Source organism: Oreochromis niloticus, unplaced genomic scaffold (assembly GCF_001858045.2).
Source record: "Oreochromis niloticus isolate F11D_XX unplaced genomic scaffold, O_niloticus_UMD_NMBU tig00002736_pilon, whole genome shotgun sequence".
NCBI classification, from domain to species: domain Eukaryota; kingdom Metazoa; phylum Chordata; class Actinopteri; order Cichliformes; family Cichlidae; genus Oreochromis; species Oreochromis niloticus.
The window spans coordinates 125,510-197,445 of record NW_020327710.1 but is presented as its reverse complement, the minus strand read 5'-3'; the positions used below and the strand labels follow the sequence as shown (position 1 = coordinate 197,445).

At 40.3% G+C, this 71,936-nt stretch overlaps 3 protein-coding genes and 3 long non-coding RNA genes across 8 annotated transcripts in view; 3 read left to right on the top strand and 3 right to left on the bottom strand.

Annotated features, from left to right (window-relative positions):
* Positions 1-368, top strand: part of LOC109200210 (vascular cell adhesion protein 1) — a 4,786-nt gene extending 4,418 nt beyond the window's left edge. Inside the window, exon 5 of the mRNA XM_019355706.2 lies at positions 1-368. This exon is cut by the window's left edge and continues 528 nt beyond it. The gene's annotated coding sequence lies outside the window, so the exon portion shown is untranslated.
* A 12,602-nt stretch (positions 369-12,970) lies between these two features.
* Positions 12,971-18,251, top strand: LOC109200204 (carcinoembryonic antigen-related cell adhesion molecule 20). Its single transcript, XM_019355702.2, has 5 exons — positions 12,971-13,127; positions 15,448-15,717; positions 15,877-16,206; positions 17,048-17,302; positions 17,441-18,251. Exons 1-5 carry the CDS (start codon positions 13,055-13,057, stop codon positions 17,542-17,544), a joined length of 1,032 nt encoding a protein of 343 aa, XP_019211247.1. The 5' UTR covers positions 12,971-13,054; the 3' UTR covers positions 17,545-18,251.
* Positions 18,252-28,040: 9,789 nt separating this feature from the next.
* On the bottom strand, positions 28,041-29,929 carry LOC109200207 (uncharacterized). Its single transcript, XR_002060400.2, has 4 exons — positions 29,589-29,929; positions 28,701-28,749; positions 28,470-28,532; positions 28,041-28,079 (listed from the first exon to the last, which is right to left on the bottom strand). It is a non-coding gene; the product is annotated as an uncharacterized LOC109200207 (long non-coding RNA).
* Positions 29,930-32,560: 2,631 nt separating this feature from the next.
* Positions 32,561-34,716, bottom strand: LOC109200208 (uncharacterized). 2 transcript variants are annotated; one of them, XR_002060402.2, is made up of 4 exons: positions 34,356-34,716; positions 33,514-33,651; positions 33,325-33,417; positions 32,561-33,162 (listed from the first exon to the last, which is right to left on the bottom strand). It is a non-coding gene; the product is annotated as an uncharacterized LOC109200208 (long non-coding RNA). The 2 variants fall into 2 exon arrangements; XR_002060401.2 differs by having other exon boundaries at positions 33,514-34,712.
* Positions 34,717-34,726: 10 nt separating this feature from the next.
* On the bottom strand, positions 34,727-35,143 carry LOC109200206 (uncharacterized). Its single transcript, XR_002060399.1, has 3 exons — positions 35,004-35,143; positions 34,875-34,938; positions 34,727-34,796 (listed from the first exon to the last, which is right to left on the bottom strand). It is a non-coding gene; the product is annotated as an uncharacterized LOC109200206 (long non-coding RNA).
* Positions 35,144-38,446: 3,303 nt separating this feature from the next.
* On the top strand, positions 38,447-65,823 carry LOC102080315 (vascular cell adhesion protein 1). Of its 2 annotated transcripts, XM_019355701.2 has the most exons (6): positions 38,570-38,890; positions 44,212-44,481; positions 44,642-44,971; positions 45,780-46,034; positions 46,208-47,727; positions 51,392-51,755. In XM_019355701.2, exons 1-5 carry the CDS (start codon positions 38,818-38,820, stop codon positions 46,297-46,299), a joined length of 1,020 nt encoding a protein of 339 aa, XP_019211246.1. In that variant the 5' UTR covers positions 38,570-38,817; the 3' UTR covers positions 46,300-47,727; positions 51,392-51,755. The 2 variants fall into 2 exon arrangements, with proteins under 2 accessions (XP_005465821.2, XP_019211246.1); XM_005465764.4 differs by lacking the exons at positions 45,780-46,034; positions 46,208-47,727; positions 51,392-51,755 and adding exons at positions 65,012-65,269; positions 65,393-65,823 and having other exon boundaries at positions 38,447-38,890.
* The last annotated feature ends 6,113 nt before the right edge of the window (positions 65,824-71,936 follow it).

Genomic DNA, 71,936 nt, shown 5'->3' with positions numbered 1-71,936 from the left:
AATGTGTTTAGTTTTACTCTTCCTCTGTGATGTCGTTATGGTCATGTGTGTCAGCTGTTTCCCCATGTGTTCCCACTTCCCTCATTATCCTCCTGTGTGTATTTAGTCTGTGTGCTTTCACTTTTTCTTTGTCGGATCGTCTGCGTGGTTCCCATGCCATGTCCTGCGTTCAGGTTTTTCATATATCCTCATCACGTTGCCATATTTAGAGTTTGTTTGTTTTTTCTATTTGCCAGGGTTTTTCATGGTTCATGTTTCCTTTCTAGTTTACCCAGTTTAGGTTTAGGTTATTGCTTAGTTTGCATTGTTTTCGCCCTTTTATTTTGTACTGTTCTGTCTGCTTTAATAAACGGCTCATCATCAGTTAAGTTTGAGTTTTAGAATGTCTGCACCTGGGTCCACTCCTCACACTCCACGCAGTTTGCCTCGGCAGACTGTGACATGTTGTTTGGAAAAAGCACATTTCCAAGGGAAGGTCTCCCCATTTTTCGATCTCTTTGTATAAATGTGGTGTTCAAACTGGGCCCACAGGGTCTTCGAGGGCCTCTGCTAAATAAATGCCCCCTCTGTTCTTCACCTGTTGGCTGATTCTCTCTTTAATCATTCTCTGCTTGATAATGCAGGCTATTTGTTCTATACAGTCAGACTTCGTTGAAACGGTAAGACTGATCTTATTCATTCTTGGGGGATCCTGTTCAAACTCCTGTCACTGCAGGGTTCTCCTTCCTCTATGATGGGTCATCAAATACTTTTTCTTACTGTGGACCCATTATAATTTTATTTTTTTTAAACAATGGTACAGGTGTTTGTGCCTGCAAACATAAACCAGAGGCTCCTTCATTTTTCTAGTGTTACATCTGGAGGCGATTCTGCTGGCACCAGTTAACAAAGTCCTCGGTCAGTCCTCTGGACTCCCTGTCGTCTCCATCAGCAATGAGACCAACAACTGCTGAGTCATCAGCGAGCTTGTGCAGGAAGCAGATAGCAGAGTTGTAGCAGAAGTCTGTGGTCTATATGGTGAAAGCAAATGGAAACAGAACTGGTCCCTGTGGACTGCCTGAAACAACCCTATTAGACACACAGTTCTGGATCTTTACATACTTTGGTAAAGTAATCCAGGATCCATGTGGTGAGGTGATCATCTTGTTAAAAGGCTTCAAGCACTCACAGCACTTTTTGCGGTAATAGTTTACTATGGCTTACACACTAAGTAGCACTTTTCCCAACACAAATACTCAAACACTGCTGCTTTGACTGCAACATGTAGTATGTTCTCTATATTTTGTGTTTAACCTTCATATAGTGGGATGTTCTTTGTCAAATATGCTGTAGACCTTACCATGGTTGTGACATGTGCTGGCAGCATTCATAATGAATGCTGCCAGCACATTTCTTTTGGGAAACTCAATGTTGAATCTTCAAGCTGATATCCATATTTATGTGACTTCTTTACCTGTTTGCCAGTGTTATCTGGATAATTGAAGCCAGATAAGGAAAATGTTGAATAGGAAAATCAGGTCTGCGGTATAATTTTTTTCGAGGCTTAAACCTAATGTTGCCTTAAGCTCCTGTCCTCCTCCTCTCACCCCAACCGGTCGCAGCAGATGGCCCCGCCCCTCCCTGAGCCTGGTTCTGCTGGAGGTTTCTTCCTGTTAAAAGGGAGTTTTTCCTTCCCACTGTCGCCATAGTGCTATCTCATAGGGAGTCATTTGATTGTTGGGTTTTTCTCTGTATGTATTATTGTAGGGTCTACCTTACAATATAAAGCGCCTTGAGGTGACTGTTGTTGTGATTTGGCGCTTCTAAAATAAATTGAATTGAAGCTCCAAATCCTGATTTATACTACAGGCCTCTGGCACTTTTATTTTTGCTGACATGTCAGCTGGTTTTGTTTGCTTTGCTGTTTTGGTGTTGGCCCTCCCTAAAATATTCTTGAACTTTTTGACCTCAAAATAAAAATAAATTCAGATGCTGAAAAAACTGGTATGTAACTAAACGCACCCTTCCTGTGGCTTTCTCGTATCAGCTTATCAGTCGTGCGCAGGTCTGGACTGGTAATCTGTCATACTGGGCATCTGCCTGGTGGGGAAATGCACATTTGGGCCAATGGGTCTGGTGAAGGGTTGAATCTTAAATGGTGTCTTCCTGGCATGTCGGTTAGAACACATGCCACCCATCAAATGCAGTTTGAGAATTTATCTATGATCCAGCATTTGCACCATGATAGCATTAGGAGTATAGTGTGGGACACAGTGTGGGAGTATAGTCTGAAAGTAAATGAACAAGGAAATAACATGTACATTAACAACGCACAATATACAGCATTTATAGAGTGACTATAACAAGTCAGTGAGTGTCAGTAATGTTAATGTGGTTGTGTTAGTAATACAGCGAGTGCTGATAAAACAGCTTTGAGATGCATTTGTAGATATTATGTGTTTAACCATCTTTATGGTGCTAGCTTAAAGTTACGGTGTAAAAGTTAGCTTATGTTAAAATGGTTACAATATAAACAGTGTTAGGACAGAAATATTAGCTTCTGTTATGACTAATTAAGTTGGTAGTTAAGTTATATGTAAAATGATTAATCGCAGTCACAGATTCACAGTAAGTGTGCAGATTAGCTTCAATGCATCTATAATAAATATGTGCTAGTTCCAGCCCTGCAACAGACTGGTGACCTGTCCAGGTGTACACTACCTATGACTGCTGGGACAGGCTCCAGCCCCCCACCCTCCCTCCCTCCTCCCCCTCTGACCCTGTATTGAATAGGCAGAAGAAATAAGATGCATCAACTGATGTTTTTTTTATTATTATTATTCTAGAAATATGAGCTGTTGGTGTGTTGAATTGTGTGGTATTAATATTAGAGCTAGCAATCTTTCTTACAGAATCCCTACTATGAGCCACGTTACCTGAAATTATTCCTTTATTTACCTGAAGGCGCTGACAAATGTGCTGGGCGAAGGATGTAAATCAAATCACATGTTACCTGCTTACACTTGATGATAAGAAGGATGTACAGGGATACCTGCAGCCAGATCCAAGGTTAGTCGTAGTTGCAGAATGCTATAGATACATCTACAGATAAGAGACAGAGGGGTCAGTGAGCAGGGACCTTTAAAAATGCTAAATTTTAGTTTTTATCTTTTGCCAGAAAAAGACTATTTTACTTTTCAGTGTTAATGTATTTTAAGTGAAATTAAAAGCTAATTATAGTTTCTGTACAGCTTCCTACTAATGGCAAGAAAGTGAAACTGGAATGTGTTAGAAACAGAGAATTATCCTTTTAAGTGCATCTATTTATCTTGTTTCTTGCTTAAAAAAAAAAAAAAAAAAAAAAAGTTCATTTCTCTGTCTAAAGGAAGTTTCATCTCCACTCTCTTTATGGCTGCTCTCTGTTTATACCAATTCTATTCAATTCTATTGTCTGATTGGCTTTTGGTGACTCAGAATTTTTTTTTTTTTTTTTTTTTACTTCAAATCACATTTGAAAAATGAATGTTTTCTAACAGTAAATATTTTTCAAACATTTTTTTCCAGTTTCTGTCTTTCCATATGTTGTCCCTCAGTCTGAACTGTAACCAAATGAAGCGGAGTGTAATCACCTCCTATGAGCCATGAGTATAATCTACAGTATAATACTGGCTCTTTGTGATTTACAATATGAGCTATTCATGGTGGCCTAAAACAACCTGTGTGCATGCTCTTGTTGTTAAGGGGAATCATCCTGCGAAGCCAGCAATCAACTTCACCTCTGTTTCCTGGTTGTCCAAAGTGAACAGTCATGAAAAGATCAATTCATACAGAAGTGAACTGCAGTGGAAGCAGCAGGATCAGTCATGGACGCACGAGTTTGTGTGCAGTCCATTTTTTGTAACCACTATGGGAGAATCTGAGAGGCTCAACACAGATCAATTTAGGCTCCAGAATCTAGATTCAGGCATGTCCAGTTGTGAAGAGGCCAATAAAGAGAACATGGAGACAGATAGCATCAATATGACTGATAGCCATGATGAGACGCCTGAAGGCAAGGATGAGAATGGGGGAGGGAATAAACAAAAGGCAGATTTTCAGAGGCTGTTTGGCAAGTTTATTCAGGTTTGTTCTGATTATGAAACGGCAGGCTGACAGCATGGAGCTTCCCAGCTTGGATTCGGGTGGATTCAGCAGTGAGGAAGAGCAGCAGCTAAGTCATGATGAGGTCGTAGAGGATGCCAAGTCCACTGAATCTACACGCTTCCTGTTTCCACTTCATCCTTCCAGTGCATTACCATACTCCCTGCTCTCTTTTCCACAACTCCCTTTGAACTTGCCTGGGCCAGGTCTGAGTCCAGCTTTGCAACTCCAGCCAGGTCACATGACACAGGGGTTTGCTCTGATGTCAGCAGGCAGGTCGGTGAAGTGGACATATATCAGTGAAACAGGAGGAGGACTGAGAACAGACAGCAGGGTTGACTAGCAGGACAAAATAGCATGTAGCACATGGAGGAGTCATCACAACCAGTCAGTTCTCAGGAAAATGTAACATCACATAAATATTTCTCTTCTGCTCAGTTTACAGCAGCTTTGACGGTTTCATGAATGTATTTCCTTTTATTATTTATGCCTGGTTAGAAGCTCATAGACAGTTACTGTCAATCTACAATAAAATAATGTGACTCTTTCTACAATGTAAAGGCTGCCCTCTCTGCCATCCCACTAGCTAAACTAACTGACACCAGTAAACTTTGGTAAGATTCTCTACATGCACTAAAGTTCTTGGCCACATACATAATGATTTTCTTGGCTATAGAAATCCGTGCCATGAAGCTCACAGTGCACATTTTTTATGCTTATGTCTGTGGCAGAGGAGGTTTGAGCTCTGCAGAGCCTTGGTGGTTTTTACTGCCTATACTGCCTTTTACTACCCATTTACATATTTTTGTTGTTTTGTGTGTGTGTGTTTGTTGGTGTGAAGTTCTGATGTGTATCCAAAAAACTCATTGCAACACAGTTTTGAAAACGCTGGAAAGACCTCAAGACATGTTTTTCCTTTACTTTCTATGTAAACAAAAATTCCCACCAAGGCTTTTCAGTGTGACATTTTGTTTGCATAGAAAATACCTGTGCCAGTCACTCATTTGTCCTTGTCACCATGTAGTGGTGAACATTGTCTTACGACTACATCAGGTGAGTTTTTTGCTGTCCACAGTGACACAAAACTCATTTAACAACACAAACTATTAAAAAAAGCATTTTAAAATGATGTAGGCAGATCAAGGCCATGTTACAGATTCAGTAAGAACTGAAGTTTATCATAATCCTTAAAACATCCTTAACCCGGTTGCTAATGTCCAGCATAGATCTGTTATTATAAATCTTATTCAAAACGTGGCCAGTTTAATGTCTAAACTAAAATCACATTAAAGTTTCAATTAACTAAAGAGGTCCCTGTGATTCAGCACCGAGAAACCTCATTTTTTTTTTTTGTGTAGATACTTATGTTACTGTGTAGAAACTTAGGTCTATTATATCTTTTTCTCCTATCCTAAAAGAGTCTGAATGTAAATCTACATGCTCCCAACGGAGAAATGCCACACTGTATTTCATTGTTGTAACAGTGACAATACAAAATCTATTCTATTTTATTCTATTCTAACTTATTTTATACATTGTATCAATCCATTATAGAACAAATATCAGACTGTAGAAAAGCAAATAATAATGCACTAAGCAATTTCCTGCCATAAGAGCTAAATGGTCATCATAGAAAATACTGAATGCCTATACAGGACAGGCCAACATTTAATGCAGCCACAGATATACATCAGTCAGCATTCTGCACTTTCCACCTGGTGACATCGTTTATTTATTTATTCATTCATTTATTTTAAGTTAGTATTATTAAAGGTGCAAATTTAAAGGTGTAAATCTTTTTAGGTTATTTGATAGAAAAAAATGATCTTGTACTCATAAACATAGACAGAAAAGTGGATAATAATGACAAATTGTTAAATGTGTCATTGGTCACTGCTTAATTCCTCATTCTTTAAGCATTACTCGTCCTTAGTATGTAATTTATAAATACAGATATACATTCGTAGACAGGAGAGCACCCACTACTTCTTTCATTTCACCTAAGTTCACCTGTGGGAAAGCACAGCACTGAACACCCTGAATATTTGTTTTAATTCAGGAGTACTTGGGAACTAATCTTTAGTGATTACTGACTTATCTGACTAAAGATAATGATCAGAGCAATTCTAAACTCTTAAACATCCCAGGCATATCTGAATTTGTGTCTGCACCTTCAGACTCCAGATATGAAGGTTCATACCTGCTTTACCTCCAGAGTTGTACCAAAAAGTGACTGTCTGCCAAAAACTGATTTCCAGTGTTTGTGGGGGGGGGGGGGTTTATGTGTAATGTCTTTACTTATATTGGTAAATAGACTATAGTGAACATGATTTACAAAGGGGTTGTATATAAAATTTAGAAATTACCTGTTTTTTCAAGTATCTTTGTGGCAGACATTACTTTTTGGCACAACACCAGCTAACCAACAACAGCTAGTTACAACCTAATATTACAGTTGAATATTATGCTACCTAGCCTTAGGCTCCAGTATTCTAAAACTCCCACTTCCCCTCTGATGAACAATATGATTATGTAACCAATATGTCAGCTTACCAAAGAATAACTGAGACAGTCTAAGGAGCTTGGAAAGAAAAGCGTCTGGACTTCTTTAAGTTGCTTGAAGACGTTTCACCTCTCATCCGAGAAGCTTCTTCAGTTCTAAGGGTCAATGGTGGAGAGTCCCAGATTTAAACCCAGTGGGAGTATCCCCCCAAAGAGGGACAAAAGGACCCCCCGATGATCCTCTACCTAATCACATGAGCCAAGGAGTGAAAGCGGGTGTGGGTCCCAATCAGCCAGGGTTTCAGGTGAGCTCATTGTCTTTGTTTATATAATGATGTAAGTTCTTGGGCCATGTTTCCTGTCCTTGTGTTTTATTCCATCATGTTTATCTATGTTCACCAGCAAGTCATGTCCTCTCTCTCCCTCGTGCTCCTCCATGTTCTCTCTCTCCCTCCAGTCTGCATCTCTGTGTACTTCCTGTTTTACTATGATAGTCACACCGTCATACACCAAGTGACTTTTTGCACAATACTCAGTCTTTTGCACATCTCTATTGCACTGTTGTGTCTGTACTGTCTTGTGTCTGTACTGATTTATTTCTGTATCGTTTTGTTCTGTCTGGTGTTGCGCTTTCTTTTTGCAGTTTTTGCAGTTTTGCACACTTGCATTTTATGTAGTCCTGTGTTGATTGTTTGGTATATGTCATATGTAGCACTATGGTCTTGGAGGAACGTTGACTCGTTTCACTGTGTACTGTACCACTGCACATGGTTGGAATGACAATAAAGCCACTTGACTTGACTAGAAAATCCTATATTTAAAGAACAAAAAATATAAGTGTAGTGTTATGTATAAGTCTATTGTAACACTGATGTTTGGTTGATATTACCACTATGTGTGGCTGTAACTGCAGCCATCACAATCCCAAACACACCTCCAGGCTATATAAGGGCTATTTGACCAAGAAGGGGAGAGTCATGGATTGCTATGCCAGATGGCCTGGCCTCCATAGTCACCTGACCTAAACCCAATCGAGATGGTTTGGGATGAGATGGACCGCAGAGTGAAGACAAAAAGGCCAACAAGTGCTCAGCATCTCTGGGAACTCCTTCAAGACTGTTGGAAAACCACTTCAGGTGACGACCTCATGAAGCTCATCAATAGAATGCCAAGAGTGCAGAAAGGGTGGCTATTTTGAAGAATCTAAAATATAAAACAGGTTTTCATTTATTTCACACTTTTTTCTTTACTACATAATTCCATATGTGTTCATTCATAGTTTTGATGCCCTCATAGAGAATCTACAATGTAAATAATCATGAAAATAAAGAAAAAACATTAAATGAGAAGGTGTATCCAAACTTCTGACTGGTAGTGTATATTTACGATCATTTTTGTTAAATGAATTCTCGCCAAAATATTTGACGCTTTAAAAATATTTATTTGTTCTATATTAAAAAGCAGTAAACATTATACTTGCACGTTGCTTGTGGATTAAATAATTAGATGTAGCAAAAATGTAACAAAATTAATTCTGTTAATTTTAAGTCCTGTTTATTATCATAGGGTTTTATACCTTAAACTAACATTTTATTATCTATTTGATAATCATATATGTCTGATAAACTGCTATTTAACGTGGTTGCAATATATGTAATTGTCTTGTTCATTTCATGATACACTTAGAAATATTTGTTTGGGTACACAATGATTTCTCTCAATGATAAATGCATTTTGTACATCCTTATAATTTAACTGCAAATATCTAAGTTATCAATTCAACATTTCAAAAGCAGTAAGGCAATAAACAAGAACATACTTATTTAATCACATATCTGTGTTTTCAAAATTACACAACTGGACTTCCATTAAGCACAAACAGCATGTGACACAAACTTGTTTGAACTGTAATAAAACACAGCTCCGAAAAAAGGTACTATGGACCTCTAATACAACACCACAGGAAAAAATATAATAAAATTAAAATAATAATTACTCAAATTTGTCCTAGTAAAGTTGGGCTAGGACTGATCATGATGCTTCAGACATGAGAAATACAAACACATGTAACTGATCAGTAAAATATATAACTTCAGGTGGACACCCAGGTATTTATATGAGTCCATGAACTCTGGTGTTTATTGGTATAAGCAGAGGAGGTACAGGTGTTTGTGCCTACAAACATAAACCAGAGGCTCCTTCATTTTTCCGGTGTTACATCTGGAGGCGATTCTGCTGGCACCAGTTAACAAAGTTCTCGGTCAGTCCTCTGGACTCCCTGTCGTCTCCATCAGCAATGAGACTAACAACTGCTGAGTCATCAGCGAGCTTGTGCAGGAAGCAGATAGCAGAGTTGTAGCAGAAGTCTGTGGTGTATATGGTGAAAGCAAATGGAACCAAAACTGATCTCTGTGGGCTCCCTGTAGTGAGATGCCCCTATCAGAAACACAGTTCTGGATCCTCACATACTTTGGTAAAGTAATCCAGGATCCATGTGGTGAAGTGATCGTCTTGTTAAAAGGCTTCAAGCACTCACATACACTCAAGCAGCACTTTTTGCAGTAATAGTTCACTATAGTTTACATACTAAGTAGCACTTTTCCCAACACAAATACTCAAACACTGCTGCTCACTCTAATGGTGTGATATAGTACTGTAAGGTCAATAACAAAATATGGGGCCTGATTATTAGATGAGAAGGACTCTTACTGCAGCATTTTGGATCAACTGAAGACTTTTCAGCTGTTTTTAGGACAACTTGATAATAATGAAACTAGTTTCTCAGACTCACTCTGCTACAGGATGTTTCTAATTTTAGAGATATTGCCCAAATGTAAGACAGCAGTCCTACACGTTTGCATACATAAGACCTTTGAAGAAGGGTGTGGATGTGAGTGTATTTTCCACTGACTATGTGTTTGAATAGGTGTAGATTTCAATTCAATTCAATTTTATTTATATAGCGCCAAATCAGAACAAAAGTCACCTCAAGGCGCTTTCCATGTACAGTGTTATTGGTACTTAGCAGGCACGTGCAGAGGGGGGGGCGGAAGGGGCTTGAGCACCCGCCCCTTTCCTGATGGGTGCCCAAAGTGCCCTTTTGTTGAGGCAATTTTTTAAAAAATTTTTAATTATGTTTTTTTTAAATGTGTGTGTGCGTGTGGAGTCCTGTCTGTGCCCCTCAACAATAATATTTAACTATTAATCACATTTTTGCTAAATAAAAGGATCTGGCTTGCATCAGTCACATGATCACCATTAACCAATGATCGCCCTTGACGGCAGAACGCGCTGGTTAAGAGCCGGGAACGAGCTCACAAAGAGCACGCGCATTTTTTGCGGTCCGGAGCTGTAGGAGAAACACAAATTAACTGAGAGATACAGACTGATGCGACAAAACCAGTAAGTAGGTGTACAGCGCACACTGTAGTCTATAGCACACAGCAGTATTAGCTTATCACGTACACGTTGGTAAGCTGTCTTGTGGCAACTGACGAACTGAAACAAATGAGCGTGCTGTGTGTGCAACAGCGCGACAAACTTTACCTGTCCTTTTATTAACTGCACAAGTAATGCTGGTCATAGCTGCTGGCTGACTGGGTAAGGCTGTCATGGGTCTGTAGCTCTGTCACCGTTTTAGGGAACATATTTAGTTTTAAAGTAAGTTACAGGGCTTTTCCTGCCTTTCTGGAGGGCTTATATTTCACTTAAAACGATCTAATATGCATGTCCACATAATAATGGATTATTATAATTATAATATTTTAAAAAACACGCTGTATTTTAAGAACATACATTAAGAAACAGATTATATTAGATTTATATTTTAAATAAGACAAAATGCTGATTTTACAGCAGCAAAATTATTGTATCTCTACAGTTTAAAATTGTAATAAGCTTTCTCCCTGCACAGAGTGGATAGTGAAACAAATGGAATCATCATAAATACATTATTATAAATTTATTACTTTTTTCCCTCATTGCTTTATTATTGTAGCTCTAGTAATAAATAATAAGGGAAGGATTCTGGATCAGCACCATGATGGAAACTTGTGCCCATAGTATATACAGTATTCTGAAGAAGGTCTAAAATGTCACTGTGTGTGCGTGCATGTGTGTGTTTTATTTATATGGATTTTTTTAAATTATTACTCATAATATAACATCGTCCAGACATGGCTGGTAAGGACATGAGGAGGAAACAGTAGGAGCTGTGTGAGGCTACTAAAGGCAGCAGATCCCTCAGCAGCTGGATTACAAAGAGCACAGGTAACACTAACACATGTACCAGTTGTTGGAGAGGTATTCCAGTATAAAAATAATAATAAGCACAACTGAAATGTTTTGCTTCTATAACATTTTTCTGTCATCATTTTATTATAGATTAAGTGTAAGAGTTGTTAAGTGTGGATAATTAAATAATAGTTTATTGCAATAGCAAGTTGTGCCTTGTTCTCAGATGGACAGCAAGTGGAGAGTGATAGATGAAATGATCGGATGGAAGGAGGAAGAGAGGCAAAGAGTGATTCACAGGCAGGGTCTAGTTTATTTCTCAGTTTTTTGTTGCCTTATGGTTCCAAGCGCTGTCACCAATCTTTGCATTTTGTTATTATCTCATGACACTTGTTTAATCAGCTACCATCTCTCCTGTGGACTTTTAAATGTCTACAGTTTCAGATCAGCACTGCCCTGCCCTCCAGCACTATCAGCAGCAGGAGCAGCAGCAACCCCTCAACAGCAACATTGTACCCATCAGGTAAAACATAGGCTACGTTTGCTTTGCCTCACAACAGTGATGTAGTATGATGCGATCCCATATTAGATTCTTGATGAATGTGTGTTGTTGTTATTCAGCCTGGTTCAATGTGCCCCTTTTTAGCTTTGAGCACCCGCCCCTATAAACGTCTCTGCACGGCCCTGGTACTTAGATAAGATTAAGACGATTCATTAAACTTATGTTGAGTGTATTTAGTTACCTTAGGTTAAACCAACATTATTATTCTATTTTGTTAAACTTATATGTCCGATAAACCGCTATTTAACCTGTTTGCAATATATGTTTTTTTTTCTTGTTCATGTCATGTTACACTTAGAAATACTTGTACAGCCTGTCTGCTGCATAAGTTACCCAGGCTTAAACCTGATGTTACCGTAATCTCCAAATCCTGATTCATGGTACAGGCCTCTGCTCTGAGCTCTGGCATGTTTTCAGCTGATAAGTCTTAGGGTTGGTTTTGTTTGCTTAGCTGTTTTGGTGTTGGCCCTCCCTAAAATATTTTTGAACTTCATGAGCTGTCTCTAAAAAGAAATTCAAATGCTGTCAACACTGGTACATGAACACAAACACCCTTCCTGTGGTTTTGCCTTATCAGCTTCAGTCATGTTTTTAGAATGTGAAAATGTTTGAACTTAGATAACTTTTTTATTTTTTTACATAAAACATATTTATATATTACCTTAGTTTTTGTTCTGTGTGATTTTTAATTTAATAAAATGTTACTTTCTCTCATCTACCAGCACTCATCGTGAGCATTAATGCCATTGTATTTGGGGGCTTTTAACGATTTCTTTGAACTGCTCTTTTTCCCTGCATCAAAATGACGACCTTTCCAGGGTGTACCACACCTCTCACTCTGTGAGACATTAATAGGCCTTGTCAAGTTAAAATACTTTGTATAACCTTCAGAACCAGTTATTACAGATGTGAGTGTGTATATATCAAATCAAATTAAAAAAAAATGTTGTTATATACACAATCATACACAATATGACATGCAGTGAAATGCTTATAGCTGTGCAACTGCCAACCAGATAAAAGAATAAAACTAAATTTAAAAGTCAAGTATAAAAGTTAAAAATCAAAATTAAAAAGATGTGCAAATCAGCAGTGTGCAGACTGACAGTGAATAGTTATGAGTTATGAGGTTACTGAAGTACATTATTGTTGTTGTTGTTATTAAGTGCTTGTGCAATGATGTGCAGAGATATGTAGACATGTATATTTCAGTTTGTATGTAAACTCTGGCCCTGTGCGGACTGAATAAAGTCTAAAATAAATTCAAACTTGTGACCCAATTCTTGTTTGTTTGTTTTTTAACAGCGTGCGCTGTACAGTCATTGCACCCAGGAAAAAGAACAGCTCAAAGAAATCATTAAAAACCCACAAATTACCACAAGTTTCACATCCATGATGATTGTGTGTAAACTTATCATGTAAATTATTTTGATGAAGTAGTTTAGTTTGCATTTTGTATCTGGTGTTTGTAAAACCACTTCAATATCGCTTCACTTGTTTATGATGTTCCCACCCAGTCTGACATCACCCCTACACACACACACACACACACACACACACACACACACAGTAACAGTTCCTTTAAATTTCAGACCTGAGCTGATCAGCTTCACTTTTAGATGACACCAGCTGAACATCATGTTTTGCTGTTGCATATTTTTGGCTGTTTCTTTGCTGCATTCTCTGTGTCTCTTCCATGTGTCAGGCTACGGTAAGTTCTCACACATGTGGAGTTTTGTTACTGTGTTTATAAATGGCAGTTCTATTTTTTGTAATGATCTTATATACAGTACATTATATTAATTGATTCAATTATGTGATTTTTACATGTATTGTTTCACAATATATATATTTTTATTGTAATTTTCTCAATTTACTTTTATCAGTATTGTGCCTTATTTTTCTTGTAATAGTTATCATCTATATCCTTTTAAGGTTCAGACAGTGCATAACATATCAGGTCATATAATGTAAGTATATATTACTGTATTAACCACTTTCTTAGCTAATGGAGCAAAGCCTGAGAGCTACATCAGGCAGGCTCTGCATCATGTATCAATTTGTTGGTTTATTAAACGTTCACATGTCATGGTTTGAGTGTTTTGAGAGTTTTGAGTTTTCCTATTGATTTATGATGCTTTGCTTTATCAGGATATTTATGTTTTAGTTTTGCTCCCCTAATGTTTTGTGTTATTTTGTGTTCAAGTTTCCTTCTGTTGCATCGTGAAGATGTTTTAAGTTCAATTTTATTCAGTTTTGTCTTGAGTTCAGTTCTTTTATGCTGTTTGTCTGTATTTTTTGGTCTCTGTCTCTTTCCTGTGCCTCCTGTGAGAGTCTGTCATGCCCTCTGTGTAAGGGGGTGGCTGTAGCTCAGGAGGTAGAGCAGGTCACCTATTAATCGGAAGGTTGGTGGTTCGATCCTTGGCTCCTCCAGTCTGCATGTCAAGTATCCTTGGGCAAGATACTAACCCCAAGTTGCTCTCCGATGCATCCATCGGAGTATGAATGTGTGTGAATGTAGTTAGAAAAAGCACTAAGTACAGATAAAAAGTGCTTGTATGAATGGGTGTGATTGGGTGAATGCGATATGTTGTATAGAGCGCTTTGAGTACTCCGGGAGAGTAGAAAAGCGCTATATAAGAATCAGTCCATTTACCATTTACTCTGTGTGTGTTTCCCCAGTCGTGTCTCTGTTTGGTCTCGCTCCCTCCATGTCTCGTCTCCTGTAACTGTTTCCATGTTTCCCTCTTTGTGTGTCCTTCCTTTGTCTCCGCAGTCTGTCTTGTGTCCATGTGCGTTCTGTCCTCCTGACCTCTATGTCAGGCACGTGTCTTAGTCTGCATCTTAGTGTGTTTCCTGTTTTATTTTCACACTCTCTGGTCCCGTGTTCAGTGTGTTTAGTTTTGCTTCCCCTGTGTTGTTATGTCTATTCGTCCCAGCTGTGTTCCCATGTGTTTCTCGCTCCATGTTCCCACATCCAGGTCTCGTGTTCCGTGTTCTGCGTTTAGTGTTTAGCTTTAGTTCATGCAGTTTAGTTTGTTAGTTAAGTCTCTGTTCTCATTTGCCTCTTATTTATATTTTCATTCAGCCCAAATAAACGGCTCGCCTTTTGTTCAAACCCACTCACGATTTCAAGTGTCTGCATTTGGGTTCTCATAATCTCTCCACACAGTCTGACATCAGAATTTCTCATCTCTCTCTGTATCTCTCTGTTACTGTGTAGAACAGGGTGACTATGTCTTTATGACACACAAAGCTGGAAGATTGAAGTCAAATCTAAAAGTTACTTTAAGACAATCAATGATTAATTATCATTATTAACTGCTCAAGCAAACTCAGTTATCATTTAAATGCTTAGCAGGGCCTCAATTAGCTCTAAAACAGCCTCGGCTCTTCTTGCTCTTGAGTCCAAAAGATGTTGGAAACCTTCAGCTGTCCAGGTTTGGTTTGCCTGTCTCTCTGCAGCCTCTGATTTCTGTTTTTGGCTTGTTGAAACCCAACATGCATTTGTGCAGCCGTAGCCTCGAGGACAGATGCTTTTCTGTCCAGCACAGTTGCAGGTGAAATCTAAATGATCATAGTCTGCCCTTTCTCCTCTGGCCTCAACAAGACGGTGTCTCTCTGCAGAAGTGCTGCTCACTGGATGTTTTTGATTCATCACATCTCTCAGAGTTACTGAAATGTGAATCCCAGGAGATCGACAGTTTCAAATATAGTCAAACGTTATCACAGTTGAAGAGATAGCATATTTTCAACATGATGATATTTGTCACAGACAGCTGATCGATGATTTTAATCATATTCTTAACTTTTCACTTTCATAGGATTTTCTCCCACCTGCTTCATGGACACCATCATTATCTCCTGTACATGAAAAAGCTCATCCTCAGACAGGATGCAGGCTTCAGTCATTTGTGATGGGCTCAGATTGGACCTGCTACACTTATACATTGAAAGCAGCTGAGGTGACCAGGATGGATGGAAAATATTTTCCTTGCAAATAATTGCATGTAATGTTTTTTTTCTTACAGATCGTAGCTGCACAGAGTATCCTGTGTTCACTCCATCTGCACTGATAGTGAAGTACGGTGACCCAGCCAATGTTACATGTGTTGTATGTCAGAAGGACTGCAGTGGAGATGTTTTTGGTTTGGAGCACGCTGTGGGAAAAGTTACACAAAATGGAACCACGATGTTCTGGACGGTTGACAGACTGACTGAATGGGACACATATCTCATGTGTTATTATAACAATGATGCTGGTGATCAGTGTGGTAGCACTGTGGATATAACCATCTATCGTAAGTATGCTTACTTTAGAACATCAGACTTTTACTGAATTTTGCATCATTTACAATCAGAATTTGACCTCTTTGTGTAAATACACAGACAGATTCGTGAGCTCAGAGGTTACTGACTGACATCTACCCGTGTTACTCTTTCTTTCCCTGTCTTCTCAGAGCCTCCAGAAAGTGTCTCCTTCAGCTTTGTAAACCACACTGGGATGATGTTTGAGAATCAGCTGTACACCCTGCAGTGTAGCGTACAGAACGTAGCTCCTGTTCAAAACCTCACTGTGACCTTCTACAGAGGAAACACAGCACTGGGTCACCTACAGTCCAACAGTGAAGAGAAGAAACCAGTGAATGAGACCTTTACTCTGAACATTGCCTCCAGTAGAGAAGATGATGGAGCCCAGTACTGGTGTGAAGCCAAGCTGGAGCTGGGACCAGCTGGACCACAGCGCCCTCCAGTGGTGACATCAGAAAAACTCCCTGCTATAGTTCACTGTGAGTCTGAGAGAAATAAAGACGTTCTGTTCCTCAGAGTTTGACATTTTGAGCATGTTTCATGTCACTGGTTTGGTTTTATGTCCCATTACTTTACTGTTTTAATTCTTCCTCACAGCTCTCATCACTGTTAATGAACAGGCTCTAAAAAGCATCATCAACAAACTGTTGACTGACACGAGCTGATGAACATAGTGGAGGATTTAGCTGCTAAAAACTAAAATACTCAGTGTGTTTGTAGAAACCAAGAATATAACTCCACTTTGTTTGTGAACCTTAAAAAAATAATAGTAATTGTGTTTAAACCCTAAATGAATTTTTTTTTAAGTATATATTCATTTAAATCTGGAAGCAATTGATTGCAACAAATCTTCAAGAAAGAAAAGTCTGTCAGTCTTCTTTCAGAGTGTCATATGGCTAGAATAACTCTCTAAACTATCAGACTGACCTCTTAATGTCACACTGCATGTAATATAAACTTTATGTCAGATGTTTAGTGTGGCGAGCATTAACCTGTAAAGTAAGTAGAGCAGTTAAACATCATGAACTGGACAAACTGGTAAAATATGATCCTTTGAAATCTAACAGAGTATAGCAGTGGGCTGAACTGTGGACAGTGCTTTCCACTTTCTGCTGTATATTATGTTAGTGAGTAATTTGTTTTACTTTTCCAAAGTGTTAAATTTTTTCTCTGTCAGTTATCACAGATGAAAAGTTACAGAAATTAACAAAATTGCGCGACTGTGAAAACAGGCCCATGTTTCCCCATATGAAATTTCTCTTCCAAAATTGTTTGTTTTGCTAAATGTTTTGTTTGTTTTTTCCTTCAATAATCACACAGATGGACCTGAGCTAATAGGGCCACCAAATCCAGATGTGATCACAATCACAGAAGGAGACACTCTACACCTGAACTGCTCCTCTGTGGGAAAACCTAGGCCCTCATACACCTGGACACTTCCAACAAATAGTCCTTCCTACAGTGGCAGCGTTCTCACTATTAAATCTGTCGGCTTTGAGCATGAAGGACAGTATATCTGCACTGTGAGCAACACAGTAGGGACTGTCACCAAGGAGTTTAACATTGATGTACAAGGTGAGATTTCGGTTTGTTTTTGTTTGTTTTTTCGCATCCAGTTTCAATTCAAGCAGTGTTTGGGTATTTTCAGTTTGACTAATTTAAATATTCTCTTTTTCTGTTTTCTTTACCAAACCCCCTTTCCCATCTCTGCAGCTTCCCCCTTGATACGGATAATAGTTGGGGTATCTGCAGCTGTTCTGTTTGTCTTCATACTTTGTGTGCTATGTTTTCGTTCCTATAAACAAAACCGAAAGTGAAGCTACAACCTAAAGGATGTTTTAAGGTTCCCTAAGCGCACTGCCTTGCCTCTGCAAAACTGCGAGAATGTCTGAACTGTGGACAAACAGTCTGGAGCTGTTTCTTCGACATTAGGTGCTGCCTAATTCTTCAAGTGAACTTGCCAAGTTTGACATCATCCCGGTTTGATTGAGGTAGTAGTTACCTTCCTCTACTGATGACATCTGATGACACCAAACAACAAAAATGACAGCATGAAATGAAGACTTTAAGTGACATGACCAGTGACCTAAATACTGAGTGGAAAAAAAGCTCCTTCCTCTTTTTTGAAGCTTCTGCTTTCAGGGTACTGTAACACAGTCAGCAGCAGTTTTGCACTCATTTCCTGTAAACATGCTGCCTTAAATCACAGGTCTTGGGTTGTAGCTTTTAATGAGTGATCTCTATATTTCATTGTACTGAGTGTGGAATTAAAAGGCCCTGTGTCGATACAGACTGAAAACACAGGATGTCACCAGCTTTTTCCACCAGTGACCCTACTCTGTAACTTTATGTGGTCTACCACTTTATGGCCTATTTGCTAGGGTTCCTAAAATCACTTCCACTTTGGTAGAGCTGATGGTGGAATTGGAAGGAAGACAAACTGATGTGCTGAATCGGTGGCAAAGATTAAGAGGTGTGGCCCAATACTTTTGACCGAAGGGTGCAGGTTATACCCCCCCCCCCCCCCCCCCCCCCATAATGATAATAATAATAATAATAATAATAATACTAATAATAATAATAATAACAATAATAATAATAATAATTTAACAGAAGTCAGTGGGCTACATACTGAACTTAGAGGATATAAATAAAATATTGATCCTATCAAATGCCTCACCTCTACTTGACAGAAAACCGGAAAGCAGCCAACATCCAAAGAAGAGCTTCAAGAAGACTGTTCCTAAAATCTACTTATAGGAATGACAAGAAAGCTTGCCTGGAGCTCAGGCTGTGTTGAGGAACAAATGTGGTGACACTAAATATGCTGGCATTAGGTATTTTCTGTTCTGCAGTTTGCCCTCTAGTGGTTGTTTTGTGTATTTTTACTCTGCAAGATCTAGCCAGAGGCAGTTTCACCTCTGTTAATCTGTTGCCATACATGCCTTCACAAGTTGATAAAGGCATCACCTGTAAGTAATATTGTTTGTTATCATTGAGTCGACTTGTGTTCATTATTATTTGTTGTGAAAGTGCATAGTTTGTAGTTTGAATTTAACTTGAATGGGTGTATCACCTAAGCTAGTAGGTCAAGTTAGCTTGTATGCCATCTGGTTTCTTTAACATTTTGATCATGAGTGTGATTTCATTTGATGTTTTATTCAGGGACTCAGCAGATAAATATTGTGCTCATATTTTTGAATATATGACTTACTGGTGTGTTTGTTATATTGTATATTGAAGCAGTATTTTTATTGGTTTATTTCTGGTGTTGGTAAATGGACTGGTTCTTATGTAGCGCTTTTCCACTCTCACTGAGAAGCACTTTTATTGGGTGCATTCACTAGTGATGTGCGATACCACTGATTTCCTTTCCGATCCGATACCAAGTAAAATTCAGGGTGGTATCAACGACACTGATCCGATACCGATACTCTGTACAAAAACATAATGTTTCATTGTATTTCATAATACAATATATAACTGTATTATGTAATTGTAATAATAATATGATAATATAGCTTCATAATGATTACAGGACATCAGACTATTTGTTCTTATTGCTTAATAATACAGAATTATCATATAGAAATAAAACCTGAAGTTGAAGCGCTGTTTGAACACCTTGCCTGCCTGCAGCACTAAAGGACTCCATGAGAGACGTCTGTCTCGCCATAGCAGCACTTGTCCCTCTCCTCCTCTTCAGTTCGCCTCAACATAACTCATCATATTCTGTGATATGATTTACTCTGAGGTGTTTGACGAGGTTAGTGGTGTTGCCACAACACCTGCCACATGTATTGCAAACCGCGTCTTGGCTGTTTGTGGAGGTAAAATATGTCCACACATGACTCTGATTACGCTCAGCCACTGTTGTGAGTGTGCACCCAGGGGCTGCGACACATTTATACAGCCATATTTCGCATATGACTATGAAATGCGTAAGAGGAAGTAGCTCCTTCCAATATAGACGATCCGAATGATATCGTTTCTTTCCACTGTGTTCCTGTTAATGATAAACTACAAATTTACCCTAAAGTACTAAAATAGTGATATTTTAATATGAGAATCGATTCTATAACATAAATTACTGGTATCGGAAGAATCGATATTTCAATATCGATCCGCACATCACTAGCATTCACCCAATCATACCCATTCACACAAGCACTTTATCTAAGGTTTTTAGTGCTTCTAACATTCACAGATGGATGCATTGGTAGGATATTATCTTGCCCAGGATATTTGGCATGTAGACTGGAGGAGTAGGATTGGGATCAAACCACCAACCTTCTGGTGAGTAGGTGACCTGCTCTACCACCTGAGCTACAGGTTTTGTCAACAGTTTCACACTTTTTCCTTATTAAATCTTCCAACTCAACACATCAGTCTGTTCCTTGGATTTTGATTAGGAGAGTGTTTAGCTGTCTGTATAGCTGAGTCTACGTTCATGAGGACAATACTTAGTGAGGACAGAACAGTGAAAAGATGAACCATCACATCAAGCTGTGAAGGAATGTCGGCAGCCCATTTCTTAGCCACCAGTAACTAGAGATGGCACGATACCACTTTTTTATGTCCGATACCGATACCGATATCATAAATTTGGATATCTGCCAATACCGATATGAATCCGATATTGTGTGTTTTTTAATCAATAAAACTGTTTTTTTTAATATCTTGCTGCATTTTGTATAAGTTCATAGTCAAGTTTAAATAAACAACAACACTAAAGCTATTCTGTTATACCTGTGTGTAAAAAATACACTGCACCCAAAATATTTCATAGTTCAGCAACACTGATCAATCTAATAAACCTTACCTAACTTAAAACCTAACTTAAACCTACTCCATCCTCCCTATTCTGGTATTTTAAAGAGTACTTAGCAGAAATATTAAGCAACCTAACTAATAGGGTTGCAAACTCCCAGCAAAAAAAAAAAAAAATAGGGAACCACCCCCCACCCTCCACCTCATGATGCTTAATCGATGTAATCAACTTTAATTTGATGCAGGGTGAAAAAAAATGCACAGAAACAAATTATTTTTCAAGAATAATTAAATAGATTCAACATCTTTCTTCAACAGAATTGCAGAATTCACAGATGGTACCTTCCCAAAGGAAAAAGTACTATAGCTTACTAGGGTAAATTAGACTTAAGAGTTAATATATATAGTAATGGACTTCTATACATTTTACATCAGATTAAAACTTTGGGTGTAAGATTCAGATAATTATTTATTAAAAGCTACATATTTTAAATGAGAATAAGAAAGAAAAGTGTCTTTGTGCCCCCTTTTCCCTGTTCATGCCCTATCGGCCCCCCTGGCTAAACTTTGCTAGATCCGCCCCTGCACAGTTACCAGCCGTCAGCTACGTAGAAAAGGATCCTGGTGTAGAAGGTAAAATTAAATAAATTCTAACAACAGCTTATCAAGCTTAAACGTGCTGCTGTTGTTCAGCCGCTGGTTTCCTCTTTCTGGTGCAAAGTGGGCCAAAAACAAAGAAGAGAGACGGACTGGCGACAGAAAAGCCGATCAGCTGATCGTTAAGCAGTTTCACGATTGAAGTAGCGGCAGGAAGGTGAGGGAGAGAGAGGCAGTCGCTCCATATATCGGTTGTTAAGCTTAACGTGGGAATGCTTTACAAACATTCAGAGATGAACTTACACACTTGCTTTACTTCTCTCTGGGATAACTTCCTCTTAGATGAAATGCTGGTTTGGTAGCGAGGCTACAAATACACACAGCCGCTATCACGTGAAGCACACTGCTCCGACATGCTACGGTTATGAGCCGAGTTACGCCGTGTCGCAAGTTTTGTGAGCTGCTTTTTTGATATTTAATGGATCGGATTACATTGTTTATTTTTCGCCGATATCCGATCCAGTAATTTAGGTCAGTATCGGACTGATACCGATACGTAATATCGGATCGGTCCATCTCTACCAGTAACCAGTGAGTAGAAGAAAAACACTAAAAAGCCTATGCTTGATTCTTCAGTATCTTTTTGCGGGATTTGAAGACCCATTCACCTGCCTATATTAAACGATGTCAAGCTCAAACCCTATCGACGCTGATACTCAGAGCCTAGAGGTTAGATCCAGTAGCGGTTTTAGATACGGGCGACACGGGTGGTTGCCCGGGGCGGCATCGTGATGGGGGGCGGCATCACGGGCATCGGCAAAAAAAAAATTTTTTTTAAAAAATGCTCGTACTCATGCTGCCCCGACGGCAGCCAGCGCATATTGGGAATGGCATAGGCACCGATCGGTTTTCTATCGCCCATTTGCTGGGAGTAAGGGCGCCCTCCGTTTGCGAGGTGCGCCTGCTGCTTGCGGCACAGGGAGGAGAGGGCGGGGCGGCGGGGGATTCTCTGGCTGGCTGGAGCAGCATCTAATAACCAACTCGCAAAATAAAACAAAATAAAAACAAACCAACAAACACGAAAACACCAGACATTATGATACAGACTTATAATTTGCGCCGATGTTTTTTCGAAATTCTATAAAGTGAGCGCGAAATCCCTCGGTGCGCCTGCTTGCTGCTGTACTGAAGTCAAAGTAAACTTTATTGTCATCTCCGCTATATACAGTACAGTATATACAGAGACGAGACCACGAGGCTGCAGTTACAGCAGTGCAAGTAAACAAACAATAAATATAAGAAGAGTAAGAAAATAAATATACACTTTAGGACTAGGGGTAAAGGGATCAATAACAATTTAAAATTTATAAATAATAATAATAATAACAATAATAATAATAATAATAATAATAATAATAACTGCATGTATCATTTCAAATTCTAAAAGACTACTGGCATCGCTACCAGAACACTGTTAAAGAGGCAAAAAGGGAATATTTTGCAAATATTATTTCTTGCAACGGTCATAACCCACGTGTGTTATTTAGGACCATTGACACTGTTCTAAATACTCTATTGAATGTCTGTTTGGAAGTTTCTCCTGATATTTGCAATGATTTTTTGAACTTTTTTCTTGAAAAGGTTGTCACCACCAGGGCTCTTATCACAGCTCCTGACTCTGACCCCTCTGCCTCTGTCCCTTGCACTGCTGTTTTTACTCAGTTTGAGCTTGTGACTCTCTCCACTTTAGAGGATGTGGTTCGCCATATTAAGCCCACAGGTTTTTAAAGAAATTTTTCCTAGTATATGACAGTATGTCCTTGAAATTATTAACAGCAGTCTGTCTTCTGGTGTGGTTCCTGCAAATTTCAAACATGCAGTAGTGCAGCCACTGCTTAGGAAACCTGGCCTTGATCACACAGTTTTAGCGAACTATAGGCCTATTTCCAAGCTGCCTTAACTTTCCAAGGTTTTAGAGAAAATTATTTTTAGTCAACTGAAATATTTTCTAGATGATAATGGCATCTTTGAGGTTTTTCAGTCAGGTTTTAAAACCCTTCATAGCACAGAATCTGCATTATTAAGGGTTTTTAACAACATCCTTCTGACATGTGATTCTGGTAACCATGTTGTTCTTGTCTTGCTTGACCCAACTGCTGCTTTTGACACCGTAGACCACAATATTCTAATTTCTCGATTAAGTGATGTAGTGGGTATTGGTGGCACTGCACTCAATTGGTTTAAGTCTTATTTGTCAGATAGAACTTTCTCTGTCAGCCTTCTCGGTTCCGAATCATCTTCTGCTCCTCTGTCATGCGGCGTCCCACAGGGCTCAATTTTAGGGCCTCTGCTCTTTTTATTGTATTTATTGCCTCTGGGTTCCATCCTTAGAAGGCATGGGATCGCATTTCATTGTTATGCCGATGACTGCCAAATTTATTTGCCACTGAAGCAGAAAGGTGGCATCTCCATAAAACCTCTCATGACATGCCTAGATGACATTAAAGCTTCGTTGGCTGGAACTTGTAAAAGAGAGCATATAACCCCTGTCCTAGCCTCACTGCACTGGCTGCCTGTGTCTTTTAGAGTTAATTTTGAAATTCTTATGTTTGTTTTTAAATGCTTTCACAGTCTTGCCCCGCCTTACCTCTCTGAGCTTCTTCATCTCCACACACCCTGTCGGTCTCTCAGGTCAGCTGACCAGCTGCTCCTGGAGGTACCGAGATCCAGGAGGAAGCTCAGAGGGGACAGGGCCTTCTCTATCGTGGCTCCAAAATTATGGAATACTTTGCCCTTGCACATTAGGGAGGCTCCTTCACTGTCCACTTTTAAATCGCGTCTTAAAACCCACTTTTCTTTGGCTTTTAACCTCAGTGAGACTTAGTTTTCCGTTGAAATTAAATTAGTTATTTAATTAATTATTTTATTATTTCTTTCTTTTATTTGGCTTTTATTTATATCTTATGTAATTTTATTTTTTAGTTCCAATGTACAGCACTTTGTGTCAGCTGTAGTTGTTTTAAAGTGCTTTATAAATAAAGGTGATTGATTGAATGATTGATTGAATTTAAAATTTATAATTTTTTTTTTTTTTTTAACCTGTCCCGTTTGGTTCTTTTGCCATCAGAATTATTGTCTAAAGGCGAAGAAAGATGCCCAACGGATTTACTTTACCAAATGGACCATCCCAGCCTTGCCGTAATGGTCCATCTGATTCACCTTTTATTGTTTATTTTATTTTCACTTGCTGAATACGGGACAGACTTGACTGGTGGAAAGAAAGGGGAGAAAGAAAGAGGGAAAGAAAAAAAAAACCTGAGAAGAGGGACGGGGAAAAAGGGCAAAAAACAAAAACCAACAGAATAAGCAGACAAAAAAATACATATCGATCACCTGGATCACCTGTTGAGAAAGAAAAAAGAAAGCAAGCAGAAGACGACGAGAGTAATAAACAAGATCACAATGATATATGGGAATATGACAGTAAATACTAAATATTAAACATTATGGTGCAGCACGTGAGATCGACAGCGCACAGTGTGCTTTGAGGTAGGAGCCCAAAAGGGTGTAGTTTGTGTGTGTGATCACCTGTGTGTACACCTGTGAGCATGAACGCGCTTGTTTTTAAAAGGTTCCTTCATGTAATGATCTGCTAGAGGGTGTGGGGGGCCACTGCCCCGACCTCCAGGGCATGAAGCAGGTATGGAGGAGATCAAAACTCCAGACATCCAGAGGCCCCCAGAACACAAGAGACCAAGGAAGACCAGCAGAGGGGCAGCCGCGCCACTATCCCAGAAAGAGCTGAGGAGAGTCCCAGATGAGGGGTCACTCAGCAGCCGCGGAGCAGAAGCCAGGGGGGTTGCAGTGACGTGCCCGTGAGCTCCGCCGGCAGCCAGCTGTGCCTGAGTGACCGAGCCCCAGGTCGAGAGGCCAAGGGCACCCCATCCCCGAAGTGGCCCGAGCGAGCCCCAGGCTCCATGCCCCGATAAGCAGCCGCCAAGGAGTGAGCCGGTGGGTACCCGGGCGCCCACCCCCGGACACAAAGAACCACCAATGCACCGATGTCTGAGGGCGTCTGCCACCGGCAGGGGAAGTGGTGGGGGGAGATGGGCCTCCAAACCTTGGAGGGCCTGAGATGTCCCCAGAGAGGTGGGGTCTGATACCCAACCTGACATATAGACACAGACAAACAGGCACACACAGATACAAACATCTATTCCCACCCTCATGCTCTCAACACTCACCCAACGTGGAGACAGACATAGAGAGACACTGTACACACAATCACATTCCCCAAGCGTACTCTAAGCCCCGGGTCTAGGTACCCTTGCCCCTGGAGGGGGAAACTGCGCCCAGACCCAGGTGGTGTTACCCTTTTCCCTGCGGTGGGGAGAAGCAGACCGCCTTATAAAATTTATAATTTACAGTTTGTTGACTTAAAGTCTCACACACAACCCGTCTACGGGGGGGGGGGGGGGGGGGGCTTCTTCCAAATAGAGCACATTTCATTCATAATGTTGTAAATCCAAGCCTATTATGTATTCAGGATTTGAATCCTGGGTTGTGCGAAATCCCAGAAAGAAACCCCAGACAAAGTGAATCTGTGAACTAAGACGTAGGTTTATTAGGTTATGTTGTGGTGATCCTGGGGTTGGGGGATGGGTGTTCATACTGGAGTGTAAAATTAAAACCAATTGTGGCAGCACGAGGTGGGAATAAAATACATACTCTTCACAGTTTAAAAGACAACACCACCCTGGGAATTTCACCCAGAGAATACTGGATCTAAATAATGCTAATTGTTGTGAAGGAAGGAAGGCTCAGGGTTTAAATAATCAGCATCATGGGCTCATCCGATCAGAATGAGAATAAGCAGTCATCTAATCATTCACAGGGTTCTCCTTTTATTCTCAAATCAATAAAGCAAAGAAGGAAAGACACACATGGACTGCCAACACTGAAAGAAAACAGAGATTTAAGTTACTCATTACCTTAAACAACACATAAAATCAAAAACCCAAACAGAACCTCACCTCTGCTGCCGCCCCATGTGGGAGTGAAGAAAGAGTGAGCCAAAAGTGAATGCAGTCCTCATATAACGTGTGACAGGTGAGTGCAATTAAGGACAAGCACCACACCCAATCAAAGGTGAGGGAACTAAACAAGGTGCATCTGGTGAAGTGAGTGGGTGTGCTGGGATGTGCTAAAAGGTGGGTCTTTACAACACTAATTATCAGGAAGACACTCAGATCCCAAGGGCATAGATTTGGCATGGATGGAAGCACATGTGTGACTGCTTGTATTTGGAATGTCTCACTGTTATTTATCAGGTGACAGAGGCAGCTCTGCCATGTTGTAGCTCGGACAGAGGTGAAGAGGCGAGGTCACAGGTGACTGACTGATGATTTGGTGCTATAGATTAACTAGTATTTATTATCATGACAATTGTTAGGCTGCTGATGTAAATTGATTCATTAGTGTACATTTGACAAAGAATCTGAATTGACATGTCTCACTTTTTATATGGCACGAATCAATGTGTTATTTTATCAGGTAGCAATATGTCCTAGTGCAGTCAGAGGGGAAGAGCCAGGGCCAAAGGTGAGGCACATCAAGTACATAATAATTTTAATCTGAGGATAAAATGCATGTACTGAGGCTGAAAGAAGCTTCAGTGCTCTCAGAAGACTAAAAACCAGGGTTCGTATTGGTGCTTGAATTTTAATGTTGTCTTTTCAAGGTTTGAAAAGTGCTTGAATTTCAGATGTGGTGCTTAAAAGTGCTTGAAAGTGTAACTGTATTTCATTCACTACAAATAACTATCTGATTGAATAGTTTTCTTATCAGATAGAGAAATAAAATGAGCGCCCCTCCCTCGGACAATCGGGGATGAGTGCGCTAACATACCTGGAGGTTGCTGTTTTAATGAGTGTTTGATGGAAAATGACAATGGCGGAGTTTGCGCTCTCCAGTCGCATGATACACTGTAAAATCTAATTAGTTCCCAGAACTCAAAAAAATTATGGAAACTCGTTGCCTCAAAAAAATTGAGTAAAGCTTAGCTAAAAATGACTAAGTTAGGACAACGTATTTATTTTGAGTACTCTGTACAAGCTCATTTGTTCCCAGAACTGAAAAAAATTGGATCAAGTTTACGTAAGATGACCAAGTTAGGACAACTTACTCATTTTGAGTACACTGTACTCAAAATGTACACAGCCGTGTTAGTTCCCAGAACTCAAAAAAATTATGGAAACTCGTTGCCTCAAAAAAACTAAGTAAAGCTTACTTAGGATGACTGTTAGGACAACTTATACATTGCAAGTCTGCAGTATTAAGAATAACTTGATATTTCTGACTTTCTGACAATACTAATTGTTTACCTACTGACAAACATTTCAAGTTCAACTAAATGAAAAAACAATTTGTGGTACCATGAATATCATTAAAAATAATTAACAACACTTTTGTAATGATGTTAAAATGAGCACAACTTTTATTTTCAAACACAACAAAGTACAACAGCCAACATACTGGACACTGTTCTGCTGAATAAAAATGATATTGCCATCACTGTTATAATCTTACAACGAAACAAAGTCTTAGATGTAATTATTCTGAAAATAAGTTTAGGCCTACCACAAGTTTGTTTTGTACTTACATTACTTATATAATCAACATAAAATATTTATTGTTCTGTCACAAGTGCAGTCTCTAATTTAAACAACACATTCGTTTTTCATTCCAACACAGGAGCTGGAATGTTGTAATATTTTAAGGATGCTTGTTTCCAGTCCAGGCATTACTGCCTGAATGACTGTCATGGATCGAGATGATCCAAATGTAAGTGCAGAAGAAAGTCTTTAACTTCCCTTAAGTACAGTTGCAGTGGATGTGGGTTGGAGATGCAATGAGCTTGAACCTGCAGGTGACCACCTTCACTGACCACACCATCTGTGACGGAGGACTCATCTCTCCTGGTGTCCTGCAAGCAAACAATCATATTTTTTGGAACATGAACTTAATTGCTTTCTTAAAACATTTTTTCTGCATTTGGTATAAAACAGACTCCAATTTAGACAATCTCAGGCTCCCTCCCCGCCGGAGAGGTGACATTCAATGTCCCAATTGTCAGTCTGGATAGCTGTGACCAACACACAATATTGTCATGAAAGAATAACTTTAAAAAGTGCTATGCAAACATGGGCAATAACTTTCATTCTAATGATGTGCAAAATGATTTGGGCACAAAACAAATTTTGCTGTTAGAAAACTTGCAGACTTCACTATATACAGTGTAGACCCTCTAAACTAAGTTTGGGGGATGTGATCTTTCAAGAAATGCAGACCAAACTGTTGTTGTTTGTTTACTTACACAGCATGTCTTGTAGAATTAACTGGAGTCGAAGCAACAGCATCGTGCAGTCACATCTCAAGTCTAATAACAGAAGACAGGAAAAGATCAGTAAAGAAACAACTTCCCCAAACCAAAGCACAAATAAAACAATAAGTAAAACAGGCTGATCTAAAGTATGATTAAAGTTCGGCCTGGTTAATATAAATGTCACTGACAGTTACTAATATATTGGAAAACCAAAACACTTACCACTGAGTTGATGTCTTTCTGTCCAACAACAGGAGTGCTGGTCCCGAGCCTCAAAGACAGTAAGAAGCAAGCAGAGGGAGAAAAAACAGAACATTTTTCAGAAACTGATTTGATCCTTAATGGCTGTGCAATCATTGTAACATAGAGTTCGCTTATGTTGTTAAATAAAGGCTAGATTTGACATTAGTAGATGCCACAGATGTTCTAAAGCTGCCACAAAGCATGAAAAAATAGACGTCTCCGAAAACGTCGGAGCATTTTTGCAAATATGTCATGTCTTGATAAATCGAGCAGATATTTGAACTTTACACAGCTACATTCTCGCCTGAAAATATCTTAAAAGTTTATTTTGTGACCCAGAAAAAGTAATACGTTTTTCAGCGGTGCTCCTCCGCCATTGCCGCGCTTACAAGTGCGCACAGGCTCCGACAACCGTGGCCGACAAATGCGATCCTCTTTTTCACCAGACTACCCTTTCTGGGTCACAAAATAACCTTTTAAGATATTTTCAGGCGAGAATGTAGCTGAGTAATGCTCAAATATCTACTTAATTTATCAAAATATCACATATTTGCAAAAGTGCTTCCACGTTTTCGGAGAGCTCCGTTATTCACCCCCCACACCCACCCCACCCCTAACGGCTGCACCTCCCAAAGAATTTTGTCTGGGCTCTTATCTCACTTATTTATTTCAAACAATCAACAAAAAAATTCACCGACATAGTTTTATGTAAGGTTTTTAAGGCTGTGGTGTTAATTTTTAAGTAACATGAGCACAGCGGCAGCAGCAACGCTAGGCTAACACTAACTAGCTAGCAAGATTATAAACCTGGTGCTAAACTAAGAGAAGCCACAAAATCAGTTTGAATACGAGTAAACATTTACTCACCAAGTCAGTAAAGATCCACAGCAATGACAACAATAATATCTCCAGGTTTGCTCAATATATTCCATAACAAATGCTGGCGCCATGAACATGCGGACTGATCCGGGAGGGAGGAGGACGGTAGTCACGTGGCATTTTCAAAACACATCTTTCATCCTTCCGCCCTGAGAAGCAAAACTTCCAGCTTACTTAGTTTTTCTAAGTTAGGACAACTCAAATTAATCGAGTTTATCAGCATTTTTGCATAAAAAGTACTGGTAACTTATTTAAATTGAGTTCTAATAACAAATTGATAAAAATTGAGTTCAGCCTATTTAATATTTTTAATTAAACACAATATTACATTTTACAGTGTAGGTGAGTCCTAGTAAATAATTTTCCATAATTTGTGTGCCTTCTTATTTGATGCGGAACACCTGATTGTTCTGTAAATAGTTTGAAATGGTTATATAAAAAACGTCTGATCCTTGGCTGCATTTTTAGGTAAATAGTACCATATAACTTGGTTGTTTGCAAAACTTGTGCATATTTTTTAAAAATTTCTTGATGCATTCTCAATCATCCAGGAAAGTAAATCTCCAAAAGTTGAATCTGTTCATCTGGACATAGCGTTTTGTGGGAGAAACGTTTCTCCCACAAAACGTTACGTCCAGATGAACAGATTCAACTTTTGGAGATTTTTTAAAAATGTACAATTTCTATTTGCATTTCAAGTTATGAAAATGATTCGTTAAACCTGCTTGTGGTTTTTACAGTCAAAAATATCACTTTCTACTCGTATTTTAAATTTTGTCTGAATTTAGATCAATTGTGCTGATACAGTTTGTCAAAATGAGATAATAACAGATTGGCAAGATAAACAGTTTTTAAAGGTGAAATATAGAGGCCAAATCAAAAGTAGTCAAACGGCCAATTATACCCTGGACCTCAGAGGGTTTAAGGCTAAAAGCAAAGTTGTCACCAAGTACTGTTTATATTTGATGTGCTGGAAAAGCTTGAAAAGGGACCTTGAAAGTGCTTAAATTTGACCTTGGAAAAAAAAAAACGTATGAACCCTGAAAAACATGGCTAAGGTTAACAATGACTCAAATGAGATTAAACAATGCTGCTGTATGCCATGTCCACCAGGAGTGACTGGACAGTATAGATGTAAAACAAACATACCAGCAGTTTATCTCAGTTAACGAGAGGAGAAGGCATGTGTTTGGCTCCTTCACATAGTGGACATTGAGTTTGTGTGGGGCACCAGTAGTTTATGTTTAGAATAAAACATCCCAGCTCACTGATTTGATCGGGGCAATAGTGCCTAAAATGTTGCATAATTTTGCAGAGAGATCTTTTACTTTGTGGTAATCTTAGATGAGTAGTTTTATGGACAAAAACCACCAGGTCATTCAGTGTTCCCTTAGTGCTAATGTATCAGAGATGTTGGTGTACTATAACTGAAGTAATGTTGTTAAGTCCTTAAAGTCATTCTTTTGTCATCACTCTTTTTATTTTTGTATGATACCTGATTTATATGAAATATGGCTGAAGTAAACTAAAGTCTAAAATACTTAAGTAATTTAACATTATATAATTCACATATAAAACTATGAATTGTAATTTTAAATGGTTTAAAAGCATGTAGAACAGCATATTTAGGCAATTATATTTCTCCTTTTTTAAATCAAGAAGCAAAGACAAAAAGGGGAAAAAAAAAAAAGAAACAGGGCAGGGTTTGAATCATCCGTCCCCACCAATGCCAAAACCAAATCTACGCCCTTGTCAGATCCGTTATACTCAATACAGGGACGTGGTTCAATGATAAAACAGGCAATTTATTAATAATTATTTAGAACAGCATATAAAAACACGAGCATAAATATCAATATACAAATATTCTAAAAGTATTCAGAGCTGAGGCTTACCAGTGGGGGGACAGGGAAGCCACGCACAAAAACAACTCAAAAAGAAAAGAAAACTCACCAATACACAAGTGCAGCACACTATCACACGCTCACACTAATAAACTAAAAATGCAGGTGTGTAACACTCAAAGGATCCCACCACCAAGGCACCCCAGTCTCCTCCACGTCAGGGCCTCCGCATCTGAATAAAAGAAACAAAGAAAATTGTAATATATTTCCAACAAAACTAATATGCACTCTGGGGTTAGCCCAACTGCAGGAACACACTGGTGATCCGCAGCTAGAAAAAGGGCCTCCTACCAGTGGTGTAACAAAAACCCAAACTACAAATCAAAACAACAGAGAGACAGACACACGAACTAAATAAAACTTTAAATCTGGAGCAGACGGAGTCTCCGTATTACTCCAAATTGCCGTCCGCCCGACTACTTTAATTTAACAATTCAGTCGATTGACATGCACGCCAGCCGACTCCCGTAGCCGGCATGTATGTATGTAGCCGCCGTCCACGCCAACGTCCACTCTTAAGGGGCTGTCAGCAGCAGGGAAAAAGAACCCTCTCCAACGGAAACAGACTGTAAAAGGCAAAGCAGCAGCACGTCGGTTAGTGTAGTGCACTCTAAAAACTATTGTTTAAGCTCAACAAAAAAAATTAACGCAACAGTTTCCATTAATCTTTTTGAGTTACGATAACTTATGTTGAAATTATATTGAACCAACAAACTATATTGAGTTAGGGGAATTAACTTTTCCTCCATAATCAAAGGTGATTTTAATTACCACTTACTTAATAATTGGTAGCTTAAAAACATGTTTTTAAGTTGTTTACTCATAAAAATTATGTTCCTCCAATTACTTTTTCCACATTACTTAAAATGATTTTTAAGTGTTATGTAATTAATTACAGCAATTACAAAAACAATTTTTTAAAGTTAATCATTTAAAATATTAAGTTGCTGATTTTCTTCATTATTATCATCGTTTTAGCTTTTTCTTATTTTTTTTTATTGTAATAGCTTTTAAAAAATGAATTCATTCAACATTTATTTTAGCAAATAACTTTTTTATTTTTTAACTGTAGGCATTTCAACACTTCATATTTAAAAAGTGAAAATAAACCAGAAATTTAGATTTGTACCATCGTAGCCAAGTTAAACAATATGCTTTTATGTATTTAAGACCACAGAAATAAATGTGTTCAATTGGTAAAAAATCCACTTAGAAAACATTTTGTTACAGTACTACTTCCAAACAAGTGTTCAATAAATGTCAACTTTCAGTGCCTACCAAACTTTACAAGATCTTGCATCTTTCTTTTACACAATGCAGCAAACACCTTTAAGATCAATGTTACACATACAGGGTTCAAAACAGTTAACAATTTTTGAAACAGAGTCAGCATCTTTAACATAATGCTGGTTCCATCAAGGTCAAGGAACAGCTTCTGAAAAACTTCAAAAGTATATTTCAGATCCTTGCATTAGCTCAGATTGAGAGCATATATTATGCCCATGAGTAACACACAGCACCTTGGGAAATTCTGGCCCTCCAGGATTTTTGTTCCCGCACCACAATGGTTGCAGTCTTATGGTCAGATCCAGGGGTGTACCGGTCACCGATGATGGCAGTTTTCATCACCTGCCTTTCAAGGTTGGCCTTAAATTGTCCTTGTAAAGCAAATTTTAAAAAATAGGTTATTGGATTATACATTAGACTTTAATACTTACTGAATCTTAGTGAATTCAGATGATCAGTGGAATACACACACACACACACACACACACACACACACACACACACACACACACACACGATGCTGAATTACTTACACCAAACTCCATGAAAAGGTCCTCTTCCTTTTCTCCAAGGTATGTGATAAGGCAGCAGATGGCTACTTCTCTGTGTATTTCAGTTGAATTGTGCTATTTAAGAAAAAATAAAGTATGAGTATAAACTACATGGGTGACTGCCAACAAAGTGCATTTCAAAGCTACCTAAAGTCTAAATAGTTGTCCTACCTCAAGAAGCATGTACTTGATCTGCCTGATTCTCACTCCTTTAGCTCCTCCCCTTGAAAAAATGACGTCCATCAGTTTTGGGGTCAAGTGTAGCCATTCAAGGCTTACAGTGGTTGAACTCTTGAATTCCTCCTTTATCTGTAGACCACACAAACAGAAGAATTAAATCTTGCAGACTATTAGCTATTTTGCATTAATTAATGCTCTAATACATTAGTTAAAGATGATAGATGTGATCTAAGGCTACCCCAAGGGAACAAAAACAATCTTAGTGAAGAGAAGAGAGACATTCCCCACCATAACCAAGGCGTAATCTGTAATGCTTTAGCAACCCTGTTTTTGTAGAGGTTTCAAATTTACACATTGTGCACTCCCAGCCCATTTTGTAAAAAATGTGTACCAACTTAACAACTCATTAATGACCCTAGATTATCATACTATACTAACTGCTTACATAAAGTCTTAATGTTAAGTAGATTCACATAGCCTATGCTAGAATAATGCTACTGGAATGACATTAACGATATTTCACACAACCTGATATGTTAAAAAAGAACAAAACAAAACCAGCGAAATTAGATTGCATTGTGTAGCAAAACTTTAACCATGCTTTTCCTAGCCACAGCAGCTCTCTCTAGCTGAAGACATTTGTCAAATGAAACTTTATAAGTCTTATCCTCTCCTGTGCTAAAGTTTAGAATGGTTAGCATTAGCTACATGTGGTAGTGCAAAATATTTCCTTAACTGTATGAGCATAACATGGTACACAAATCCACTACAAGTGACTAGCACAAATGCTTTGCTTTGTTAGAACAGTTATTTGTAAATGAAATGTTACTTACCTTGAAATGTCTTTTACATAAGCTTGCAAGTCCACCAAGCAATGCACCATATATGAATTTGCCCGGGCTAGTTAAGTGGGTAGGGGAGGGAACTTGAAATCAAAAGTTACAGTGGAGAAAAAATAAGTTACATATTCAATTTCTTTAAGTAATTACAACTTGAATTTTATTTTGAACCCACTAACATTGGGATTTAATTTCAAATTACATATAAAATTAATTTAATGTAATTACCAACATTATTAATTCAACGCAACCCCAAAAAATAAAGTCAGCAACTTAGAAGGTCTATCTTAATCAGTAAATTAGAATTTTTATCTTGCAGCCATGGATTTAATAAAGTGGTGGTAAAAGGCCTGATGAATTACTTTTTAGAGTGTGTAGAAAAGCCGTAGCGACCCTGCTGTAAAGCTACTGGCCGCCCACTAAGGTCCACACTTCCTGCAATGCATAATGAATGTTTTACTATAAGAAAACCAAACCATAAAAGACAGATTGTGACAAATCGGAGTTAAGTACCAATTAAACGGTGCCACTCGAGTCATGAACAGAGTGGCTCATAGGAGGCTTCTACAGCTATGACCTATAAACAACATTGGTTTACCACCAAGTGAAATAATGGACGCACTGCACCGAATAAACACATACCAGCCACGATGGAGGCTTCAGGAAGGTAATCCGCAGGTGATCTCTGTAACACGAACACCACAATCAACACAAGTACTGCTAATTCAGGGTGAGGCAACAACGACATGTACGCAGCTCCTACCTGCAACACTGAGGGAAGTGTGACCAGCGGACTGTACGGGCAGCAGAAAGGATCATCGGTGCCCCCCTGCCCTCCATCCAGGATCTGTACCTCTCAAGAACCAGGAAACGGGCAGGGAAAATCATCACAGACCCCTCACACCCTGGACACAGACTTTTTGACCTGCTGCCCTCTGGCAGACGGTACAGAAGCCTGCAGACCAAGACCACCTGACACAGGAACAGTTTCTTTCCCCTCGCCATCTTCCTCCTAAACAGTTGACCTGTCACACTGCTCCCCACTGCCAGACTGCAACTGCACCTTATGTACATTCTGTAGTATTCATTCCACCTCATTTCATTTCTGTATTTTATGTACATAAGTTTAGTTATTTATAGTTGGTTTACACAGCTTTGTGTATGTATGTGTATGCATGTGTAATGTATATATAGACGTGTGTGTGTGTGTGTGTGTGTGTGTGTTTTACATTGCTGTGCTTGAGAGCCACCATCTACCGGAACCAAATTCCTTGTATTTGTCTGCACATATACTTGGCCAATAAACACGATTCTGATTCTGAAAGGGGATAACAGGTACGCGATTCAGGGATGCTCAGATGGCCACTACTATTTATACTAGCGCCCCCTAATGCGCCTGACTAAAAGTTTAAAGCCATCAGGTGCTCAGTTTAGAAAAAAGAGAAAGGAGAAGAAACGAGCAAAAGATACAGGTAAGCAGATGTGTCATTGGATAATGGCAGGTCATGTATCCTGAAACAGTCAGAATCATATTAAGAATACTTTATTAATCCCTAAGGAAATTATGTGGGTTACAGTTGCTCCAAGAAGAATTGGTAAAAATAGTAACAGCAACAGACTAAACTCCAAACAATACATTGTGTTAAAGATTTTACACATTTAAGAAATAGCACTGATATATGCAGATCACTCAATTGTAAATATCAAGAATTAACAGATGTGATTATAAACAAATATCAAGAAAATTGACAAGAATATTACAGAGTAGAAAAGAGTGTGTGTAAAAAGGGTGTGACTATTGCAGTGTTTACAGTGTATTAGATGGAGGAGTTGTACAGGGAGATGGCCACAGGCAGGAATGATTTCCTGTGTCGTTCAGTGGTGCATTTGGTAGTCTCAGTCTCTCACTGAACGTGCTCCTGTGATAGCCAGCATGTCATGGAGTGGGTGGGAGGTATTATCCAACATTGTCTTTATCTTGGACAACATCTGCCTCTAGACACCTCCCTAACGAGTCCATCTCCATCCACACAACGTTACTGGCCTTGTGGATCAGTTAATTTAGACTGTTGACGTCTGTGACCCTCAACCTGCTGCCCCAGCATGCAACAGCATGGAGGATAGCACTGACCACAACAGAGATACAACATGAAAACATTAATTAGTAGGGATAGTGAAAACTTCTGTTTACGTTTGTTAGATTACTGAATCGTTTGGACTGTGTTCAGCACAATATTAATTAGTCATTGTCAATTGTTGATTTGTCCTGTTCTCATTGTATGACGAGTTATGATGGCTGTTTGGTAGCCGTTTGCATACTATGCATACTCTCTCTCTCTCTCTCTCTCTATATATATATCTATATATATATATCTATATATATATCTATATACATATATATATATATATATCTATATATATATATCTATATACATATATATATATATCTATATATATATGTGTGTGTTTGTGTTTCTCTGGTGAAATTCAGTATGGTTCTGACAACAGTTTTATGTTAATGTACAATCCTTAATATGTTTTATGTATGTGTGTGTGTTTGGGGGGGGGGGGGGTTCGCACAGGGCACCAAACAGGCTAGGACCACCACTGTGTGTGGATATTTATTGGATATTTATTGAAAAGTTATTATTCTTTGCATACTTCAGGCAACATCTTAATTGTCTTATTTCCCTTGATTGAAAGTCTTATATAATGTTAGTAATCCCAGAACCACACACACACACACAGACTAACGAGCTATCATGTTAATAAGTTGTAACTGATGCCCCCTGGTGGTCACATCTTTTAAGAAACTAACATTATAGTCCTTCAAATTTGCTGCAACAGGGTCTTCAGATCAACAGCGACTCCAGAATTTTTTCATTGGTGTGGCCATATTTCCATTTTTATTATACTGTTGTCAAATATAGGTGACTTGAAAAAATAAAGTTGATATCATTGAAAATAGGTACAGACATACAAACTTTTAACTTCATACAAAGTGCTGTCACTATTATGCTTGCAGTTTAATCACCCACAGTTTTTATTTCCTTTTTTACATTTTTTTAGTTCAGTGAGAGAAGTGAATAATGTTTGGGGTCTTGAACGAGTACCTTTAAGGATCTGTGTTTGTATTTGTTAAAGTCTTTGTTTGTCACATTTCATCCTCAGCTCATCCAAGTGCAGTTATGTGAACAAATCACTCAAATCCCTCCCTGTCATAGTCTCTGTCTGTCTGTCTGACTTTTGTAAGTGAACTTGCTGTAAAGCAAAGCAAGGGCTGTGAGCAGCAGCTGGATAATGTAGCGGTAAGACTACACACCTTTGGAGCAGGAGTCACACATTTGATACCACCTGGTATCCAGTAAGGGTCCTGGCTAAACCCTCCATGCTAAAACCAAGCCCTGGAACAGTGTGGCTATGTCCGCAGCTGGGACCCAAGCTTTTCACTACATGTTGTACTGTGCATGTGACAAATAAAATTTGAATATGAGGACAAGGGAAGGTTCATTGTTAGAATCATCATCAGTTTTAATCTCTGATTTGTGTTAAATTTTTGCTCTGCCAGCTGTTGATGAGCAGTGGATTTCAAAGTGGGGTTCAAGATCCTAAAACCCAGCAAAGCATTGAAATGAGTCCTAAAAGCAAAATGAGGCAAGATTTTAGTAAACACAGAAGCATGTTAGGAATGTTAACTGTCTTTACACTCCGTATGGCTCAGCAGGATTACCAGTGACCCCCGAGTGAAAAGCCTTTTCACTAACACTTGTTCCATTTTACTGTTACATATAAAAATATTATAGGATCTATAAAGAGAAGTATACTTTAGACAATGTCACTGACTTGATTTTTTTTTTATATTGGAGAATGGATAAATGCATTTGTTTGACCTAGTCTGTGCGGCAAATCAGTTTGTTTGGGGAGATTTAAACTTCACAACACTGCGTTTTTATGATTATGATACTTTTATCCCTGATTCAGATAACTGGCATGCAGTGTACCACAGTTTTCTTCAGATGGTTTGGTCTTTCCATTGCATTTGTGTGGCTCTGCTGATGTGGTTGCAGATTCTTCTGATATGTAGTTGTGCCTCTTATGTCTTCAAGCTAGTGCAAAGGGGAGCAAGAATAAACAGACTAAAAATAACTGCAGAGAGTATCGTGTTCAGGGGGCTCTGCCTGCTATGAGGCTTATTCATGTTACTCAGGTCATGAGTTCATCGCTTATTTTTGCTTAATGGGATTTCACCGAGATGGATGCTTTCGATTTCACTTTCCCAAAAAGAAGACCAGCCCGCTGATCCCCGCCCACAGCTTATAAAAGAGACTGGGCCTCCATGTTGCTATCTTTTCTGCTCTCAGTTCATTCCAGACACCATCAGGCGAACAAACTTTGCCTCTGAGATTTTTTATTAACAAACATTTTTTCATTTTCCCAACAAAACTCTTTGGACACGATGTTTTCCTGTTACCTTTTCCTCTTTATTTCTTTGATAATATCCTTCCGAGACGTCCATGTGTCCACCTCTGGTAAGTGTCCTGTTATCTGTTTTGCTCACAGATTTTTCCCATAGTTTTTTGGGGTAGAGTGTTGCTGCTTCAAAGTAACACATCAGTTTGACGCTTCATGCTTTTATTATGAGACTTAGAGATTTAACTATTTCATTATGTCTCATATTATTGAATAAAAAAAGAAAAAGAAAAAAGAAATCAACATAAAGTTTAAGTGCTTCTGAGACTCAATATCCAAAATCTCCGGACCCCTCTACCGATGGAAAATCATTCTTCCTAAAGCTGTTCCTTCATTTTGTGTTTTGGTGGTGGCTGAGAAAATAGTGTCTAAACTAGAGCGATAAAACTGTATTGCAAAGTGGCTCCATAGTATAGTGATTTACAAGAACCCCGCTTTGATCCATTTGGGACTGTGTCAGGATGGCATCGGACCTAAAAATCTGCTGCATCAAACATGCAGAGCTTCCCGCTGTGGCGATCTGTTGTTTATAAGGGAGCAGCCAAAAGTAGCTTTCGTACAAAGACTCCTCATACGGTCAAGTTTAGCTTCCATTTGTGATGAATGTATTTGCTTAGCAGGAGAGTTAGGAAAACTTCATTTAGATAAACTACAGTAGCCTTTAACCTGGATAGTACAGTTACTGTTTTTAACACATCTGGATCTGGTCACGCTAACCCGCACTGGTTAAACTGATTTGAGATCTAGTGACTGTGAGGACCTGTACCCTGACTGTCATCTGTGCTTATGTGCCAAGTGGCGGTTCAGAGTACCCAGCCTTCTTCAGAGTACCCAGCCTTCTTCAGAGTACCCAGCCTTCTTGGAGTCTCTGGGTCTGGTACTGGAGGGTGCTCCTCCTGGGGACTCTGTTGTCCTACTGGGAGACTTCAATGCTCACATTGGCAATGACAGCAAGACCTGGAGGGGCGTGATTGGGAGGAACGGCCTCACAGATCTGAACTTGTGCGGTGTTTTTTTTACTGGACTTCTGTTCAGATCACAGTTTGGCCATAACAAACACCATGTTCGAACATAAGAGTGTCCATAAGTGCATGTTGCACCAGGACACTCTAGGCCACAGGTCTATGATCAATTTTGCAATTGTATCACCAGACCTGAGGCCATATGTTTTGGAAACTCAGGTAACGCCTAGCAGAGGCCCCGGTGCACGAGATCTTCAACTCACACCTCCGGCAGAGCTTCAACAGCATTCCGAGGGAGACTGGGGACATTGAGTCCGAATGGACCATGTTCAGCATTTCTATTGCTGAAGCCGCTGCACTGAGCTGCAGCCGCAAGGTAGTTGATGCCTGTCGTGGTTGTAATCCACCAAGCTGAAGAAGGAATCCTACTGGGCTTGGTTAGCCTGTGGGACTCTGGAGGCAGCAAATAGGTACCGACAGGCCAAGTGGAATGCGGTGTGGGCAGTGGCTGAAACAAAAACTCAGGTGTGGGAGGAGTTCGGAGAGGCCATGGAAAAAGAATTTCCGACTGCCTTGAAGAGATTCTGGCAAACTGTCAGGTAACTCAGGAGGGGAAAGTGTTCTACCTGCACTGTGTATAGTGCGGGTGGAGTGCTACTGAATTTGACTGAGAAAATTGTCGGCCGGTGGAAGGAATACTTCGAGGACCTCCTTAATCCCACTGGTACGTCTTCTGTGGAGAAAGCAAAGGCTGGGAACGAAAGGGATGACCCGCCAATCTCTGGGGCGAGGTCACTGAGGCAGTTAAACAACTACTTGGTGGCAGAACCCCTGGGGTGGATGAGGTCCGCCCCCAGTTCCTGAAGGCTCTGGATGTTGTAGGGCTGTCTTGGTTGACACGCCTCTATAATGTTGCGTGGAGATCAGGGGCAGTACCCCTGGATTGGCAGACAGGGGTGGTGGTTCCCATCTTTGTCACCAATTCCATTCAGAATTTTTATGGACAGAATTTCTAGGCATAGCCAAGTGGCAGAAGGCTTTCACTTGGGTGGTTTCAGGATCTCATCTCTGCTTTTTGCAGACGATGTGATTCTGTTGGCTTCATCGGGTGATGGCCTCCAGCTCGCCTTGGAATGGTTCGCAGCCAAGTGTGAAGTGGTGGGAATGAAAATCAGCACCTCCAAATCTGAGGTCATGGTCCTCAGCAGGAAAAGGGTGGAGTGCCCACTCCGGGTCAACGACGAGTTCCTGCCCCAAGTGAAGGAGTTTAAGTATCTTGGGGTCTTGTTCACGAGTGACGGGAGAAGGAAGCGGCAGATCGACAGACGGATTGGTGCAGCGGCCGCAGCTGTTGTGATGAAGAGAGACCTGACTGTAAAAGCGAAGGTCTCACTTTACCGGTCGATCTACGTCCCTACCCTCACCGGTGGTCACGAGCTGTGGTTAGTGACTGAAAGAACGAGATCGCGGATACAAGTGGCGGAAATGAGCCTCCTCCAAAGGGTGACTGGCCTCTCCCTTAGAGATAGGGTGAGAGGTTCGGACAATCGGGAGGGGCTCAGAGTAGAGCCGCTGCTCCTCCACATTTAAAGGAGCCAGTTGAGGTGGTTCAGGCATCTGACAAGGATGAATCCTGGGTGCTTCCTGGGTGAGGTGTTCCAGGCATGTCCCACCGGGAGGAGGCCACGGGGCAGACCCAGGACACGCTGGAGAGATTATATATAAGCTGGAGGAGGTGGCTGGGGAGAGGGACGTCTGGGCTTCTCTACTTGGGCCGCTGCCCCCGCGACCTGGCCCCTTAAAATGGATGAATGGATGACTGAGGTCTCTAGCATATCATTTACATGATTTTTATAGTCATTAAACCAATCAGAGACCCCTGTCCCGTCTATATGAAAGTGCTGACATCCTAGACGAGACCAATTAGGACAGAAATGGTTCCTAACAGGATCAAAGTGATAACTCAGAACAACTATTTTGCCTCAAGCAAAATACCCCAAAGAAGCACATAAGGGCCAAAACTTCCCCTCACTGCAGGGTTCAACTGTTCAAGCTTTTCCTTTAATTTGTCACCAGTTTGTGTAACTATGCAAACAATGTCTCTCTCCTTTCTTAATGCTAAATTATACATATATATATATATATATATATATATATATATATATATATATATGTGTGTATATATATATATATATATATATGTGTGTATATATGTATATATGTGTGTATATATATATATATATATATGTGTGTATATATGTATATATGTGTGTATATATGTATATATATATATATGTATATATGTATATATGTATATATATATATATATATATATATATATATATATATATGTGTGTGTGTGTATATATATATGTATATATGTGTGTGTGTGTGTGTGTATGTATATATATTAGAGATGGCACGATACCACTTTTTTATGTCCAATACCGATACCGATATCATAAATTTGGATATCTGCCGATACCGATATTAATCCGATATAGTGTGTTTTTTAATCAATAAAACTGTTTCTTTAATATCTTGCTGCATTTTGTATAAATTCATACTCAAGTTTAAATAAACAACAATACTAAAGCTACTCTGTTATACCTGTATGTAAAAAATACACTGCACCCAAAATATTTCATAGTTCAGCAATACTGATCAATCTAATAAACTTAAACCTACTCCATCCTTCCTATTCTGGTATTTTAAAGAGTACTTAGCAGAAATATTAAGCAACCTAACTAATAGGGTTGCAAACTCCCAGCAAAAAAAAAATAGGGAACCACCGCCCACCCTCCATCTCATGATGCTTAATCGACATAATCAACTTTAATTTGATGCAGTGTGAAAAAAAATGCACAGAAATAAATTATTTTTCAAGAATAAGTAAATAGATTCAACATCTTTCTACTACAGAATTGCAGAATTCACAGATGGTATCTTCCCAAAGGAAAAAGTACTATAGCTTACTGGGGTATATTAGACATTTAACAGTTACTATATACAGTAATGGACTTCTATACATTTTACATCAGATTAAAACTTTGGGTGTAAGATTCAGATAATTATTTATTACAAGCTAGACATTTTAAATGAGAATAAGAAAGAAAAGTATGCCTTTGTGCCCACCTTTTCCCTGTTAATGCCCTATCGGCCCCCCTGGCTAAACTTTGCTAGATCCGCCCCTGCACAGTTACCAGCCGTCAGCTACGTAGAAAAGGATCCTGGTCTAGAAAGTAATATTAAATAAATTCTAACAACAGCTTATCAAGGTTAAACGTGCTGCTGTTGTTCAGCCGCTGGTTTCCTCTTTCTGGTGCAAAGTGGGCCAAAAACAAAGAAGAGAGACGGACTGGCGACAGAAAAGCCGATCAGCTGATCATTAAGGAGTTTCATGAAGTAGCGCAGGAGAGGGAGAGAGAGAAGAGGCAGACGCTCCATATATCGGTGGTTAAGCTTAACGCAGGTACGCTTTACAAACATTCAGAGATGAACTTACACACTTGCTTTACTTCTCTCTGGGATAACTTCCTCGGAGATGAAATGCTGGTTTGCTAGCGAGGCTACAAATACACACAGCCGCTCTATCACGTGATGCACACTGCTCCGACTGCTACGGTTATGAGCCGAGTTACGCCGTGTCGCAAGTTTTGTGAGGTGCTTTTTTGATATTTAATGGATCGGATTACATTTTTTATTTCTCGCCGATATCCGATCCAGTAATTTACGTCAGTATCGGACCGATACCGATACCTAATATCGGATCGGTCCATCTCTAATATATATATATATATATATATATATATACATACATAAAAGCCTTGTACAACATGCTCTGATATCAGTTGAAAAGTTGACTCTACATATGATGTTGCTGATTCATTTTGTGTTTGATTTTAACCCTGTAAGACCCAACCCATCAAAAAAGCCAGAAAATTCTGTTCTTTTGGAACTGAGATGTTTATTAACCCTCACAACAAAATCCACAAGTTTTATTTTTGCTAAATCATGTTGTGTATGATATATTTTTATTATATATTTGAATCACATTTAATACATTGGGCATTTCTGGCAACTTTTTGTTAACAACAATGTTAATTGTAGGTGAAAAAAAGAGTTTTGTCCATAACATTTTGAAATTATGGCAAGTATTGATCATGTTGATGAGCTAGAGGTCTCAGAAACTCATGTATTAAATATGATACAAAGGGCATTATAGGGTTAAATAAACATACGGTATACACACAGAGAGAACAGCAGAACCATATAATGTACAAATATATTATTGGGTTGCAACAACACTTTTTAAGGAATCAAAATATACAGTAATGTCTGACTAAAATAATACACACTTGGTGTTAAGATACATCTGCTAATCTACCAGATAACAGCATATGATGTGTCTGTTACAGATTCTAGCTGCACAGACAATCCTGTGTTCACTCCATCTGCACTGGTAGTGAAGTACGGTGGCCCAGCCAATGCTACATGTGTTGTATGTCAGAAGGACTGCAGGGGAACTGTTTTTGGTTTGGAGCACGCTGTGGGAAAAGTTACAGGACATGGAACCACGATGTTGTGGACAGTTGACAAACTGACTGTATGGGACACATCTCTCATATGCTATTATAACACTGATGCTGGTGATCAGTGTTCTAGCATTCTGGATATAACCACCTATCGTAAGTATACTTACTTTAGAACATCAGACTTTCTACTGAATTTTGCATCATTTATAATCAGAATTTGATCTCTTTGTGTAAATACACAGATGGATTCATGCTCTCAGCAGTTACTGACTAACATCTACCTGTGTTACTCTTTCTTTCCCTGTCTCCTCAGAGCCTCCAGAAAGTGTCTCCATCAGCTTTGTAAACCACACTGGGATGATGTTTGAGAATCAGCAGTACACCCTGCAGTGTAGCGTACAGAACGTAGCTCCTGTTCAAAGCCTCACTGTGACCTTCTACAGAGGAAACACAGCACTGGGTCACCTACAGTCCAACAGTGAAAAGAAGAAACCAGTGAATGACACCTTTACTCTGAACATCACTCCCAGTAGAGAAGATGATGGAGCCCAGTACTGGTGTGAAACCAAGCTGGAGCTGGGACCAGCTGGACCACAGCGCCCTCCAGTGGTGACATCAGAAAAACTCCCTGCTATAGTTCACTGTGAGTCTGAGAGAAATAAAGACGTTCTTTGATCTGTTTCTCAGAGTTTGACATTTTGAGCATGATTCATGTCACTGGTTTGGTTTTTTGTCCTTGTGAGCGCTTTGAGGAAGAATCGAAACAGTAAAGAAATAGTGTTTTGATTCTTCCTCATAGCGCTCATCACTGTTAATGAACAGGCTCTAAATAGCATCATCAACAAACTGCTGACTGACACAAGCTGATGAACATAGTGGAGGATTTAGCTGTTTACCAGTAAAATGTTTCCCTCAGAAGTTTGTGGAAAGCCAGAATAGACGTAAACTTTGTTTGTGAACATTAAAAAATAATAATAGTAATTGTGTTTAAATCCTAAATGATAAAAGGTCGGCTTTACTATTTGTTTAAATGTGGAATCAATACAGAGTCACAAATATGCAATAAAAGAATAAGTGTATTTAAAGCCACTCCAGAAGAATTAATCATGATTTGTCTCCTTTCAGTGTCATATGGGTTGAACAATTCTCTTACTTCTCTGAACTGTCAGACTGACCTCTTACTGTCATGCTACGTGTAATTTAAACTTTATGTCAGATGTTTAGTGTGGCGAGCATCAACCTGTAAAGTAAGTAGAGCAGTTAAACATCATGAAGTGGACAAACTGACAACAGAGTATAGCAGCACAAAGTGAAAATAAAGTACAGTGGGCTGAACTGTCGACAGTACTTTCTGTTGTATATTACACCAGAAATGTGTTTTAATTTATAAATTATTTTGATTATGCTGAAATTTTGCTTCGTATTTTTAATCTCTATCAATAATCACACAGATGGGCCTGAGCTAAAGGAGCCACCAAATCCAGATGTGATCACAATCACAGAAGGAGACACTCTACACCTGAACTGCTCCTCTGTGGGAAACCCCAGCCCCTCATACACCTGGACACTTCCAACAAATAGTTCTTCCTACAGTGGCAGCGTTCTCACTATTAAATCTGTCGGCTTTGAGCATGAAGGACAGTATATCTGCACTGTGAGCAACACAGTAGGGACTGTCACCAAGGAGTTTAACATTGATGTACAAGGTGAGTGTTGTCAGATACTTCCTGGAAAATGAGTCACTGAAGTTCAATCACAATATTACTTCACAAATCAAGTTCATTGTGAGTGTTTTGGTGTTTTTAATTTGCCTGGTATAAATGATTCTCCTTTCCTTTCTTTACCCAACCCCCGACCCCACCTCAACCCAATTCTACAGTCAACTCCATCCCATATATAATAGCTGGGACGATACTGGGAGCTCTGGTCCTTGTCGGACTGTCAGTGGGATGCTACTGCAAACACAACTGAATGGGAAACTACAAACTCAACAAAATTATTGTTAGTGACAGCTGAAGAAATGACTAAATGGTTAACACGTGCTTTTGATACAAGCTGCTCATCAGAATCAGTAACGGTCTGTCTTTATTAAGTAAACTTATTGCTTGGAAAAAGCACAATTGCAATGAAAGGTTCTCCCCAATATCTCTTTGTTTAAATGTGGTGTTCAAACTGGGCCCACGGGGTCTTTGAGGGTCTCTGCTAGATAAATGTCCCCTCTGTTCTTCACTTGTTGGCTGATTCTCTCCTTAATCATTCTCTGCTTGATAATGCAGGCTATTTTCACTCAAACCTAAAATCCCTAATACATCTCATAGGTATTCTCTCAATCTCATACATGACACTTCACAATGTCTGCATATTTTCTTGGGATTATTCAATAATGTCACTTTTCCTCTTAAGTTAAATTAGATAAGGGTTGTCCTTGGAAAACAATTTGTCCTCACTGCTCAGTATCTTGAATTTTATGTCCTTTTCTATTCAAGATGCAACATAAAAGGGACTTTTAGTCATTATAGGTCACAAAGTTTGCTTTGTTTATGATGTTCCATTGTCAAATTTATAAAGCGCTTAAATGAATAACGTTGTTGGTGCTTTGCAAGGTGTTTCCACTTCATCTCATCTGCAAATGTAATGGTGATAAACAGCAGATTATTCTTCATGTATCTGATTCAATTCCATCATACTCCTGTATCCATGTGTATCCACCCTCAAGCCTTGTCCTCTGTTCTATTTTGCTTCTGGACACTTGCTTCAGTTCCCTCGTCTCACCGTCATTCAGTTCAGTTGGTGTTATGCATATATTCTGTGTCTCTGGAAATGTTGCTGTTAATCATTCATGTGTTTTATATTCTATACCAGTGGTCCTCAACCTTTTTTGGGCCACAGACCAGATTATGTCCAACAATATTTTCATGGGCCGGCCTTTAAGGTGTCGCGGATAAATACAACTCTCATGGTCCGAGTGAGTGCGGGGTTTTTCCACTCTGCTGGGCTCCACCTTGAGGCAGAGACTCCAATCAGCCTTCGCACCTGACTGCAATCAAGTCATTTAAGACCAGCACTCACAACAGACCTCTGCTAGATCTTCAGCTAACTTGTGTTAGTGATAGGCTGCCAAGCTCTTGTGAGAGCCCTTAACTCTGCATTTCTACTCACAGTGTTTTCTCTGTGTCATAGTACATGCCTGGCCGTCACCTTTCACAAGCTGGAATAATACACATCTCAGTCTGGATGCGAGTTTTCACCTATCAGGTTGCGCTCCCTTCATCGTGGCCCTTCACCCGCCTGCCTCCCTGCCAGGGCCGTTGCTCCAAGTATATTCTGGACTCTCTCTCTACCACTCCTCACCCAGACCACCTGGACACCCTCCTCGCACGACGCCTTCCCCTGCAATGCGTAAGCCATAAGCATCATAGTTTGATCAACTAACTGTGATTCACTAGACTGCAACTGGCGTTATTTTTGTGCCACTATTCTGAGTGCATGTAAAAAAAAAAAAAAAAAAAAAAATTGAGCGCACGTAAAAAAAAATTTGCAGGTGCAGGTGTTGTATTTTGAGGAGAAATTTATTTTGAGCGAAGAAAAGCTAAATTTGAGTGAACAAAATTCATTGCTGCATGCAAAAATTTATTTCAGTGTTTGCTATTATCCATACACACACACAATAGCAGCCCCTCTCGCTCAGTTTTTGCATTTGCGCTCGCTCGCAATGTGTTGCTTGCGCTCTCAACATTTCTCCCCGTGCGCGCTCAACTCTTTCTGTACACCGTTATATTTGTGCCACAAAACCAGCCAATCACAGACTTGGATGCTGTCAAGAGATTTATTCTAAATGACACTTCTTCAGCTGAGAGTCTAAGAGTGAAGACACACACACAGTAGGTTTTGACTTGCAAGGGCGTTTACAGAGCGCTCACATCAGAGGGGGCCCTGTGAAGTGCGCGCTCTGTTGTTGCACTTGTCTTTATTTATACACAAGAGAAATTAATACATTCGTTCAGTGACGTGAGCGTGTGTGTGTGTGTGTGTGTGTGTGTGTGCTTGTTCAACTTCTTACTATCGCTGTGGGAAGATTCAGATAGAAATATCAGAACACGTTTTATAAAGAACAATCAGTTCTAAGCAAGGAAAAGGTCATCATGCAGTATTCTATCACAGTTAAACTTATATCATTAAAAGCTTATACTGACTACTAAGTACAATTTTCCCTTAACAGACGCAAAAAAATCTGATTGGCTGTTTTGGTCTCCAATCAGCTCGAAATGACGAAATGCAATATCCCAGAATGCATTTCGTCCAAAACTCAAACGAGGCAGTGGTGGAGGAACACAAAGTGGCAGAGTTTGAAATATTACTCTTTCTGGGTCACAAAATAAACTTTTAAGATATTTTCATGCGAGAATGGTGCTGTGTAAACTTCAAATATCTGCTCGATTGATCAAGACATCACATATTTGCATAAGTGCTCTAACGTTTTCCCCCAGGTTTTTGGACAAAGTTTGTTCTCCATTCTTTAAACACCGGTTCAAGCACTGTTTAAGCACCGGCATCGTTTCAAAAGTACCGGTTTGGCACCGGTATCGGATAAAACCTAAACGATACCCATCCCTAGTTGTGACTGGTCATAATGTATGCTGCCAACACCTTTCATTTGGAAAACTCAGGGTTCTGAGTTTCCCAAATCTTCAAGCTGGTATCCACCTTCATGTGAATACTTTGCCTGTTTGCCAATAAATAATAAATTATAATAAATAATAATAAAATATTATTATATATATTAATAAATAATATATTTTTGGGGAAATGTTAACAATAACCTGCAACATACCGAGTGAGCATTTTGAAATGATTTAATAAACATATTGCAATATGGAGAGACCCACTCCAGCCAAACACTAGGGTGATCTCTGAATTGTGGACACCGCCCTTACATCTTATATACGCAAACAAAGACACTCTTAAACAAAGAACATTCCACAGCAGATCAATTATAAACAAATCCTTTTCAGTCCAAGGAAAACTCCAACCAAACGTCACCCCCTTACAACAGGATGCGCAGAGCCCTCAAGAGGAAAATTAGTCTGCTGTAAAGGTACAATAAAACTTGGGCCCCACTTGTGATCACATTCCACATGCATACAAACTGGTGACAGGAGTGCTCTTTACTATACTAGAGTGATATGGTTAAAATACGTGATTAATACATGAGAAAAGCAATCTGCCACCACATAATAAAAAAAATAAAAATACATTCAGATGCTGAAAAAAAATGGGAAACCTGACTACACGCACCCTTCCTATGGTTTTCTCATATCAGCTTATCAGTCGTGGGCAGGGCTGGACTGATAATCTGCCATACTGGCATCGTCCCACCAGGCAGATGGTGGGACAATGCACATTTGGGCCAAAGGGTCTGCTACAGGGCTGAAGCTCAAATAGTGTCTTCCTGGGATGTCGGTTAGAACACATACCACCTGTCAAATGCAGTCTGAGAATTTATTTATTTGTACAGCACCATGACAGCAGTAGGAATCACAATGTGGGAATATGTTCTGAAAGTAAATGAACAAGGAAATAGCATGTACATTAACAACATACAATGTAGAGCATTTATAGAGTGACTATAATAACTCAGTGAGTGTCAGTAATTTTAATGTGGTTGTGTTAGTAATACAGCGAGTGCTGATGCAACAGTTTTGAGATGCATTTGTAGATATTGTGTGTTTAACCGTCTTTATGGTGCTAGCTTACAGTTACGGTGTAAAGGTTAGCTTTATGTTGTAATAAAATGGTTACAATTTAAACAGTGTAAGGACAGAAATATTAGCTTCTGTCATGACTAAGTAAGTTGCTAGTTAATTAAGTTACGTAAAGATGGCCACTAGTTTTACACGTAATATAAACATAACATGCATGCCATAAGAACGTTAAACAAAGTTTATGGCATCAAAACAGTTAAATTCTGTACAAAGTCTACATTAACACAAATAAGCCTCAGTTTAATTTTGTAAAGTCCCTCGCATTGCATTCATAATTCAAGTTCACTGACTATCCTGCAGTGCTGTATTCCCGTTTCATCCGCTTTAATAAAGTGTCCTGTGTTACAGTAACAGTGAGTTGTGGATTCACTTAACGAATGCCAAAGTTGGGCTTTAATCTGCCTTAGACTTACTGACCTTCTTTGGATCATCATCACAATAGTCCTAAGGCCACTGACAAAACATACAAGTATAAATAAATACAATCTATAGAAAGAGAAACATGCTTGATATGTTTTTTATTAAGTTACACACAAATAGCATTCTCTGCCAAAACGCTCAGAAGACACAACTATGTAGAAACAGACCAGAACCAAACAAGCAATGTGTACAAGCAGGTGGCAAAGACAAGTTTGTGAAGTATTTGTACAACAAATGCCTCCACAACAGCTTCAGTGTTTCCTGGAATTGATCATCTATCTTTTATGTCAGTCAAATTTCCCCCAGATAGTCTTGGTTGAGATCTGGTGACTGTGAAAGCCATGGTATATGATCACACCATCTATTCAGTGACCCCTCTTCAAATACTTATTCACAGGACAAAGATAATCTCTCATAGCAACTTTACACTGATTTTACGACTCTTTTCCCTTTGACAAGTGGACCCTAACATGGCAGCAAAGTGCAACAACGTCTCTCCGTGTAGGGGTCAAGAGTTCAGGGTATGCCTTTAATTTCTTGCCTGTCTGTAAATGACAGTGTAATGGTATAAATAATCCTTCACATTTTAACAGTATAAAAGTAAAACAATTACATCGTCTCATCGGGGAAACCTAAAAGACTCCTCTTATGGCTAGTCTTTGCACATCATAATAACACAGAGGAAAAGAAAGCAATTCATTATCAATTGCTGTTAATTTCAGGGGATTTTCCAACCTGTTTTGGTTCAAAAGAGCCAAAGGAAAATCCTCATCGATGTTGGAGTAAAAACTATTATTTTTATTTATACTTACTATACTATTTATTTATACTTTTATTGTTTGTACACTGATAATGCTTACTGTCGTGTCATTGTACACCAGTAAAAATAAATAAATAACACATTGGGATCATGCTGAAGACCGCAGAACGCAGCCGAGGCATCAGGTGGGATAAAGGAGCTGGAAACATCACCTGATAGAGAAAAAAAGACAACAGACAGAATGGAAAAAAAGAAGTGTCCTTCATTGCACATTTTTGATCAATGAGAAGTCCCCTTTTTTCCCCTTCTTCCACTCTAGACTTTTGACCAATCACTGATCAGGACGAATTGCACTACTGTATGGTCCATCCCCGTGCCTGGAGCATGCTCAGAAGGTTGGTTTTTCATAGTTCAATAGTTCATCTATCAAGACCAGAAAGCTCAGTAAGCATACTCCAGATGATACTATAGACCAGGGGTCGGCAACCCGCGGCTCCGGAGCCGCATGCGGCTCTTTAGTCCTTATAGTGCGGCTCCGCATGGTTTGGGAAAATAAATTAGAAGTATTTCGCTGAAGTGTATTTTATTTATGTTAGTTCTTTTAAACTTGTAGTTCTAAATTGGAAAATTATTGTGATATTGAAATATAAATATAAAATTATATTCTATTATTTTTTCCTCGCTCAATATAAGCGTCACACTCGCGGAAGCCGGTATTCCCGCCGAAACACCGTGCATTTATCGAGACTTTCAACCCCAGGTAGGCCAATTATGGATCTTCGGATCCACATTATGTCAGCAGCTCCACCGTGAACTATGTTAAAGACAAACACTGCTCACGCCTCACAGACGACAGATGACAGCTTACAGTCCTGCGTAAACTGACTTCGCACAGCACCGATTAGCAGACGCTGTGCGCAGAGGTTCAGGATCAGAAGTCCCATTGTAAACACATCACGGCAGACCCGACGATGGTTGCATGAACGCGCTTTTCAGCATCTCTTTATTGACCACTTTTCACACACAGTTGCTGTACGCATACAGCCGGCTGTAGCTTCGCAGTTCACAGCCCGACACACACCACCAACAACAGCAGAGAGTACAGACTTTAAGGCGGCGAGGCGTGATTGCGGGTGCCGCTCAGGTGCGTCCGCCTCCCCTGCAGCGGCGCTGCAGACCACGCCCCCGCCGCACGCATTAACCAGGTAAAATACATATTTAGGCAGAATTTTGCAAATATCTATTTTTCATTTTTCAGCAGCATAGAGCTTTTTTTTTACCAATTATTTTTTAAAAGTCAGGTCAAGGCTCCAAAAGCCCAAAGGAGATATAAGGGAGGCGGCTCACAACAGTTTTTGTTTGCTACATGGATCATTTTAGTTCAGCTGGGTGTCTTTCCTTTTGTTATATTTCTTTAAGAGTTCAAAATGTGTTGATTACATAAATAAAATGTAATTTTCTCTGTAGCACTTCATGGATTTCATAAGCAGCACACCTTAGTTGTTCACACAAAGGTAGAAAACAATATATACAGTGTTATCTTCATTTTAGATGTCAAAAAGTATTTGCGGCTCCCAGTGTTTTCTTTTGTGTGGAAACCGGGTCCAAGTGGCTCTTTGGGTGTAAAAGGTTGCAGACCCCTGCTATAGACAATACCTCAATCATATCCTGTTCACACTGCTGCAATCTGCCATACAACCTAGCTTTGCATAGTGATAAATAAATTAATCTTAAATCAATAAGTTTTCTATCTGTCTTTTTGTGCAAAGACAACTTACACTTATATACACAGCCATTTTTTCTTTCTTCTTTTGGTCTTTCATTTTTTTTTAATTGAATGTATGCTTTATATTTTATGATAAAACCCTAAACAACACAAAGAAAACCCCAACAATCATAAGACTTCCTACAAGTCCCTATGAGCAAGCACTTGGGTGACAGGAGCAAGGAAAAACTGCCTTTTAACAGGAAGAAACCTCCAGCAGAACCAGGCTCAGGAGCCAGTTGCGTTTGGGGAGAGGGAGACAAGACAAATAACATGCTGTGGAAGAGACTCAGAGATTAACAATAACTCATAATGAAATGCAGAGAGGTGTAGAAACACATAGAGTAAAATGAGTGAGAGAAGGAAAATCATTCAATGCATCATGGGAATCCCCCATCAGCCTAGACCTATTGCAGCATAACTAAGGGAGGCTTCAAGGTCACCTGATCCAGTCCTAACTATATGAAACGTTTAAGCCTAATCTTAAAAAGTAGAGATAGTGTCTCTCTCCCAGATCCAAACTGGAAGCTGGTTCCACAGAAGAGGGGCCTGAAAGCTGAATGCTCTGCCTCCCATTTCACTTTTAAATACTCTAGGAAACAGAAGTAAGTCTGAGAGCAAGTGCTGTAATGGGGTGATACAGTACTATAAGGTTTTTAATAAAATATGGGGCCTGATTATTTGATGAGAAGGACTCTTACTGCAGCATTTTGGATCAACTGAAGACTTTTCAGCTGTTTTTAGGACAACTTGATAATAATGAAACTAGTTTTTCAGCCTCACTCTGCTACAGGATGTTTCTAATTTTAGAGATATTGCCCAAATGTAAGACAGCAGTCCTACACATTTGCATACATAAGACCTTTGAAGAAGGGTGTGGATGTGAGTGTATTTCCCACTGACTATGTGTTTGAATAGGTGTAGATTTCAATTCAATTCAATTTCATTTATATAGCGCCAAATCAGAACAAAAGTCACCTGAAGGCGCTTTCCATGTACAGTGTTGTTGGTACTTAGATAAGATTAAGACAATTCATTAAACTTATTATGTTGAGTGTATTTAGTTACCTTAGGTTAAACCAACATTATTATTCTATTTTGGAAATAATATATGTCTGATAAACCGCAATTTAACCTGTTTGCAATAAATGTTTTTGTCTTGTTCATTTTATGTTATACTTGAAATACTTGTACAGCCTGTCTGCAGCAAAGTTACCCAGGCTTAAAGCTGATGTTACCCTAATCTCCAAATCCTGATTCATGGTACAGGCCTCTGCTCTGAGCTCTAGCATGTTTTGGTTGGTTTTGTTTGCTTAGCTGTTTTGGTGTTGGCCCTCCCTAAAATATTTTTGAACTTCATGAGCTGTCTCTAAAAATAAATTCAAATGCTGACAACACTGGTACATGAACACAAACACCCTTCCTGTGGTTTTGCCTTATCAGCTTCAGTTATATGCGAAAAGTTCTTGACAGCTCATAGAACGCACTTTTTAGAATGTGAAAATGTTTGAACTTAGATAACTTTTTTATTTTTTTACATAAAACATATTTTTATATATTACCTTAGTTTTTGTTCTGTGTGATTTTTAATTTAATAAAATGTTACTTTCTCTCATCTACCAGCACTCATCGTGAGCATTAATGCCATTGTATTTTGGGGCTTTTAACGATTTCTTTGAACTGCTCTTTTTCCCTGCATCAAAATGACGACCTTTCCAGGGTGTACCACACCTCTCACTCTGTGAGACATTAATAGGCCTTGTCAAGTTAAAATACTTTGTATAACCTTCAGAACCAGTTATTACAGATGTGAGTGTGTATATATCAAATCAAATTAAAAAAAATGTTGTTATATACACAATCATACATAGGGATGGGTACCGGTATCCGGTGCCATGATCTGACATAAACGGTAGTAACCAGACCGAAAAGCAGCGCACATTTCGGTGCTTTATTTCAGTGCTATTTTCCCTGAGATGTCATACACTTTGAATTCTAGCCAATCATTTTATGTTTCCAAGCATAGTAGCAGTAGGCGGGGCCAGGTACGTACGTTCTTTTAGAGCAGAGCTACAGATTAAAAATGCCCAAGGCGAAGCGGTCAAAAGTCTGGCTGTACTTCACAGCAAAAGATGCAAACTCAGCAGCCTGCAACAAGTGCTTTAAGCTGATACTGTGATACTGTCAAAGGAGGTAACACCTCAAATCTGATGAAACACCTGGCGACGCATAGCGCTTTAATTAAAAGCCGAGAAATGCACCGTATTTGATAGCGTGCTGCGAGACCTCACACCGAGCACATCTACTGCGGGTGTGGTGCCTGTTATCGGACCCGGAGTTAGCAACATCCCCCAAGAACCTGAAGAGTAGAGTCCTGGCCCCTAGCCCTGTCACTGTAGCAGAAATGATGACGGATGATGATGGCAGCAGCAGCCGTTCTCCTCTGCGTGAGTAGCTTAATGTTGTACATGTGTAATTTACGTTGAGTAGGCCACGTTATTACATTAATGCATGTAAGATGAACTAGCAAACACCGTCATAGTTATATGCGGCTGTCTTCTTGTTTGATGGCAGATACTCCTGTCACACTGGCCAGAAAGGCTAAAATGACCAAAGAAAAAGTGGGAAACAGCTAAACATGAGAGGTTTTTGGACAAAGTTTGTGTTTTTTCCATTGATTAAGCACTGCTTCCAGCCAAGAGTGATACCATATATGTCCTATAGCTGCAGAAAAGGCTAACATTGTTATCTTTTTACAAAAAAACAGCTAGAAATGAGAGGTTTTAGGTCAAGTTTGTGTTTTCCATTCTTTAAGCACTGGTTCGAGCACCGTTTAAGCACCGGCACCGTTTCAAAAGTACCGGTTTGGTACTGGTATCAGATAAAACCTAAACGATACCCATCCCTAGTCATACACAATATGACATGCAGTGAAATGCTTATAGCTGTGCAACTGCCGACCAGATAAAAGAATAAAACTAAATTTAAAAGTCAAGTATAAAAGTTAAAAATCAAAATTAAAAAGATGTGCAAATCAGCAGTGTGCAGACTGACAGTGAACAGTTATGAGTTATGAGGTATATTACTGAAGTACATTATTGTTGTTGTTGTTATTAAGTGCTTGTGCAATGATGTGTAGAGATATGTACACATGTATATTTCAGTTTGTATGTAAACTCTGGTCCTGTGCAGACTGAATAAAGTCTAAAATAAATTCAAACTTGTGACCCAATTCTTGTTTGTTTGTTTTTTAACAGCGTGTGCTGTACAGTCATTGCACCCAGGAAAAAGAACAGTTCAAAGAAATTGTTAAAAACCCACAAATTACCACAAGTTTCACATCCATGATGATTGTGTGTAAACTTATCATGTAAATTATTTTGATGAAGAAGTTTAGTTTGCATTTTGTATCTGGTGTTTGTAAAACCAATATCGCTTCACTTGTTTATGATGTTCCCACCCAGTCTGACATCACCCCTAAACACACACACACACACACACACACACACACACACAGTAACAGTTCCTTTAAATTTCAGACCTGAGCTGATCAGCTTCACTTTTAGATGACACCAGCTGAACATCATGTTTTGCTGTTGCATATTTTTGGCTGTTTCTTTGTTGCATTCTCTGTGTCACTTCCATGTGTCAGGCTACGGTAAGTTCTCACACATGTGGAGTTTTGTTACTGTGTTTATAAATGGCAGTTCTATTTTTTGTAATGATCTTATATACAGTACATTATATTAATTGATTCAATTATGTGATTTTTACATGTATTGTTTCACAATATATATATTTTTATTGTAATTTTCTTAATTTACTTTTCTCAGTATTGTGCCTTATTTTTCTTGTAATAGTTAACATCTATATCCTTTTAAGGTTCAGACAGTGCATAACATATCAGGTCATATACTGTAAGTATATATTACTGTATTAACCACTTTCTTAGCTAATGGAGCAAAGCCTGAGAGCTACATCAGGCAGGCTCTGTATCATGTATCAATTTTGTTGGTTTATTTAACGTTCACATGTCATGGTTTGAGAGTTTTGAGTTTTACTATTGATTTATGATGCTTTGCGTTATCAGGATATTTAGGTTTCAGCATTGCTCCCCTAATGCTTTGTGTTATTTTGTGTTCATGTTTCCTTCCATTACATCGTGAACATGTTTTAAGTTCAATTGTATTCAGTTTTGTCTTGAATTCAGTTCTTTTATGCTGTTGAGTTTATGTTTGTCTGTATTTTTTGGTCTCTGTCTCTTTCCTGCGTCTCCTGTGACAGTCTGTCATGTCCTCTGTGTTTCCCCAGTCGTGTCTGTGTTTGGTCTCGCTCCCTCCATGTCTCGTCTCCTGTAACTGTTTCCAAGTTTCCCTCTTTGTGTGTCCTTCCTTTGTCTCCACAGTCTGTCTTGTGTCCATGTGCGTTCTGTCCTCCTGACCCCTATGTCAGGCACGTGTCTTAGTCTGCATCTTAGTGTGTTTCCTGTTTTATTTTGACACTCTCTGGTCCCGTGTTCAGTGTGTTTAGTTTTGCTTCCCCTGTGTTGTTATGTCTATTCGTCCCAGCTGTGTTCCTGTCAGGGTTCCTGGGTCGGTGACCCAGTGTTTTCAGTTTTGTCACGTTTAGGTTATGTTTACATTATGTTGCCACATCTATGTTCTCACTTCCTGTTTTTCCTGTGTCAGCTCGTCTCTTGTGTTATTGGCCAGATTATGTTCAGCTGTGTACTCACCGGTCTCTCATTATCATCCTCATCAGTCTGTGTATTTAAGTCCTCTGTTTCCACTCGTTCACTGTCGTGTCATTGATGTTATGTTGTCGTTTCCACCTGTGTTCAGTTCAGCCAGCCAGCGGACTCGAACCTTTTTGAGCGGCAGGAGGCAGCGCTCTCCGTTTGGGCGGAGGAGCTCAAGGAGAAACAGCGGCTCTTCGCGGAGCGAGAGCACATCTTCGAGGGAACTCGCCTGGCTCTGGGCGGGCCTCGGAGACGCCGCGTTCTCCCACCTGCTGCCCCACCTGCACCGGAGCATCTGCCGCGGAGAGTGGGCGTTTCGTGCCGCGCTTCGGCGGCTCCCTCCCTCGCGGGTCCGCTCCTCGCTCACACGCCATCTACCTCATTCACCGGACCTTCAACCTCGCCCCGGCACAGCGGCTCCGCCTCCCACCTCGGCTCAACAGAGGCTACCGCGCCAAAGGCTTCGCTGTTACCCCGGCCGCTTCCTCTTCACGGAGAAAGCGGCGCACACGCCGCCCTAAAATGGACTGTTTTCCACCCTCCTCATTTGATCCTCCACTTAAAACTAATAATAGACTCATCTCCGATCCGTGGGGTGCTTCCCTCCTGGAGGATGATGTGGACTGGGAAGAACTTTTCTGCTCTGCTCCCTCTGAGCTGGGATTCATTAAGGACAATACCCGCACTTCAACACCCCCGAAGACTGTTCAACTAAAGACTGTAAATGGTGATGGCAGAAAGGCCAGTGCCATCTCTGATAAATCTGTTACAGTCCCTGTGTATGCAAACCCTAGGCCTGCTCACTCTAGGACTGTTTTATCTGAGCCTGCTCCTTCGTCCACCTGTCAGCCTGTTCCAGTTTCATCAGCTCAGGCCACTGTTGGAAATACCCAGTCACCTAAACCTGTCAGTATCGCTCACCCACTCGTTATTTCTACTCCTATCAGTCAGCCTACACCCACACCAGTGCCAGCTCCCAGGAGGAGGGCAGCTGTGACCCAGTCTACCTCCACACCCGCTCCTGTTTCTCGGGTGGGGGTGACTGGTGTCCAGCCACCCACACCCGCTCCTGTTTCTCGGGTGGGGGTGACTGGTGTCCAGCCACCTCCCGTGCCTGTCCCAGCGCCCAGGCTGAGGGCAGCCAGAACTCAGCCTGACCTCCCTAAAGGCTCAGAAGAGTTAGCCTCTCCACCCGTCAGTCCACCACTTCATCCACCTCCTGATCCAGCCTTTCACGCCCTTGCACTATCCCTGGTTAGGCTAGCTGTGGTTTCCCCTGCTCAGGCACCAGCTTTACTAGCCCAGGCTGTAGCTTTGTCTCCGTCACAACCTCAGCTCCGTCGTCAGCCTCACCCACCTCTGTTCGTCCCTTAGCACCCCCACTCCAGTCAGTTCACTCGCCTGCTGTTCAGCCTCCACTCCAGTCAGTCCAGCCTGCTCCAGCCCAGTCAGTCCAGCCCGCTCCACTCCAGTCAGTCCAGCCCAGTCAGTCCAGCCCACTCCAGCCCAGTCAGTCCAGCCCGCTCCACTCCAGTCAGTCCAGCCCAGTCAGTCCAGCCCGCTCCAGCCCAGTCTCCCGTTCCTCAGGCCCCTGTAGCTCAGTCTCCTGTTCCTCAGGCCCCTATAGCTCAGTCTCCTGTCCTCCAGTCTTGTCCTCTCCAGCCTGTCCAGTCTGTCATCCAGTCGCCCGTCCTCCAGCCTGTCCAGCCAGTTCAGTCTGCCATCCAGCATCCTGTAGTTCAGTCACCCGTTCTCTCACCGTCTGTAGTCCAGTCTTCTGTAGTCCAGTCTTCACCATCCATTTCAGTTCCCGGACCCGAAGCATCCACAGCATCCAGAGCCAGCTGTGAGCTCTTCCGCTCCTCAGCCAGGGGTTTCCGCGCCCCCTGGCCCGGCCGCTCCTCAGCCAGGGGTTTCCGCACCTCCTGGCCCAGCCTATCTCCAGCCAGGGGCCTCCGCGCCTCCTGGCCCAGCCTCGGCTCCAGCTTCTGCGTCGCCACCGCCGGCTCCCATGCCGTCGCCTGGTCCAGCCTCGGCTCCAGCTTCTGCTTCGCCTGGTCCAGCCTCGGCTTCGCACAGTCCAGCTTCTGCCTCTGCGTTGGCCTCGCCTGGTCCTGCGGCTGCCACGTCGTCGCCCAAGCCACGTTCTGAACGTCGCCGCCGCCTTCCTCGCGGCCGCCCACCGGACCTTCTCAGCGGCCGCCGCCACCTTCCTCGCGGCCGCCCACCGGATCACCTCCAGCGTCACAGCCGGCCACGTGGCCGCCGCCCGAACTGTCTCGTCTCGGCCACCAGCCACTTGGCCGTCCGCCTGAACTGTCTCTCTTTGGACTCCGCCCCTCCGCCCGCCCTGTTCTGGTGTTTTTTCTCTTTCGGCCGTCGGGTGCCGGCCTTTGAAGGGGGGGGTACTGTCAGGGTTCCTGGGTCGGTGACCCAGTGTTTTCAGTTTTGTCACGTTTAGGTAATGTTTACATTATGTTGCCACATCTATGTTCTCACTTCCTGTTTTTCCTGTGTCAGCTCGTCTCTTGTGTTATTGGCCAGATTATGTTCAGCTGTGTACTCACCGGTCTCTCATTATCATCCTCATCAGTCTGTGTATTTAAGTCCTCTGTTTCCACTCGTTCACTGTCGTGTCATTGATGTTATGTTGTCGTTTCCGCCTGTGTTCAGTTCAGCCAGCCATTCAGTCTTTCAGTCAGTCAGTCCTTTCGTTCCTGCCCTGTTCATCCACGCTTCATAATAAACCATCTTCAGTTCTCCACTATCCATGAGTCCTGCGTTTGGGTCACTTCCTCGCCTCCACACGACACAAAACCTGACAGTTCCCATGTGTTTCTCACTCCATGTTCCCACATCCAGGTCTCGTGTTCCGTGTTCTGTGTTTAGTGTTTAGCTTTAGTTCATGCAGTTTAGTTTGTTAGTTAAGTCTCTGTTCTCATTTGCCTCTTATTTATATTTTTATTCAGCCCAAATAAACGGCTCGCCTTTTGTTCAAACCCACTCTTGATTTCAAGTGTCTGCATTTGGGTTCTCATAATCTCTCCACACAGTCCAACATCAGAATTTCTCATCTCTCTCTGTATCTGTGGTTACTGTGTAGAACAGGGTGACTATGTCTTTATGACACACAAAGGTGGAAGATTCAAGTCAAATCTAAAAGTTACTATAAGACAATCTAATTAATCTAATTGATAATTAATTATCATAGTTAACTGCTCAAGCAAACTCAGTTATCACTTAAATGCTTAGCAGGGCCTCAATTAGCTCTAAAACAGCCTCGGCTCTTCTTGCTCTTGAGTCCAAAACATGTTGGAAACCTTCAGCTGTCCAGGTTTGGTTTGCCTGTCTCTCTGCAGCCTCTGATTTCTGTTTTTGGCTTGTTGAACCCAACATGCATTTGTGCAGCCGTAGCCTCGAGGACAGATGCTTTTCTGTCCAGCACAGTTGCAGGTGAAATCTAAATGATCATAGTCTGCCCTTTCTCCTCTGGCCTCAACAAGACGGTGTCTCTCTGCAGAAGTGCTGCTCACAACACGTTTTTTGTTTATCACATCTTTCAGAGTAACTGAAATGTGAATCCCAGGAGATCGACAGTTTCAAATATAGTCAAACGTTATCACAGTTGAGGGGATCACATATTTTCAACATGCTGATATTTGTCACAGTCAGCTGATCGATGTTTTTACTTCTTAACTTTTCACTTTCATGGGAATTTCTCCCACCTGCTTCATGGACACCTTCATTATCTCCTGTACATGGAAAAAGCTCATCCTCAGACAGGATGCAGACTTCAGTCATTTGTGACGGGCTCAGATTGGACCTGGTGCAACTCTACATTAAAAGGAGCAGCTGAGGTGACCAGGATGGATGGTAAATATTTTCCTTGCAAATAATTGCATGTAATGTTTTGTTTTGTTTTTTCTTACAGGTTCGGGCTGCACAGAGCATCCTGTGTTCACTCCATCTGCACTGGTAGTGAAGTACGGTGACCCAGCCAATTTTACATGTGTTGTATGTCAGAAGGACTGCAGTGAAGATGTTTTTGGTTTGGAGCACGCTGTGGGAGAAGTTACAAAAAATGGAACCACGATGTTCTGGACGGTTGACAGACTGACTGAATGGGACATATCTGTCGAGTGCTATTATATCACTAATATTGGTGATCAGTGTAGTAGCACTCTGAATATAACCATCTATCGTAAGTATGCTTACTTTAGAACATCAGACTTTGTAGTGAATTTTGCATCATTTATAATCAGAATTTGATCTCTTTGTATTAATCAGTGTTGGGTAAGTTACTTTAAATTAGTAACTTAGTTACATTACTAGTTACTTCTCTAAAAAAGTAACTCAGTTACTTCAAGTTACTCGTTACTTTCAAAGTAACTAGTTACTAGGGAAAGTAACTTTGGTTTTACTCAGAATTCTCTTGTTAATGTGTTGCTTCTGTAACTGGATACCCAGCAAGATTGTCAGACTTCTATCTTGCTTACTTGCCACAAGTGCACTGTGCCAAAGGAAAAAATAATGTGCACATTTCCATGAGAGAAATCCCACGCCTGGACCGTCGTTGACCGCCGCCATGATTCTAGCCTGCTTTTTACATCCAACACAAAAACTGCAGTCATGGTGCTGTTGATTGTACTCAGAACTCAGAAATTCTGCCTTCTGAATAGGAAGATGTAGGTAACACCAGACTGCAGATGAGCTGCACACAGAGCTGGACTGGGACAAAAAAATCGTCCCGGGCATTTTGACTAGAGACCGGCTCACCATTATAGGAAAAATCATAAAGCCTATGAATGAAAACAAACACTGTTGTGACAGTGATTTACACTGTTCTGATGGTATATATGTATCAATCTATCAATTGTTTGTTGTAAGACTCGGATAATTATTTTTTTAAAAGCGAGACATTTTAAATGAGAACAATAAAGAAAAGTATTTCCTTGTCCCCCCCTTTCCCTGTTAATGCCCTACCTGGCCCCCTGGCAACACTTTGCTAGACCCGCCCCTGCACAGTTACCAGCTGTCAGCTACATAGAAAAGGAACCTGGTGTTATTTGTCTCTCAGAAACAGTTCATAACTTCCCTTCAACTCATTCATGTCACCTAAAAGGTAAACCTGTTTCTCCATCACCTGTTCAGCTCTGATGATTCAGTAAGGACATCTCCTGGTTTCATCTTCATGTTTCCCTCTCACCAGATATACAAACCGATATCATGACCAGCAGCTTTACAGCTGTGGCTCCAGCAAACATCAGCTGATACTAGAAATTAATATTAAATAAATTCTAACAACAGCTGATCAAGCTTAAACGTGCTGCTGTTGTTTAACGCGACATCCGCTGGTTTCCTCTTTCTGGCGCAAAGTGGGCGATAAATAAACAAGAGAGAAAAGCCGATCAGCTGATCATTGATCAGTTTCGTGATTGAAGTAGAAACGGGAGAGGAGAGAATGAGAGAAGAAGAGGCAGCTGTGCAGCTTCAGCTTTGTGTCTTTTTCATTGTAGCTGAAGTCCGGGACAAACTGTTCCTTTTCACCTCAGTACGAAACGCGTAATATTTTCTCTGAATACGAGACGATTCTGTTTTTTACGGGACGGTTGGCAACTCTAATAATTAACCGTATGAACAAAATAAAGTTCAACATCAGTTACACATAGCACCCACCCAGCTGTATAGAAACTCCGTCATGCTAGCTAGCACGCAGTACGAAAATGTCAGCATACCGAAAATAAACTCCACCTAAACTTGGTTTATATCTGACTCAGATAGACTGCAGGTCATAACTTCTTACCTGAAGTTCAGTTCACCTGACACGCGGACCGGCGGCCGCTTCGGGTCTCTCCTCTTGCCTCCCTTTTCCTTCATCCACCTGCTGGCTTCCACCACTTGCTAATGTTATTGAATCTGTGGAAGCTCCGCGATATCCACCACACTAAGTAACGAGTAACGAGCCTATCTAAATCCCAGTAACGAGTAACGCGTTCCTGGTTTTGGCGTAATAACTAGTTACCGTGCTCGTTACCACAATAATAACGTAGTTACTGTAACGCGTTACTTAATAACGCGTTAGTCCCAACACTGGTATTAATACACAGTTAGATGGATTCGTACTCTCAGCGGTTACTGACTAACATCTATCTGTGTTACTCTTTCTTTCCCTGTCTTCTCAGAGCCTCCAGAAAGTGTCTCCATCAGCTTTGTAAACCACACTGGGATGATGTTTGAGAATCAGCAGTACACCCTGCAGTGTAGCGTACAGAACGTAGCTCCTGTTCAAAGCCTCACTGTGACCTTCTACAGAGGAAACACAGCACTGGGTCACCTACAGTCCAACAGTGAACATAAGAAACCCGTGAGTGAGACCTTCACTGTTCCTCAGAGTTTGACATTTTGAGCATGTTTCATGTCACTGGTTTGGTTTTATGTCCCATTACTTTACTGTTTTAATTCTTCCTCACAGCTCTCATCACTGTTAATGAACAGGCTCTAAAAAGCATCATCAACAAACCATTGACTGACACGAGCTGATGAACATAGTGGAGGATTTAGCTGCTAAAAACTAAAATACTCAGTGTGTTTGTAGAAACCAAGAATAGAACTCAACTTTGTTTGTGAACCTTAAAAAAATAATAGTAATTGCGCTTAAACCCTAAATGAAATTTTTTTAGTATATATCAATTTAAATCTGGAAGCAATTGACTGCAACAAATCTTCAAGAAAGAAAAGTCTGTTCTTTTTATTAAGTTAAAGCTACTCCAGAAAAAATCATCCACTCCTTTCAGAGTGTCATATGGCTAGAATAACTCTCTAAACTATCAGACTGACCTCTTAATGTCACACTGCATGTAATATAAACTTTATGTCAGATGTTTAGTGTGGCGAGCATTAACCTGCAAAGTAAGTAGAGCAGTTAAACATCATGAACTGGACAAACTGGTAAAATATGATCCTTTGAAATCTAACAGAGTAGAAATGAAGCAAAGTGGGCTGAACTGTGGACAGTGCTTTCCACTTTCTGCTGTATATTATGTTAGTGAATAATCTGTTTAACTTTTCCAAAGTGTTAAAATTTTTCTCTGTCAGTTATCACAGATGAAAAGTTACAGAAATTAACAAAATTGCGCAACTGTGAAAACAGGCCCATGTTTCCCCATATGAAATTTCTCTTCCAAAATTGTTTGTTTTGCTAAATGTTTTGTTCTTTTTTTCCTTCAATAATCACAAAGATGGACCTGAGCTAATAGGGCCACCAAATCCAGATGATATCACAGTCACAGAAGGAGATGCTCTACACCTGAACTGCTCCTCTGTGGGAAACCCCAGGCCCTCATACACCTGGACATTCCCAGTAAATAGCTCAGCTTCCTACAGTGGCAGCGTTCTCACTATTAAATCTGTCGGCTTTGAGCAAGAAGGACAGTATATCTGCACTGTGAGCAACACAGTAGGGACTGTCACCAAGGAGTTTAACATTGATGTACAAGGTGAGATTTTGGTTTGTTTTTCACAGTTTCAATTCAAGCAGTGTTTGGGTATTTTCTGTTTGACTAATTTAAAATATTCTCTTTTTCTGTTTTCTTTACCAAACCCCTTTCCCAACTCTGCAGCTTCCCCCTTGATACGGATAATAGCTGGGGTAACTGCAGCTGTTCTGTTTGTCTTCATACTTTGTGTGCTATGTTGTCGTTTCTATAAACAAAACCGAAAGGGAAGCTACAACCTAAAGGATGTTTTACGGTTCCCTAAGCGCACTACCTTGCCTCTGCAAAACTGCGAGAATGTCTGAACTGTGGACAAACAGTCTGGAGCTGTTTCTTTGACATTAGGTGCTGCCTAATTCTTGAAGTTAATTTGCCAGGTTTGATTGAGGTAGTGGCTACCTCCCTCTACTGATGACATCTGATGACACCAAACAACAAAAATGACAGCATGAAATGAAGACTTTAAGTGACGTGACCGGTGACCTAAATACTGAATGGAAAAAAAGCTCCTTCCTCTTTTATAAAGCTTCTGCTTTCAAGGTACTGTAATGCAGTCAGCAGCAGTTCTGCAGTCACTTCTTGTAAATATGCTGCCTTAAATCGTAGGTCTTGGATTGTAGCTTTTAAGGAGTGATCTCTATATTTCACTGTACTGAGTAGTGATGGGATTTCCGGCTCTTTTTAGAGAACCGGCTCTTTCGGCTCGACTCACTAAAAAGAGCCGGCTCTTTCGGCTCCCAACCGGCTCTTCAGGTTGTTTTGTTGCTTTAATTAATTTATTATTAACAATAATATAAATTAGGCACAAAAGGAATTACTAATGTAAAAAAAAAGTGGTTTTATTTATATATGTTTATATATAAATATATGCGGTGGCCCCTAGAGACAAAGCACGTACAAACTCCAAAACACATTTCTAGCGTTAACTGAACTTCCAAAACAGAGCTACCTAGATCACTTAAATTACACAATTGAAAGCATATATGTATTGCTTGTGTATTTATACAAAAGCACTCATATATAATCAAATAATTTTAAAAAATGTTCATTTACATGTTACTACCACACACCAAATTCGGTCGTTAGTACTTCCTGGCTTGTGTAACCACTAGGTAACAAAAGCTCAACACTGCGCCTAGCATCCTGGAGCACTTCTGTTGTCTTTTGTATGTGTTTTGGAGTTTGTACGTGCTTTTCTCTAGCGGCCACGGTAAATATACTTTTATTTATTCACTCCACATAAAATGTAATAAATAAATCATATAATACATAAACCAGCTATTCACATTTCAACTTTTAACTATTTAAATTTTAAGCTTTCTCCTTTTAAACAAATTTAAAGTGAAACAACACAAAACACTGCAAACCACAACACAATTAAATATAAATTAAAATATGAAAACAAAAAGAACATGCATATTCTCTGTCATATGAGCCTGCATGAATGAACTTTCTGAATCCTTTATCATCCACAACTGAAAATAGTTGTGGATGATTACTATACCTTTCTAATGTGACGTTGTTGTCCCTGGCTCTCTTTCTCTCTCTTTCCCTCCCGCTCTGTTCCTGTGCTACAGGGAGTGTAACTACCGCCCCTCCCCCCTCTTCCCAGCGCAAAGCACAAGGCTCGCGTGCAGAGTGAAGCGGAAAAAAGGTGCGAGAGAGAGGGAGAGAGAAAGGGAAAAAAAACCCACGGCTCGCGTCGTTCACTTCAAAGACCCGGCTCTAAGACCCGTGTTGTTCGTGACCGACACATCACTAGTACTGAGTGTGGAATTAAAAGTTCCTGTGTCGATACAGACTGAAAACACAGGATGTCACCAGCTTTTTCCTTGAACTGTTACACAGCCTCACAGGAAGAAAAAAAAGAGGGCACGAAGCCTGGTTTTTCTCATCATGTCAGGCTTATTCACTGAAAGAACATCATAACTGATAAAAAAGCACACCCAAACCTCCTTCAACATCCAACTTGTCTTCTTACGTTAGACTTGTCTCAGTCCTGTGTAAGCCCCAGTAGAAAGTCTGCTTCTCCCCCGCTGATGAAATAAGTAATGCTTGTAAACCACTTAAAATATATCTTATGCTAAACATAATTAAGGCTGGTCTAATGCCCTCCCTTGTGTTTGTTATTGTTGGAATCACTTCAGTGTGTGAGGCCTGGCTGTTTAGCTGTTCTTTAATGACCTTTCATATTGTACACTTTTAGCCCTGCGATACACCAGCAGCCTGTTCAGGGTGTACCCCGCTTCTCATCCCATGAAAGCTAAGATAGGCTCCAGCAGCCACCCGCAAGCCTGATAGGATCTCCATTATCTTGAGCTACTGGATGAATAGATAAAAAGTAACACATGTAACCATTTTTTCTCAGCAAAACAATATTCTTCTCCGATGTTTATAAATAGCTACCATGTAACAAATTAATAAATCATGAAATGGTAGATGGACTGGTTTTTATATAGCGCTTTTCTACTCTATCTGAGCACTCAAAGCACTTTATACAACTAATTTATTCACCCAATCACACAAGCACTTTTTCTTAGCTGTTAGTGCCTATCTAACATTCATACACATTCACACTCCGATGAATGCATCGGAGAGCAGCATAGGGTTAGTACAGGGGTAGGCAACCTTTCTGATAACGAGTGCCATCTAAAATTTCCTCAGAAGTCAATGTGCCATATGATTGCATTAGCAATAAATTTAATAACACTCTATATTAACAGTTACACACTATATAGAGCCACTTTATAGAATTAAATTTGTTCACAGATGTTGGCAGCTATCAGTGAATAGTTATCAGCTATTTTGAAACAAAAAAAAGACACTTTTTATCCATAACAGCGAATGAAGTGTACAACAGAAAATGCAAATGCTATTTATGGTCTCCTCACAACAATGATAAGAAAAATAAACTGAGCCAATATGGCATGTTTGTTATTACAGAGATACACATGTTAATGTGATCTTTGGTCTCCCACTCAGAGACACAGGTCTCCGAGTGTCCAGCATTCAGACGGCTACCTGAGGACCCTCATGTGAGAGAAAATCTGCTCACACAGATATGTAGAGCCAAATACTGTCAATAAGGCCTCTGCAATGTTCTGAAGACAGTCAAACTTGTCATGTAGTGATGTCCAGCAGGTGAAAATGCAAGCTTCATGAACACGCACAGCTATGGATACCAGCTGCGTCGATGTCGCATTAACTGGCATTAACTCAGCCAGTTAATGCGAGACAAATCTAGCTGCTCATTAAAGATTTCTGGTTTGATCAGAAAAGAAAACATTGGTCCATACACCTGAAAGTTCCAAAAACGCATTGTGAATTCTGTCTCGAGTCTACGGATGTATCAGTGTATTTCCGTGGTGCTGATGCTGCGCTGAGTGGAAAGCTCCTGAAGCATTTGAAGTGTTGGAAAGTGGAAATTTCAATATCGCTTGAAAAAACTGCCAGCTAACAACGTCCCTCTCACCAGTAGGCTAAGTTATTTTTAGCCAATTACAAGTTGAATCTGGTAGTTGGGGTTGTTAGCTAAGATACCGTCATTAAGAAGCAGCACAACTAAGTGTCTATGCAAGCTAATTTGCGATGTGCACCGCTGGCCTGGCCATTTATTTTTTAATGCACCTTCTCAGATTAATTCACTGCATGTCATGCCCAGGACTGGACTGGGACAAAAAAATCAGCCCAGGCATTTTGCTTAGAGACCGGCCCACCAGGTATTAAATTCATAAAGCCTTTGAATGAAAACAAATGCTGTTGTGACAGTGATGTACACTGTCTTGTTGGTATATGTATGATTTCTATACATTTTACATCAGATAAAAACTTTGGTTGTAAGATGCAGATAATTATTTAATAAAAGCGAGACATTTTAAATGAGAATAAGAAAGTATTTCCTTGTCCCCCCCTATCACTAACATCATAGCACCCGCCCAGCTGTATAGAAACTCCGTCATGCTAGCTAGTACGCAGTACGAGTTATTGTAACTGACTGTAAAAGGTCACCACAGCGAAAATAAACTACACCTAAACTTGGTTTATATCTGACCCAGATAGACTGCAGGTCATAACTTCTTACTTGACGTTCAGTTCATCTGACACTCGGACCGGCCCCGCCTCAGTTCTCTTCTCCTCCTGCCTCCCCTTTCCTTCATCCACCTGCTGGCCTCCACCACTTGCTAATGTTACTGAATCTTTGGAAGCCCCGCCATAGCCACCGCCAAACAACTGACTTATTTTTATACACGGGTCAGCATCTGGCCAATCCACAAAAAAAAAAAAAAAAAAAATCATCAGCCCATAAAAACGAAAAATCACCATCAGCCCACCGAGCTAATGCCCAGTATGGCCAGTCCAGCTATGGTCGTGCCATCAGTTAACCACGCGTGCCTAGGGTTGCCGACCCCTGGGTTAGTATCTTGCCTACGGATATTTGGCATGCAGATTAGGGGGAAGCCAAGAATCAAACCACCAACCTTCCGATTTGTAGATGACCTCCTTTACCGCCTGAGCTACACATTAAAGTGGCTTGACATTCTGAAAATCAGAAATTAAATCCCTTTGGAAGGAATGCATTGCTTTCCTCTGAGGCTGCGATTAAAGCAGGCGTTTCCTTTATGTCGTAATCCCTCACAGTCATGTGCACAACAAGAACTTCTGATGAACAAGCCTGACAGCATGCTTTTTTTCCAAGTTGCCATGGGGAAAATCTGCGCATATAAAAACACTTCCAGAGGAAACATCTGCCCTCCTGTGTTTTTATGGTCACAAGAGTTCATGATGAACTGCAAAACTATCAAAACAAATTCAACTTGGTGTTTCATTTCCTTTATATCCTTTTATTTGGTAAACTCAGCAAAACTGCTTGAATAAGTTCAAAACTACATGACATATGCCTCACCTCTACTTGACAGAAAACTGGAAAGCAGCCAACATCCAAAGAAGAGCTTCAAGAAGACTGTTCCTAAAATCTACTTATAGAAATGACAAGAAAGCTTGCCTGGAGCTCAGGCTGTGTCGAGGAATAAATGTGGCGACACTAAATAGGGCTTTGGAGTTGACGTCACGCCGCAGTGCATTGTGGGATCGCGGCGCCATGTCAGTAGGCTAGAAAGCAAAACAAGCGCACAGTGTTGGAGTGTTGGAATCGGGACTGCCAGAACCATGCTCAAAATCAGCGCAAAAGACAGAGGGCTGTATCGCGACCGATTGCGCCCAGACGCCAAGAGACAGTACTTTGAAAAAATTGCGTGCATCGGTAATGTGGACCCGTATGAAATAAGGAAGTGGAGTGGAAATCCAGACGACCTACCGCCTTTGTCCTATCCCGATATCTTCGCATACCTTGTCTGTGGACTCAGCGCATACACAGCAAACCAGTTTAAGAATTATAAATCCCTGGAGGCCCACATCCAATTCACGAACGGCTGGGTGCAAGATTTGTCCATCTTTATGCCTCCACGCTGCGAGTACGTTGTCGTTAAGACAAAGGTAAGTCGGTTTAAACTTGATAACTTTCTAAACAACTTCCTTGTTACAGTTTCTGATTTGCACGTACAGTCAACCCATCTATATTAGCCTGGGTCATTACAGACTTTTTATTAAAAGTGGTTTTTGTGTGTTTCAGGTACTGCACTAACAACGACTGAATGAAACTGCATTACAGCCATGGGTCATTGTGAGCACCAATGGGAGGGTTGAGGCTGCTCACTGCACATGCATGGCAGGAGCTGCAGAGACCTGCACCCATGTCGCTGCTCTTTTGTTTAAAGTCAAGGCTACAGTGCGTATCAGAGGCACCAGAACTGTAACAGATGAGCCAGCATATTGGGTATCGGCAAAAGGAGGCGATCGCAAAAAAGGCAGATTCCTATTGCAACGCTGGAGGATTTGTCACCATTACTGGATACACTACTGTCAGGTACAAACACAAATCTTTATTACCGGCGCCAACCACTGTGACCTCGTTGTGTGGACACAGAGAGACCTTGCTGTGATACGCATCTTCCCTAATGTGGATTTCTGGGAACCACGTTTAAAGCAAGCACAAGACTTCTTTCTTAAAGTGTGTCTTCCTGAACTTGTTGGGAAATACTTCTTCAAACAATGTGCTGCTCTAAATAGCCTGTAATGTTTCATTTTGTGGTTCAAGATTGATGCCAGCATTGTGTTGCCATGTAAATAGTTTGCATTTCATTTTTATGTACTTGCTAAGTACATGTGAACAGATCAAGAATAAAAAACAAACAAATATACTATTCTTTTCTGTTTTATTGAAACTACTTCACACAAAGTACAATTATTTACAATGAACTACACATGCAACACAACAGCTTTATGAATACTCAACAAGAGCAAGTTTCATTTGGCGCTGGTTTGACAACCGCACTGGGGCACATATTCACCAAAAGACAGCAAACCTTTAGCTTCCGTGATGCTGTCTGTCCGATCGCCACTGTCCACATTTGCAGCTGGTACCTCAACCTCCACTTGTCCAACACAACTGCCTCCATGACATGGTGATTTTGTTGTTGGTCTTCTGTCAGATCTTCATCGATCACTTCTGCACGGGGCACACCTTCAGACTCTGCAGTTGGATAACAAAAGCCTGTAAGATAAAATTAGTGCATACACATAAGGTAAATGTACACCAATATTCCAATGACAG

Excerpts from the sequence above, each read along its gene's own strand:
- LOC109200204 (XM_019355702.2), top strand. The coding sequence starts at position 13,055 with ATGTTTTGCTGTTGCATATTTTTGGCTGTTTCTTTGCTGCATTCTCTG. Across the intron at positions 16,207-17,047 it reads ACTCCCTGCTATAGTTCACT|ATGGACCTGAGCTAATAGGG; the intron begins GTGAGTCTGAGA and ends ATAATCACACAG. Across the intron at positions 17,303-17,440 it reads GTTTAACATTGATGTACAAG|CTTCCCCCTTGATACGGATA; the intron begins GTGAGATTTCGG and ends CCATCTCTGCAG.
- LOC102080315 (XM_005465764.4), top strand. The coding sequence starts at position 38,818 with ATGTTTTCCTGTTACCTTTTCCTCTTTATTTCTTTGATAATATCCTTC. Across the intron at positions 38,891-44,211 it reads CGTCCATGTGTCCACCTCTG|ATTCTAGCTGCACAGACAAT; the intron begins GTAAGTGTCCTG and ends TGTCTGTTACAG. Across the intron at positions 44,482-44,641 it reads TCTGGATATAACCACCTATC|AGCCTCCAGAAAGTGTCTCC; the intron begins GTAAGTATACTT and ends CTGTCTCCTCAG.